At 39.2% G+C, this 54112-nt stretch overlaps 1 protein-coding gene across 2 annotated transcripts; it reads left to right on the top strand.

Moving 5' to 3' along the window:
• The first annotated feature begins 675 nt into the window (after positions 1 to 675).
• Positions 676 to 52784, top strand: LOC136877077 (uncharacterized). 2 transcript variants are annotated; one of them, XM_067150894.2, is made up of 5 exons: positions 676 to 854; positions 26521 to 27440; positions 45122 to 45283; positions 46305 to 46456; positions 52494 to 52784. In XM_067150894.2, the coding sequence occupies exons 2-5, from the start codon at positions 27111 to 27113 to the stop codon at positions 52687 to 52689; spliced, it is 840 nt and encodes a 279-aa protein (XP_067006995.1). In that variant the 5' UTR covers positions 676 to 854; positions 26521 to 27110; the 3' UTR covers positions 52690 to 52784. The 2 variants fall into 2 exon arrangements, with proteins under 2 accessions (XP_067006995.1, XP_067006994.1); XM_067150893.2 differs by lacking the exon at positions 676 to 854 and adding an exon at positions 6966 to 7074.
• The last annotated feature ends 1328 nt before the right edge of the window (positions 52785 to 54112 follow it).

Raw genomic sequence — 54112 nt, 5'->3', positions numbered from 1 at the left:
GAACTCCCAACAAGCTGAGAGCAATTAAGAAGATAACCACCGTGTGGTGGTCCTCTTTCTGGCCTTCATGAAGAGAGGCCATAGTATTGTGTAGGCTAAGGATAGGTCATGGACGATCTTCGCACGACACCCCCCCCCCCCCCCCAGTGTGTTCTTGTGGTGCTGAGTTCACCGTGGCTCACATCCTCACAGAGTGCGCCAATCTCTCTGGCCTAAGACGGAGCCTCGGCCTGCAGGAAACACTCAAGCACATATTAGTCGATGACGCGACTACTGCTGATCTCGTCATCTGCTTTACGTGCGACAGTGGATTATTGAAGGGTATGTAAATTGTAAGTGTTCTGTTAATCAGGGAACTCGCATTCCCTTTTGATTTGTTAGTGAACTTTTCAGCTTATTTGTTTTATTTTGTACTTCGTTTCGAAATTCCTTTGTTGAATAAATTTAAAAAAATATATATATTTTTTTTCCATTCAATTTGTTCAGAGAGGATGATTACCTAGTTATACTTCCTCCTAAAATAAAAATCACCACCACCACCACAACCACAAGTGATATCAATATCATCTTTGTATAGTCGTGTGAGAAATATTTGTGTTTAATAATGACAAGTTCCATCTCTGTGATGAAACAAGAAAGCAGGTTTCAGCTCAACCTCGTTTTATTTCAGGAGTTTGACAAAATCTACTAAACCACTGAAAGAAGACAAACCATTGCCTCCAAGGAGATCACCGGCCGTCAGAAGAGCATCCATACGGAATGCATCTAAGGCCGTGGAGAATCTCTCCCCCATCCTGCCGAGCAAACAAATGGAGCCTCTGCCAACCATTGAAGAATATGCAGAATCTGGTTTGGTGATGGCTTGTTCCTACTCTTCTCCTATCTCTCAAGAGAACCTCTCTCTTTTATCAAAGTAGTACTTCATCTCAGACTATAAGGTAACCAATAAAGTTCTGCTGAATTTTGTACATGTTGCCTACACTGTGTTCAGAGGGTAGATTGATAAGACAATTAAATTCAGTTGACTTATAAGATGACACCAGCAAATGCCTGTGTGTTTTTGTAGCTGTGTCAGGAAAGGACAGATTCCTGACTCAAAGGATACTCATAGTTTAGTGCTTGCTTGCCTGTCTACCTCCTTAGTATTATTAGTTGCCTTTTGCTGCCAGGGGACAGGAAGACTGGCAGGTGTTAAAAAAAAAAAAAAAAAAAAAAAAAAAAAAGGGTTACACTAGCTTCCACCTGAAATGATAACCAAAAGAACTATAAACCACCACTGCTCTGAGGACTGCTACCAGCTGGCCCAATGATCAGTGAAACTGGTATGTGTTTAACCTTCTGCCTAATATATTGTACTACCGGGCGAGTTGGCCGTGCGCGTTGAGGCACGCGGCTGTGAGCTTGCATCCGGGAGATAGTAGGTTCGAATCCCACTATCGGCAGCCCTGAAGATGGTTTTCCGTGGTTTCCCATTTTCACACCAGGCAAATGCTGGGGCTGTACCTTAATTAAGGCCACGGCCGCTTCCTTCCAACTCCTAGGCCTTTCCTGTCCCATCGTCGCCATAAGACCTATCTGTGTCGGAGCGACGTAAAGCCCCTAGCAAAAAAATATATCGTACTAAGTCTTACCAAAAGAAAAAAGATTGCATTTCGTCATATACCATACTAGGTCGTTCCTGTGTTTTATGAGCGTTTACCTCTGCCATCTCGTGGTGAATTTTAGAGTTAACTGGTGTCTCGCTTAGCACAGAGTATTTAGAAAAGATTGCTATGTATCTTAATGTTTAGTGATCTTTCTGTGGGAGTTTAAATGCCTTTGGAAATATGTGACACGCGTATTGTGGCAAGGTCACACTCGATTTAAGAAGGAATGGTAGCATGGTGAGCAGTGCGTCGTGTTACTGATGAGGAAATACCATACTTGCAGGACGAATGTGTTAATTTAGGAGGTTATACCAATGAAAGTGATAGCTACAGCAGTGGTGATAGTGATTTTGAAATAGAAAGCAAAGGATTTGAAGATGAGGAGTGTTAAATTCAGGAAGATGATGGACCTCCGCCAGCGAAGATGTCTCAACAAATTAGACCTACACTTGTACAATGGTCTAATTATTTGGATTATATCGCACCCAATCCCTTCATTTACTTGTAGGATCAAGTTGTTGGACTAGTTTTCACTGTATTTTGGAGAAGACTTTTTTCAAATTTTGGCAGACAATACAAACCAGTACGCAAAAATGAAGCAACAAAATAAAGAGGATCAAAAGTAGGAACCTAGAAGTATATAATATGTATTACAGTGAAAATAATCTTTTCACATGTAAATAACCCCTTAGAAATAAAAACAAAATTCTTGTATTTGAACTGTGAGTTAGATCTCTCTGATTGTTCAAATCACCCTCTATAAATTTTCCAAATTATTTTAACCTGTCAGAATTAATCTGCCCAATTTGGTTGGTGAAATATTCATTTTCCTTTGCCACAGTGTTACATGCATCACTCATAAAAATTACAGGTATTTAGGAGTAGTAATATTTATTACTGTTCAAACATTGGCTCTACAGATTTGGAGTTGTAAAGAGAAAAAAGACATGATATGGGATTTTGGGCTTATGCCGTGTCAAGAAAATAAGGTAAAATTCTTTACGTTTCACAGAGAACTGTGCTCTGCATCATCAGAAGAAAATCTCGGCTGTCCTCGAGAAAGCTTCTAAAACGTAAAGAATTTTACTTATTTTCTTGACAGGGCATAAGCCCAAAAGCCTATATCATGTCTATAAGTACAGGCCATGAAAGCATCAATGGAAACGAGAAAAAAGATGTCTGGAAAGTTGCATTTAATGGCCTCAAAGATCTGAGGGAGAGGATTAAGAAATGAATGAAAACCGAAGGCGTCATTCTGTCACAGAATAACACAAAGCCACTCACGAACTCCATTGTCCACCGTGATGTCCATCCATCCATTATCTAAAAGCTAAGCCTTGTCACTGCAGCTGCATCCCACGGTCTTCAGCAGTCCTTTTCATCGTAACATAGGGAGCAAAACCCAGCTGAGTGATTATGTTCCTAAGGTATGAGAGACGTGGTCTTCCTCTTGACTTCGTCCCTAGGACCTTTCCTTCAAAGACATTCTGGAGAAAGGTGTCATGTCGTAGGACGTGTCCAAGAAATTTAGCTTTCCTCTGCTCTATAGAATAAATTAAGGTCTGTTTCACATTAACGTCATTCAAGATTTGGATATTAGTCTTTTCTGTCCAACTCATCCCTGTCAGTCTTCTGCAGAACCACATTTCTGCAGCTTCTGGTATTGATTGTGCTTGTTTTCCTAAAGTCCAGGTCTTACAACTGTAAGTTAGCACACTCCAAACAAAGGTTTTAACAAATTTCTTCCTGGCTTCAATTCCTATGTGCTTATTTAACAATATACTTTTTCTGGTTTGAAACACTTGTTTTGCCATAACAATTATTCTTTTGACTCCTGTCAGGCACTGATTATCATTGGTTATAACACTTCCCAGATAACAAAATTCTTTAACCTGATCTATTTTCTCACAGCCTAATTTAATGTTTATTTTCACTTCAGTCTTCTTTTTTTGAACGACCATCATTTTTGTTTTCTTTGTGTTTATTTTTAGCCTGAACTTCTCTAATGTGTTGCTTAGTATACTAAGCATCCTAGTCATTTTGTGCTCTGAATCAGCTCTCAGTCCAATATCATCTGCTACATTTATCTCTTTGGTTTTTCCTTTTACTGTTCTAATAGCAAATTCTATGAAGATATTAGATAAGGTGATAATGGACAGCCTTGCTGCACTCCTCTTCTCATCCTTGCTTCTCTTGTTGTTCCATTCACCCTGTTGTATCAGGCATATTTCCTGACATTGCCCTTTCCAATTACATCTGAACAACATCTTACTTTCTTACTCCTTGGTGGTCCGGTCATCAGACGACCTCGGCTTCCTTGCAAACTTAGTCTTCTACACATCCTCACCATCTCCTCAGTCCAGTCATCTGACATGGGACTGCCAGACTCTTCTTTGGATGCCTTTCTTCCTTTACCCATTGCACTTACCACTTTAGCTGAGGCTACCACATTGGACTCTTTCTGTAGTCTACTTCTTTTTCCTTTTTTCATTGGGCCGAATATCTTCACATTTAGTTCTTCTGTATTATAATACCAGTATAGTTGGTCTGATATTAGACATTATAAATTTTCCAGGTAACTCATTCCTGGTGGCCAGTGTTTTGCCCCAGTGTGCTAATTTGGGCATGTCAGTTGGTAAATAGCACACCTACCAATATGCATGGCAAGTACGTACCATGGAGGCCACTACATAGGCTACTTGGAGCCACCGGCAGTGCCGTGCATTATGAGAGACTTTATCTCATTTTTCAAAAATTGATGCCTGCCTGGCCATCACATGATATAAATGTTGATTCCCATAGGGAACCTGAAATATTTGTCCCAAATGAGAAAATTTATCATACACCGCCAGTGGCTCCAAGTAGCCTACGTAGTGGCCTCCACAGTATGCACTAGCCATCCGTCTTGGTAGGTGTGCTATTTATCAACTGATGAGCCCAAATTAGCACACTGGGGTGAAACACTGGCAACCAGGAATGAGTTAGCAGGAAAATGTATAATGTCACATAGCGGACCAACTACACTGGTATTATACTTTTACTAATTTGGGACAAATATTTCAAGTTCCCTATGGGAATCAACATTTATATCTTCTATATTACCTTAGTTAATGCCTTGTCTCAATGGCTGTACATTAAAAACTGGTCTGATCATTATTTTGTAGAGTCATTTTTAATTTTATCATCCCAGGAGAGAGTTCAGTACTCTATATCTGCCTACACTTTGTTTTCTGGTGATGCATATGAACCTGTCTATTCTGGTTCTTCTTATCCTCACAGTTCACATGGACTTAAATTTTAGTTCACTGATCTCTGAACTGCTGTTTTAAACTCTCTGAAGCGCTCTTACATTTCATGCAGAAATTACAAGAGACAACATTCCGAGCTCTTGGTGATACTACAGAGGCATTGGAGAACGTCTTTGCTTCAAATTCCTGAGGATTCTACCACAGTAAAATCCTAGGTCTTCCATAGTGTTGGAGAAAGGCCAATTTATTCTTAGTGGGGCTATTTTTGATCTGCTAGGTATGTTTTATTTCATTTCTCTTTATTGGTTAAAATACAATGGAACTTTGTTGGTTACCTTTGCAGTATCCCTAATATTCCTTCTTCTATGTAGAGACTAGCTGTTTTAATATTCTAGAGAATAGTGTCAATATTATTAGAAACTCTGGGCTGTTGTATCATTTACTGATAGAGTTCTGCTAGTACTTTTGGGTGCAAGCATGTACATTTCAACTGGTATATACATATACAGCTCCAATGGTTGTAGATGAGGTGGAGCGATGATGGTATCTGTGGATGAGTATCGAAGTTAATTAACAAATCATAAAGTGATCACTCATTTTAACGGTTAAACTTTAATTAAAATTCCCTTGAAACATTCTAATAAATAACTTTGGGAATTGTACTTTTATACAGAACAGGCGGTAAAGGAATTCACAGAGGAATTTGGAAAGGGAATCACGATCCAAGGAGAGGAAATCAAAACACTGAGATTTCCTGATGATATTGTTATTTTGTCTGAGTCTGCAGAATATTTGGAGGAATTACTGAATGGTATGGACAGAGTCTTGGAGGAGGAGTGCAAGGTGAAAATCATTAAGTCCAAAACAAAAGGAATGGAGTACAGCTGAACAAAATCAGGTGATGTAGGAAATGTTCGATTAGGAAATTAAGTATTAAAGGAAGTAGATGAATATTGCTATTTCGGTAGTAAAATAACTAACGATGGCGAAAGTAAGGATGACATAAAATGCAGACTAGCACAAGCAAAGAAGGCCTTTCTTAAGAAAATAAATTTGCTCACTTCAAACATTGATATAGAAATTAGATGTTTCTGAAGACTTTCTTATGAAGCATGGCACTGTATGGAAGTGAAACATGGACGGTAACTAGCTGAGAAAGAAAGAGAATAGAAGCTTTTGAAATGTGGAGTTACGGAAGAATGCTGAAGGTGAGATGGATAGATCGAACTGGATAAATTTGATGAGAAGAAGAGACAGAATGATTGGGCACACCTGAAGAAATCCAGGACTTGTTCAATTGGTTTTTGAGGGAAGTGTAGGCGGGAAGAACGGTAGGGATAGACTAAGGTTTGAATATGACAAGCAGATTAGAGCAGATGTAGGATGTAGTAGTTAGGCAGAAATGAAAAGATTAGCACAGGCCAGGGTGGCATGGAGAGCTGCATCAAACTGGTGTATGTACAGATGACTCAAATAACAACAACAGCAGTAAGAAATGGAAATTGGAAGTGGATAGAAACTACCAATATGTTCATATAACAGTGGCTCATACCTTCTCCAGCTCATAGACAAGTCTTCTCAGATCTTGTCCTAGAGGTCTGCGCTTTCCTCTCGTGTCTTGAAGCAGAACACAAGAAGTTTGCAGTTGTTTTTCTAACATGCTGTTTCATGGTGCTGGTGAAAAGAGCAAGTGCTACTGTACAACCATCCTCTATTAACAGTAATGGACTAGTTGCAACAGTTGGAAGAATGAAGGTATCGGCCAAAGAAAGTGAAGGACCTTGAATGACATGAAAATGATACTCTGTACGACTTTCAAATCTAATACTATAAGGATGAGAAAAGAAAAAGGGAGGTTGGATAGGAAAGATGAAGGTGAGAGGCCTGTAAGACTCAACTCAGAGCCCCATGGGCTTTGTTTCTCCAAATATCTTCATTAAATAGCACATTTCACAAGTGTATTCAAGTTTCCTTCTCCTGTGAAAACTGTATTTGGAAATAATTTGTGAAATATTTCTTACGAGAATCCTATATTCATATTGTAGTGGAGCTTTATCCTGAATTCCTATCAAATGTACCAAAATTCCCATAGTTTAATAGTCTATATCAGCCATTCCCAAACTGTGGTCTGCGAACTCCTGGGGTCCACGATGATAATGCAAGGGGTCTGCAATAATAATGTAAGTTGTAAGTACTGTACTTAAAGAGTAAAATATTACTGTACACACAGTTCATAGACCATTATACTAAATTTTGGAATATATGTCTCACTGTTGTATAACTTATGAACAGTAATTCGTGGCTGATAAATGGTACAATTTCAATATATAAGAGAGTATTCACCATTAATCAAAGGAAACACAGCACCAGTTTTCTGCCCTGTGAAGAATGAAATTTACGGAACCACTTGTCATTTACTAAATGATCTGCACAGAGAGATTGATGTCATCTAGACCAGGGTTTCCTAAACATTTTGTGTCTGAGGTCCCTTTAACATATCACATTCATGTTCAGCGATCCCCTTGCCACAAAATATAATACTGAATTCAGTGGGGGGGAATTTTATAATGTTAACACTTTTGACTGTATATGTATAATTTAGGACTAATATGTACTTTTCTTTAAATTTAACCTCATTTACATAATGATACATAGAAATTATGAAACATTGTGACACTTGGCTAATAAGTGAGAATATTATTGGGAACTGAAAGAAGAGTTGTGATAAATAATTGATTACACACATTAATTAACATACTCAGTGGCGGTGGGCTCTCAGGAGCACATGAGCACGTGAACACCCAGTTTTAATACATCTTTACGCATTCATGGATAATTTAAAACGTTCCTTTCTTTCAACCTGATTTTGACAATCCATCGAAAGCATTTGACTCATATCTAAGCTCCATTACACCGACAGTTGTTCGTTTTGATTGACAGTGCAGCGAGCACACTGGATAATGCACTATTGTGCTGAAGACTATATGCATGCCCAAAGCAGATGACATCATGGTTTATGCACTGATATTCCCATTAGCGAGGAGCGTGGTAAGGTACGTGCCTTACCGTCTAGAGCCACCCTCAAACCAGTGGCAGTATTACAGTTGACCATAAGTGTCCGCCACCTCCCCTATTACGGTTAACCACAGCCTCCCAGGACCTACTATTGCATCACATTACCAGCAGATTTCGCTAGTAATTCTGAATAGGCATTTTCTAGCTCATTGTGAACAGGTGTTCGTTATCGCGGGAAGAATTTTGCTTTACCTTGTGACTGGAAAATGTTTTCAAGTGAAATTTATTTGAGTGTTGTGCTTTCCTTCTCTGTTTGTATGGTTTGTAACCATGGTATTCTTTGTGCAAGAAAAAAATGAATTCAGTTCAGGTAACCAGCGAAATATTAACCTCAGGATAAGTTAGAAATTAAAAGGCTTGGACCGGACAGACCAGATTTGATTATCGAAAAAGTTACAAAAACTGACAAACGCGAGTATAAGCATAACTTTAAGAGAGAAATGTATGAGACACGCAAGTGGCTCTGTGGATGTAAATCTAGGGATGCACGTTTCTGTTTGTCCTGTTTATTGTTTAATAAAAAAAGAAATGTATGGAATTCAGCTGGGTGCACAGACCTTAATCATTTGAGTGGAAAAATAAATAAACACGAAAATTCTCATGCACACAAAAACGTGAGTATTGAATTCTCTATGCTATGGTTCATTTCACGTTAAGAAAACAGTATTGCTTCTATGACAGCAGGGTTGCCATATCGAACGGCTCTGTGCAACACAATCACGGGGAAACGGCGGCACATAAATCTGTGAAATTCAATATTTAACTTCAAGATAACAAGCGGAATAAACTAAGCTGAAAATAATTTGTATAAACTAAAGGGGACGGGGAGTTTACAGGGGCTATTTTTGGTTTGTACAGAATCAGAGGTAAACTACGGCACATAAAATACCTCGGCATTGAAGTGTATGGTAAATCGGCGGAGAAAATAGACAAATAATATTTTTATGAGCTCGAAGGGTGAAGGATGCATATAATAAATTTCTCCAGACAGGCTGAGTGGCTCAGACGGTTGAGGCACTGGCCTTCTGACCCCAACTTGGCAGGTTTGATCCTGGCTCAGTCCGGTGCTATATGAAGGCGCTCAAATACTTCAGCCTCATGTCGTTAGATTTCCTGGCATGCAAAAAGTCCTGCCGGACAAAATTCCGGCACCTCAACGTTTCCGAAATCCGTAAAAGTAGTTAAGAGGACATAAAACTATTATTATGATTATTATTATTAATATTATTATACACCACAGCATCAAAATCTTCAGTAACAACTTCTGAACAGTACGAAAATAATACAACACACACACACTTACTATGCAATATACAGGTAAGGTAAGGTAAGGTAAGGTAAGGTTTCTGCCATTAGACAACTTTATGGTCTCACTCAACAGAAGATTATTATAACAGAAGACAATTACGCACTGATTTACAGCCTAAAAACACACATGCAATAAAGAAACATTGTACGTGATTTCACTACAGAAGTGAGCTGCCCGCGGTTCACAGATGCTTGTACCAGAGCAACATAGAAGGCAAATGAAGCAAGGCAATGAAGCGATGGCTGTTCCCGCCATTGTACATCCTCCCTACGAATGTATTTATGAAAAATAACATACATACATACATACATTATCATTATAGACTGTTATGCCTTTCAGCGTTCAGTCTGCAAGCCTCTGAGAATTTACTAAACGTCGCCACAATCCTCGATTTGCAACTAGTCTTGTGGCCTCATTTAGTTCTATACCTCTTATCTTTAAATCGTTAGAAACAGAGTCTAACCATCGTCGTCTCGGTCTCCCTCTACTTCTCTTACCCTCCATAACACAGTCCAGTATTCTCCTAGGTAACCTATCCTCCTCCATTCGCCTCACATGACCCCACCACCAAAGCCGGTTTATGCGTACAGCTTCATCCATCGAGTTCATTCCTAAATTAGCCTTTATCTCCTCACTCCGAGTTCCCTCCTGCCATTGTTCCCACCTGTTTGTACCAGCAATCATTCTTGCTACTTTCATGTCTGTTACTTCTAACTTACGAATAAGATATCCTGAGTCCACCCAGCTTTCGCTCCCGTAAAGCAAAGTTGGTCTGAAAACAGACCAATGTAAAGATAGTTTCATCTGGGAGCTGACTTCCTTCTTACAGAATACTGCTGATCGCAACTGCGAGCTTACTGCATTAGCTTTACTACACCTTGATTCAATCTCACTTACTATATTACCATCCTGGGAAAACACACAACCTAAATACTTGAAATTATCGACCTGTTCTAGCTTTGTATCACCAATCTGACATTCAATTCTGTTGAATTTCTTACCTACTGACATCAATTTAGTCTTCGAGAGACTAATTTTCATACCATACTCATTGCACGTATTTTCAAGTTCCAAGATGTTAGACTGCAGGCTTTCGGCACAGTCTGCCATTAAGACCAAGTCGTCAGCATAGGCCAAACTGCTTACTACATTTCCACCTAACTGAATCTCTCGCTGCCATTTTATACCTTTCAGCATATGATCCATGTAAACTACAAACAGCAAAGGTGAAAGATTACAGCCTTGTCTAACTCCTGTAAGTACCCTGAACCAAGAACTCATTCTACCATCAATTCTCACTGAAGCCCAATTGTCAACATAAACACAACTGCCTATTCCTCTCGTAGCATTTTTCAATTACCTGGCGCATACTGAAAATCTGATCCTGACAGCCTCTCTGTGGTCTGAAACCACACTGGTTTTCATCCAACTTCCTCTCAACGACTGATCGCACCCTCCCTTCCAAGATGCCAGTGAATACTTTGCCTGGTATACTAATCAATGAGATACCTCGATAGTTGTTGCAATCCTTCCTGTTCCCTTGCTTATAGATAGGTGCAATTACTGCTTTTGTCCAATCTGAAGGTACCTTACCAACACTCCACGCTAATTTTACTACTCTATGAAGCCATTTCATCCCTGCCTTCCCACTATACTTAACCATTTCAGGTCTAATTTCATCTATTCCCACTGCCTTATGACAATGGAGTTTATTTACTATCCTTTCCACTTCCTCAAGCATAATTTCACCAACATCATTTTCCTTCTCCCCATGAGCTTGGCTGTTTGCAACACCACCATGATGATTTCCTTTTACATTGAGAAGATGTTCAAAATATTCCCTCCACCTCTCCAGTGATTCCCTGGGATCTATTATGAGTTTACCTGAATTACTCAACACACTGTTCATTTCCTTTTTCCCTCCCTTCCTAAGATTCTTTATTACTGTCCAGAAAGGTTTCCCTGATGCTTGACCTAGCCTTTCCACGTTATTACCAAAATCTTCCCAAAACTTCTTTTTGGATTCAACAACTATTTGTTTCGCTCTGTTTTTTTCATCTACGTACCAATCCCTGTCTGCCTCGGCCCTTGTTCGGAGCCATTTCTGATAAGCCTTCTTTTTACGTTTACAGGCTGCTCTCACTTCATCATTCCACCAAGATGTTCGCCTTTTCCCATCTTTACACACAGTTGTTCCTAGGCATTCCCTTGCTGTTTCTACTACAGCATCCCTGTATGCCATCCATTCACTTTCTATATCCTGAACCTGCTTACTGTCTACTGTTCGAAACTTCTCACTAATCATATCCATGTACTTCTGTCTAATTTCTTCGTCCTGGAGATTTTCTACCCTTAATCGTTTGCAGACAGATTTCACTTTCTCTACCCTAGGCCTAGAGATACTTAGTTCACTACAGATCAGATAATGGTCTGTATCATCGAAAAATCCCCGGAAAACTCGTACATTCCTAAGAGATTTCCTGAATTCGAAGTCTGGTAAGATATAGTCTATTATGGACCTGGTACCCCTAGCCTCCCATGTGTACCGGTGAATAGCCTTATGCTTGAAGAATGTATTCGTAACAGCTAAACCCATACTAGCACAGAAGTCCAGCAAACGCTTCCCATTCCCATTAGCTTCCATATCTTCCCCACATTTACCAATCACCCTTTCGTATCCTTCAGTTCTATTCCCAACTCTCGCATTGAAATCGCCCATTAGCACTATTCTATCCTTGCTGTTGACTCTGACCACGATGTCACTCAATGCTTCATAAAACTTGTCAACTTCATCCTCATCTGCACCCTCACATGGTGAATACACGGACACAATTATTGTCCTAATTCCTCCAACTGACAAATCTACCCACATCATTCGCTCATTTACGTGCCTAACAGAAACTATGTTGCGTGCAATGGTATTCCTGATAAAGAGCCCTACCCCAGACTCTGCCCTTCCCTTTCTAACACCCGTCAAGTACACTTTATAATCTCCTATCTCTTCCTCCTTATCTCCCCTTACCCGAATATCACTTACTCCTAGCACATCCAGATGCATCCTCTTTGCTGACTGAGCCAGTTCTACCTTCTTTCTTCCATAAGCCCCATTAATATTGATAGCTCCCCATCGAATTCCATTTCGTTCGCCAAGTTGTTTCCAAGGAGTCCCTCGCCTGTCAAATGGGAGTGGGACTCCATTACTCCCATAGGTCCGAGGCTTGCTTAAAGTGTTCTGAGCTCGGTAAATTCATGAAGCAGGATGCTGCCCTACTTGCACATAGTCCAAGTGAGGATCCCTCCTCTAACGGGTTATGGACCACCGGTGAATTTTATAGTCCTAGCCGACTGAGCACAAGGAGGGCCACGACTCAGAATATGTCCGAGATGCCCACTCCCATTCCATAGCAACTGGTATCCCGACTCTCAGGACCACTTACTAGGCCACTCAGCCGTTGCCCATGGTTCACGAACTAGGACGTGACTACAGTAACCCACAAACATGAACCATGTTATATAATTCTTTTAATATCTCACGGGCAAAAATGGCTCATCCTTTTTATCTATCTTTCATAATACATTACAAAGTACAGTATAATATCCCTTAATCACGAGGAATTATGGGTGTCTCAGAGGGGGTATGTTCACTCGTTGTAGGTCCATAAGAGCAATACTGTTTTCTTAATGTGGAATGAGCCATTGTGTTGTTTATAATTAATTTCCAAGATAAGAATAATTAACGTGTGATACAGTAGAACCCTGATTAAGCAAGATAATGTGGAGACTATCGGGGTCAATTAGGAAACGATTATTTTTAAAACAATTGATCGATAAATGCGGTACATATTATTTCTATGCTTCTCGTCATAACCAGGTGAACTTCATCTTATTTAAAAACCAAGAATAGTACTTGCATCCTTCAATGTTCGCAGTGCAGTAAAGTTATTATGAATTTTACTTTTGTTCTACGTTAACACAGCCGGTCCCGCAGTGTAGGAGTAGCGCACCTGCCTCTTACCCGGATGGTCCGGGTTCGATTCCTGGCCAGGTCAGGGATTTTTACCTGGATTTGAGGGCTGGCTCGAGGTCCACTCAGTCTACGTGATTATAATTGAGGAGCTATCTGATGGTGAGGTGGCGGTTCTGGTCTAGAAAGCCAAGAATAATGGCCGAGAGGATTCGTTGTGCTGACCACACGACACCTCATAATCTGCAGGCCACCGGGCTGACCAACGGTCGCTTGGTAGGCCATGGGGTTTAGTTTTGTTCTACACTAACACCCAGGTGAACTTCGTGCTATTTAAAAACCAAGAATAGTGCTCGCATCCTTCAATATTCGCAGTTTAGTAAAGTTATTATGAATTTTACTTTTGTTCTACACCAACAGATTAGTCTAGTATAAAATGTATCCTCGGTTACAGGGGTTCCACCGTATTATTTGTGAAAAAGGAACCGTACAAGGAACTTTTAGTGAAATAATTTATGTACCTATGTTACTTTTTTGCTGATTTGAGACATGAACAAAAATGTTGTTGTGAACCCCCTAAAATTTTTGTCACGAGCTGCCACTAAACATACTTATCCATGTCGTGGGAGGTGGACAATGGCATGAAGTTGGGAAGTTGGGGACTGCCTGTAAGGGCAAAGTACAGTGGGGATTGTATACCACTATGATAGCAGTGAAGTTATACCGGAAATCCCCTGCCACCTTCATTTCCTCCCATCATGTATTTGGTTTTATCTGTGTTCACCTGAAGACCCACTGTCTTCTGCTACATCATCCGCATATGCCACCTCTTGTACTTGTTCCTCCTGGTTTGATGGACAGTTGCCAAATAAGTTTTTCTACAGCTAAACTGAAAAGGAGTGTAGAGAACACATCTTGTCTCAAAACTTTCTTAACAAAGGACTCTTCAGAAATCTCTTGTTCCATTCCGACCTTACATACTGTAACTTGCATGTTTGTTTCAATCAGTCTGCCCAGTTTGTAGTGGATTCCAAATTCTCTCATAATTTCATACACCTTACCTCTGTCTAAGATACCTTATGCTTGCTTAAAATGCACATAGAGCTGGTGAAGCTGCTTTTCCAGGACTTGTCGTAGTAAGAATATCTGATCCAGTATCGAGTGCCTGGTATTCCCCCACTATACTTTTCACCTACAGTAATTTCCACTCACTGACTTGTCCCCTTTCTTATGTGTGCGGCATATTATGCCCACTGTCCAATCTTTGCGTTTTTCCTTTATTAGCTCACAAACAGCCTTTCCTACTCTTTCCCCACCATACACCTGGTGGTTTATTGTTATTCAATGCTCTAATTGCACTACTCACCTTTTCTAATGTCTCTTCTTCCATCTCAACCAAATTTTCCTCTTCTCTATTGTCCTTGTTTCCAATGAGCAACTCATAAAAGTGTTCCTGCCATCTTTCCAAGGTCTTGATTTTGTCTCCAATCAAGTTCCCACCTTTATTCTTATAGAAGACTGCCTTCAATTCTCTCGCTCTCAAACTGTCTTTTATCTGCTTTACATGTCTTGTTCGCTCTTCTTCTTTTCTCTCTGTTCTCATCTATTGTTTGCCATTTTCACATTGGGAACTTTTTTTTTAATGTTATGATTGTTATATTATATATTTGTCTTTTGGTTGTACAGTTTGTATTTATATATATTAGTGCTTCTGATAAGATAAATAAATAAATACCTTTGAAGCATTATTTTCTGTATAGCTTTGTTTCTCTCTTGAATTAGTGTCTGGCATCCTTTTTATGTTCCTTTTGTCTCAACCAGCTTCAGTGATTACTGTCCTCAGCACTTCCTCTACCTCTCCACTGTCCCATAACTCCTTTTTGTTTTCCAAAGTCTCTATAAGTTTCCATCTCTCAGTTCTATACTTCTGAGACCCTCAATATTATGCTTCGTTTTCCTTCTTCCTTGCTTAAATCATATCAGTCTTCTGTCTCTTTTTATTTACTTTTTACAATTTGTTTTATGCTGCACTGACACAGATAGGTTTTATGGTAACGATGAGATAGGAAAGGAAGACCATCTTCAGGGCTGCCATTCATACCCACTATCTCCTGAATGCAAGCTGACAGCTACGTGACCCAAACCACACTGCCACTTCTTCAGTAATTTTTTGTCTGTACTGTATCCTGACTAGATAGTGATCTGTATCACCACTGGCACCTCTGGATGCCAAGTAATTTTTTATTACCGTCTCCTTCCCAATGACAAAGTCTATCAGTCTTAAGCCATTGTTATTACTTTCTTCATGGTAGGGCCTACCTTTCTTATATCTTCTCTTCCAATTTTTGGATTCAGGTCCCAAAGAATAATTTTCACATCATGTCTTTGGACTTTGTTAATTTCTTCCTCCAGTCTTGAGTAAAATTCATCTTTGTCTTCTTTGGACTTTGTTAATTTCTTCCTCCAGTCTTGAGTAAAATTCATCTTTGTCTTCTTCCTTTGCCTCTTCTATGGGAGTACACACACACACAGCATTGTAATATTAAGGAATTTCACTCCAAGTCTCAAAGAACATTTTTTTCATTGATTGGAGTGAAACTGATTATGTCACAGACTTTTCCAGAAGAAATGTAGTCCCATTGCTACTTGTACCTCTTCCATTGGTCACCTGATTGTTCCATTCCTTTTTAATCATATTTGTTGAAGTGCTGCAATTCTACAAGTGATGTAACATTTTACAATAATACTGTATAAACATTTATTATATCCTCCAATTCAATACAGTTTTCATCTGCTGAGTTGAATTGTTATTCTACTCAAACATGTTTTGACTCCATTTGAGTCATCCTCACAGGGTTATTTTAGATTAAGACATTATAAAATATGATTATATTTACAAAGAACATTACACAGAAGTCATAGTTTTTAAAATTGTCTAAATAATTCCATCTTTGTGTAAGCTCAATATGACATACTCATAAATGTATAAGAATAAAACAGTGTTGTAAGTTATAGTCTCTTATCTGTATGTAAAATGACATCTTAATGTATCAATAAATCAAGCAGAGAAATTGTTTCACCTAATCAATACTTTTTATTTTGCCTTTGACAAATTTAATTTTCAAGTTAGTACATGTTTTATTTGGATGGACTAAACATCATCAGGTACACTTTTTGGTTTAGGTAGAAATTCATAAAAGTACAGACACATATTATTCCATACAAATCTTAAAACAATTTCTAACATATTAAAATATAAAGGTTGAACCTTTAAAAAAGTGGGAGGGGACGGGGGTCGGGTGAAAGGTGGGAGGTTAAAAATTTAGCTGTGTCTGTTTTAGTTCAAACTTATGGCTAATAAGCCCCAATCACACAATGAAGTATGCACTACCAGCTACATATATTCACATGTGAACTGTATGCTATCTTAAAAGCTATGGAATCCATAAAAAACTTCCCCCAAAAAGATCCTTTCTTAATCCTTAGTGATTCTTTATCAACCGTAAAGCTCATTCAAAGTGCATCATCCTCAAATATGCTAGTCCAAGTCATTTTTTGATTTTTTAAAGAAAATTATATTTGTTCATGACGTTGATGACCTGCATGTAATTGGAATTGCGGACGTGTAGTGTGTTGAATTTGAGGAAAGGAACATTAAGGATGACAAAGACACCCAGTCCCTAGGCCAGGGATATTAATCATTTACAATTAAAAAACCTTGACCCGGCCAGGAATCGAACCCGAGGCCGCCGGGTGACAGGCAGACGCGTTGCCCACTAGACCGCGGGGCTGGACAGTCCAAGACATACTGCAGACTTACAATACTGCGAAAAATAAAGTGCAGAAAGTTACCATATTATGGATTCCCTCACATAAGGGAATAAAAGGCAATGAACAAGCTGACATATCAGCTAAAGAAGCAACTCGTCTTCCTGTACATGATCCAAACTTTCTAATTCCCCACACAAATGTAGTGGCTTTCCTTACTAAAAAGATCCAAAAACAATGGTTAACTGACTGGACACGGAAACAATCCACAAAACTCCATGATATCAGGCGTGGATCTACAGATAAATTTGATGTTTCATTCCTCCAGCATCGATAAAAAGTGCTCATAACTAGAATACGTATAGGCCATAGCAACTGACTCATGCACATATCTTCTCTAAGAAACCTCCACCAATATATGACACCTGTCAAAAAATAAAAACTGTTGACCACATTTTACTATAATGTCATCTATACGATCAACAAAGACAATTGTGTAACTTAAACCAGAATAATAGTGTATGTGACATCTTGAACAAAGATACTCGGTGTAAAAACATCATAAAGTTTTATAAACAAACAAATCTATTCAATAACATGTAATCACTATCTGATCAATATGTACAATTGTTATATTTGCAATTGTAGCTCTATGTGATCAATGTAATTATTTCTTTATGTGTAAATATGAATGTCGCAATATGACTAAGTTAAAGCGACAATAAATAAACTTAATAAAAAAATAATTTTAAAAAGTCACCTACAAGTCACTGAAATGAAGTTCCTCTGCTCTTGTCCCCAAAAGAGAAAGCGAGACAAAATAAGGAATGGAAATATCGGGGAACAGTTTGGACTGGGCGCGAGTCTCTTGGAAACCTTACAATTAAGCAAATTATGATGGAATGGACATACGACAAGGATGGTTCCAGTGGCATACACTGAGGGCTACCAAGGCTGTCAGTGAAGCCCAAACTTCAAATGAGAATGACGGAAATCTAAAACACATCATAATGTAAGTGTCTTACACATTCTTCCATTTACAAACTTCAAAGTAATGAGATATAACGTTGCAGGTATTTCTGAGAGCAAGGCATCGGAGACAGATCTTGCAGTCCTGGTTCTGTGTCCCTCTCCCCTCGACCCACATCGCGCGGCTTGCTGATGTATGCCCGATAGGTGCAGGGACTGGGGGGTATGTGTGCTAGGTTTCGGTCCATCAGATCGCCACTGCTTGCTAACAGCCATGCGTTCTTCATCGTATATACTTCCTCATCTCATACTCATGGATAACAGAGTGCTGATATTTCACTTCAGTTACTTCTACATCCTTGTAGAAAGACACTGCAGGGCTGCTGTTATAGAAGTAATATAGTTTCTTTTTATAGGTAGGTCTGCTAAAATGAAATGCATTCTTTCAGCTTTAGTGTTCTCTTTTGTTGTTTGGAATAGAATAAGTCGGACACCACCACTGATCTCCTAAGGAATCTAATAAACCAGTGAACGATGCATACGACCACTGGTAATGCTGTAAAATTCCAAATTTTTATTTAATAATAATAATAATAATAATAATAATGATGGTGCATGGCATCTGGTAGGTTTGGTGGTGACCTAATGAGGATGAAATGAATGGTGAAGATGTCATAAACACCCAGTCCCCAAGCCACGGGAATTAACAGTATGAGGGGGTTGATTCTGAGAACTGAACTGGGGCCATCGGATGAAAAGCAAGCATCTATCCATTTAGTCACAAAGCCAGACTTTAATTTGCTAAACCTTAGAATACCATCTCCACTGATCAGATGTTGATTATTGACAGTAGCAGAGGCCACGGCAGTAGCCTGTGAAGCAGCTTGGACAACACAGCAGGCTATTTCGTTGGCTATTGGCTGCAGCTCAGAGGTCCTAAAAGGCTTGACATTTACTAAAGCAACCATCAAAAAAGGGTAACATAAATCTTTTGGTAGCCCACGTCTTGGATTCAGCATACGCCACTGGATGGCTCCAATTGGGACCCCAAGAGCATGCTATGAAAGGAATGATGCTGGTAAGAGGCCCAGAGAGAGACCTTGTGATGGTTGGGAAAATAAAATTTTCAAAGACCTTGCATAACATGATCGAAATTGTCAGAAAGAAGTAGAACATCAGCTGTGGATGGACAGGATGAACTGGAAGAGGCTTGTAAGTATCTGCACCTAGTTTGCTGGAGCAGAGAATCATTGACGATAGTTTTAACCCATTGTAATTTACCTCAAGGAACAAAGCATAATATCCCTACATCGTCAGAACTGAGAGGAATATATTCCAGATATATCTGAAATATTTATGTAATCATCTTCCATTAATACACTTTTAAATACTTACCTTATCATCTTTCATAAAGTAGGAATCACACCTTAGGTAGTCATCATCAGCACAATTTAATCCTACAACTTTTGTCTCAAATTTGTCTGAACGAGGAAAGTTATAAATTAACAAGGATGAGAAATTATTCAATCAGCTGTCTGTGAAAGGTTAAAAGTAGTTTATTAGAAGTAGTTTATTCTAATTACATGGCTCTTCTTTTTTTCTTTTTTACGTGTTATCTGCTGTCCAGTAAGGGAACTGAATTGATAAAAAAGTATATAAAGACTATGTTAAGTCAGTATTCACCGAGCTCGATAGCTGCAGTCGCTTAAGTGCGGCCAGTATCCAGTTTTCGGGAGATAGTGGGTTTGAACCCCACTGTCGGCAGCCCTGAGGATGGTTTTCCATGGTTTCCCATTTTCACACCAGGCAAATGCTGGGGCTGTACCTTAATTAAGGCCACGGCCGCTTCCTTCCCACTCCTAGCCCTTCCCTGTCCCATCGTCGCCATAAGACTTATCTGTGTTGGTGCGACGTAAAGCAAAAAAAAAAAAAAAAAAAAAAAAGTCAGTATTCACAAATTTAAACAAAATTAAACAAATGTTTATGAGGCTGTAAGAGTGGGGTAACCCTTGTTTGGGAAGTAAATGAAGTCCCCAGTGACTGGAAGCAAAGCGTGATCATTCCACTATATAAGAAGGTCAAATCAAAATCTCTTTATTTACAAATGAGGTGTCTACCTCGGTGGCAGATAGTACACTAAAATACATTATTGTCAAGCACTAAATATTAAATTAACAAGAGAAGAAAATTTTCCTATAATACAATATTATACAATTTACACTAACAATTTTTTCTATTAAACACACAGCTCATCCTTAATAAATTTATATTGTTTACAAAATTCTACTTATAATATCTCCTGTACTACTTACAAATATAGTCAACTGATATACAGTATGTGGAATTACTTCAAATGATACTATACAACTGGTATAAGATTAAAATTTACATTGCATTTATTAACTTTTTTTTTTTTTTACTCATTCTGGAACCTAAGTAGCAGAACAACCTGCTGCGTCTTAACCAGAGCCCCTTTTGCCACCACTTTTCAGAGTTCCTGAAGGGCCTTCATAGCTACCGTAGCAGTCCCGAGGCCCTCGGAAGTCCCCACTGTACTTCACCCCTACAGGCATTCCCCTACTTTGGCTGTCCAAACTCCTTAGACCAGGGGATGGAATTAATTTATTCACACACATTTTTTTATTTACAATAACCTGCACTGGTTGAATGCCCTCTAACACTTCATTTATTTTCTCTGTTGCTGTTTAGTCTCTTCTTGAATATCTGTACAGATTTTGGAAAAGGATCAAACACAACCCCTGGTAAACTGTTCCACTCCTTCACACCCTTCCCAATGAATGAAAATTTACCCCAATCGCTTCTGCTAAAATTCCTTCCAATTTTATATTTGTGGTCTGTCCTGCCGATATAATTATTTTCCAACTGAAGCCTCTCACGGATATCTCCCCAGGCTTCTTCTCTTGTATAAGCTCTCTATAGTCGTATAAGTCTAGTTTTCTCCCTTCTCTTACTTAAAGTTTCCCACCTAATTTCCTTTAACATTTCTGATACACTACTCTTTCTCCTGAAATCCCCTGTTACAAATCTTGCTGCTTTCCTCTGCACACTATCTATTTCTTTTATTAAGTATTCTTGGTGAGGATCCCAAACACTGTTTGCATATTCCAATAATGGACGAACCATACTTAAGTAACTTTTTTCTTTTAATTCTTTATTGCATCCTTTAAGTAGCCTCATTATGACATGTAATGATCTGTATGCTTTCCCAACATTGTCATCAACATGACCCTTCATGTGCAAATTACTTTAAAATCTCACACCTAAGTATTTGCACTTGCCATCGTTTGGGATAACTACCTCATCCAAAGTATATTCAAATTCGGTTTTAAAGCTCCTGTTTGTAAAAGTTGTAACAGTTGATTTGCCTCCATTAACCTTCATATTATTTTCTTCAACCCATTGTTGGATACTTTCAAGGTCCCTTTGTAATTCTGAACAATCCTCAGTGTTATTTATTTCCCTATAAACAATTATGTCATCTGCATACAATCTTATTTTTGATATTATATTGTTCCCTAAATCATTTGCGTATATTAAGAAAAGTAATGGACCAATATTACACTACCCTGTGCAATTCCCTTCCAAACTTTCTCTTCCTGCGATACATTATTTTCTACTTTGACTTTTTGAACCCTTGAATTTAGAAATGTTTTTATCCAATGTGTAACCCTTATGTCCAATCCTATTCCCTCCAATTTCTTTAATAATATTCCATGTTCCACTCTATCAAAGGCTTTGGGAAGATCTATGGCTATGCAATCTAACTGACCTCCTGAATCCAATTGATCTGATATGTCCTGCTAAAATCCCACCAGTTGTGCCACACAAGAAAATTTCTTTCTAAATCCATACTGGCTTCTCATGAACCAATTTTTATCATCACATATCCCTCTGATGTACTTTGATATTAAACTCTCCAGTATTTTACAAACTTTACTGGTCAGGCTGATTGGTCTGTAGTTCTCTGGTTTCCTTTTATCACCCTTTCCTTTATAAATTGGTATTATTATAGATTCCTTTCATTCCTTTGGTATTACACTATTATTTATGACATAGTCAAAGAGAAATTTTAAATAAGGCACTATGTACCACCCCATTGTCTTTAATAACTCCTCGAAAGAAGTGTAACGCTTTCATTAGATGGGTTAAAAGTGTATGAGTCTATCCTGGATAAAAAAAGTCAGAAAATCTGTTGAACCTAAACCTGAGGAAGAACAACATGGCTTTAAAGCAGACAGATCAACCCTAGATCTAATTTTTTCAACAAGAATGCTCTTTGAAGAATATTGGGATAAGACTAGAATAGTTATATTCTTGGATAGTGAGAAGGCATATGATCACATACCATGTAAGCACACATGGGAATGTCTGAGACATAAAGAAGTGCCACCTTTCTTAAATAGTGGAATGATCACGTCTCGCTTCCAGTCACTGGGGATTTCATTTTCTTCCCAAATTTTATTTAGTACTCTGTACCAACATTGTATTGACAGCCTCCGTGGTTCAGGTGGCAGCATAACAGCCTCTCACCGCTGGGTTCCATGGTTCAAATCTTGGTAACTCCATGTGAGATTTGTGCTGGACAAAGTGGAATCGGGACAGGATTTTCTCCAGGTTCTCTGGTTTGTCCTGTCATCTTTCATTCTAGCAACATTCTCCAATATCATTTCATTCCATCTGTCTGTCATTAATCATTTCCTCAGAGGAATGCGACAGGCTTCGGCGGCCAGCACAATTCCAATCCTCGCTTTTAGTTGGGGCTTCATTCATTCCACCCTTGACCGGGTTGAATGACTGAAAACAGGGTGTGGATTTTCATTCACCACCATTGTATTCCAGATTCTCCAGAATCTGGCATAACTTTGAATACAAAAAATAATATCAGATAGTTGAAACCTTCAAATATTTAGGGTCAATAATAATGAAAGATAATGAAACGGTGACAGGAATTGAAGAAAGGACAGCATATGGAAACTGGTAATGAACTTCATTTTGGTTCCATATTGACTTTAAATATCTAGGATAAAATTCTAAAAATAATTTAACTGCATTAAGTCCACCTATTCAATACAAATCACTGCCATTTAATACTTTAAAATTATGAGGACTGTCACACTTACAGAAAGAAGTGAACCTCATCAACCTCATATTTTTTTGTTCTCACACTTGGCTTTTTGGTTATACTTTTAGATCCTGGTTACATTTATATTCCCTATGCAGAAATTTATGAATCTCATAATTTCACTCCATTCTGGAAGTGTGACAAACATAATAAATAATGGCGTATGGCCTCCGGAGAGGCCTGGTGCAGGTCTTTTTCTAGTAGATGGCCTATTAGGCGACCTGCATGTCTGTGAAGATGAGGGCCCTACCTAGGATGATTTCTAATGTTGAGTACACCACACACACCCAGCCCCTAAGCCACCGGAATGAACCAATTAAGGTTAAAATCCCCGACCCGGCCAGGAATCGAACCTGGGACCCTCTGAACCGAAGGCCAGTACGTTGACCATTCAGCCAACGAGTCAGACGTGTGACAAACAGATAACATTTGACAGTCTTCATAATTTTAAAGTGGCCTATTCCTCCAGCCAATCAATAGTTGTGGTAAACATGGCTGGACGCTCATCTGTTACAACTAGATTCAAGACTGAAGCAATGAACATTTCTAAACATGGATTTTTATTGCAATTGCTGATTGTATTTTATCTCATTTAAGTTTTTTATGTTTCACTGTTTTAATACATGTTTTTCATCCTTGTGTTATTTTAACCTTTTTGCTCACCATGTTCATTATAACGGACGTCCATATTACAGTATGTGTTCAGGAAATATTTGCTGCAGTGTGACCATTGAGTCACAGTGTTCACTGAGATGAACATCTTCCATGTGGCAACTGAGTGACTTGGCCTGCCATCTGGTGGTGTTACAAGGTAAATACTAAAAATTACTCTGCTGTGCAGTTGCGGTTTTGGACGTGAACGTATAGCATGCTATCTCAAGCCAAATTTCTATTATAATACGTGAATATTGAAGTACATACAACATTATTTCATAAAGAAAATACATTAATATGCTCGGAAATGTGAAATAAACTCCAGAAAATGAATTTATAAATTGGGATGTACATTCCAAGGGACACTGTGCCTCAAAAGTTATATAACCAAATGTTATATTATTTGAATTTGTTTCATATATATTGTCCATTAATTCATTTATCTTACTTGTTTGATGCTGAGATTACATAAAAACATGTCTTAAGAAGAGTAAGACTTTAGGAGCAGATGATATTTTGTCCCTCATTGAATCTGGAAACACATCTGAACTGGAAATCATGTTGGATGATGATGAATTTGAATGTTCTGGATCTGGTTCACTTCAGGCAATGCATTGGTGAATCTTTGATTTGATTCTCTCTCAACAAGTGCCTGAGTACTGAATTGCCATATCAAACTTCTGTGTTATTTCTCAGCTTGCTTTCAGAGCATTTTTTCAGTGGTAAATTTTTGCTAGTGGCTAGTGGCTTTACGTCGCACTGACACAGATAGGTCTTATGGCGACGATGGGATAGGAAATGCCTAGGAGTTGGAAAAGCGGCTGTGGCCTTAATTAAGGTACAGCCTGGTATGCCTGGTGTGAAAATGGGAAACCACGGAAAACCATCTTCAGGGCTGCTGACAGTGGGATTCGAACCCACTATCTCCTGGATGCAAGCTCACAGCCGCATGCCTCTAACCGCATGGCCAACTCACGCTGGTAAATTTTTGCTAATATTCTTTTGGTATATTCCTATTTAGAATCTTCAGTATATTATTTTCAAACTTCTTGTATGATTAATTGACCTACTATTTCCTTGTAAATATATGCATAGATTGAACTAAACAGTATAAATAATATTAAAGGTGTTTTATACTCTGCACCCTTCAATTTACAGTGTCTATTATAGTGGACATTAAAAATCTCTAAAACTTCTCGACCTAGCTGTTTCAAGTTCAGATATAATAAATTACAAGGTTTCTTTTAACAAGTGTACCAAATTTTAGAATTTTTGGTCTATCAGAAACAAAAGCATGACTGAAAGGGTTAAGCTGAAGATAACCTCTAGGCTAGGTGGAAACATGTCCTACTATATAGTATTTTAGGCAGACCATTTATTAAATGGCAATAATTTGTATTCATTAGGTGCACTAATACAATTAAATTATTTTTATTATGTTATCCTAGATATGTGGAAACTGATCCTATTATGTTTTGTGAAATGTATTTAAAAACATAAATGTCAGCAGGAATACAAAAATCAAAATATATATAACCACATTGAGGCCAATAGTTACAGTTCCAAATGCTGGGTCATGACCACCAGAGAGGAAGATGGTGGAGAATAAGAACAAATACAGAGTTGCAAGGATTGTTTGGACAGCCAAATATTGTGGTGAAAATCAAACAAGAGGCTGGGCATCTTCAGAGGATGCCAGATTCTAGAACCCTAAAAAAAGGTATTTATTGAGAAATCTGATGCGAAAAGAAGGCGCTCAGGTATGTGGAAGAAGTTGTGAAAAGCTGAAGAAGTAAAGCAGAAGACCAAGCAAGTTAGTCGTTTGGTTAGGGTCACGTAGCTGTCAGTTTGCATTCGAGAAATGGCGAGTTCAAATCCTACCCTGAAGATGGTGATTCCCTATTTTCACACAAGGAAAATGCTGGGACTGTACCTTATTAAGACGAAGGCCACTTGCTCTCCGATCCCAGCCCCTCCTCATCCTTGCATCACCAAAAATCTTTGATGTGTTTGTGTAACATAAAACCGCTAGCAAAAAACAAAAAAAAGGGCAGGAGACCATGAGGAGTGGACAAGAAGGCCCAAGGATCTACATGGATGGTAGCATTATCTAGTGGGTAAATATGTGGGGAGTAAAAGTTAGTTCTTTGTCAAATAATAATCCAAGATTCTTCCTCCCATTTACTTGACTTTTCAATTTAGCTCTAGGAAAATTGATTCAGCAACTGCCTATCAATCCAGGAGGAGCATTATTCAATAGACATGTACAAGCGGTGGCATATGCGGAAACTTCATCAGCTTAAACTTTCAAATATTTAGAGTTACACGCTCACAAATGTCGTCATAAAATATAACCAAGTTTAGCTACTATCTGGACTTAATTGACTTTACACATGCATGCATGTATACATTGAAAGGAAGAAATAATAGTAAGGTAATGTCAGGAGTGTGATACCATAGCGGTTCTCTATCCTGATGATTGAGGTTCAATTTCTGGTGACTGCGGGATGGAAATTTCACTATAAGGGACCTCTAACCTTAAACCCCTGGTCAAAAATGAAAACAGCCTCCAGTGACAGTTGGTCCCCACAAATAACTAACTTAAACTTCAAATGAATATACATTCCCTTTCATTCTTTTAATAGGACTAATTTCTCTGAGTTAATTTTGCTTAAACTTTTCATGTGAATCTGTTACCACTAATGGACAAATGGAGCTGATTTTCTCCCATTGTTTGATTACAGAGCACCAGGATGATGCTACATTAGTCACAAGCTCACAGCCAGAGAAAGTGGATAACCCACCACTTCCCATTCGGGCAGAAAAAGAGTCTGTGAGCCTTGATGACTCTTCCTCATTGGACCAAGAGATAAAGAGGTCATTCTCACCATCCCCTAGAAGAAAAGGAGATTTGAAGAAAACAAGGTCAAACCCACGCCATACTGAGGAGAGGGGACATGCTTCTTCAAAGAGAGTAACTTCACATCATCATAGAGAAACGAAACATTCTATAAAAAGCAGGTCTTCTCCAGTTTGCCAGCAAGCAAAGTGGTATCCATCAAAAGAGGGTTCACTCCAGTCTCAGAAAAGGAACAATCAAACTCGTGATCACAAACCTTGTTCCAAACATACTAAGGACAAGCAACTTGTTAACAACAAAGAACCAAATACTTCATCTTCAGGCAGAGAACCACAAATCTGCAGTCGCTCAGCTTCACCTGTCCAGGTAGAGAGAGGGCGGAAACGTTCTCAGCATCACAAGAGACCTTCACTCCACAATCACAAAGACAAGGATAAGTCGCACCAATTTAGATGGTCTTCGGAATGTGAGAGCATGTCTCCACTGAGTTATCGGAAAGAGAGAGATGGTTGTTCTGGAGACAAATCACAAACACAACACCATAAAGACAAGGAAAAGTGCCATCACAACAGAGCTGCCAGCTGTGGATGTGATAGGACACTCGCTTGTGGCCCAAAAGACAAAGACAGATGTTCAGGGGATAGTCATTCGGATGGTCTGAGTTCTTGTCAGGAAAAACAGAAACAGGAAGTCCATGTCCAGAGGAGTGAAGGCTCGATATCATTCAAGCAGGAAGGTTACAATACTAACAAGTTGTACAGGAAAACGGTCCAAGTACGGAACAAGGAGAGTGATATCAGTTGGGTGAGTATATAATATTATAATGAATATAAAAGATGCTCTTAGAGGAGTTGATTTGGTTGTCTTAGGCTCTTGTTTTACCACATTCCAAACAGTTTGTTCAAGACCCATCATGGTATGCCACAGTGCAAATCAAGCTGCTTCATGAGGCTGGAAAAAACATCTAGCAACATTCTTCAAGCATGCAAGTTTACAATTAAATATTTCCTCAGTTAAGATCACACTAAGCTCAGTAATCTCATCAGGCAAAATATTTGTTTGTGCTTTTTTAGGTTCACATTTCCAAAATCATAAAAAATAAATCAAAGAGAAAATGTTATAATTAAGAAAATGCATTACCTTTGAAAAAAAAAAAAAATTGCTTGCATGAACTGATGACTTTGAAATGCCATATCTGTGGCAGAATGATGGTCCTCTCTTTGCTGCTCAGTTGTAAACTGGTTTACTGGAGAATCTTCTAAAGTAGGTCCATTTCTTGATATAAACAATGTTATTATTATTATTATTATTATTATTATTATTATTATTATTATTATTATTATTATTATTATTATCATCATCTTAAATGATTTCAGAGAACTTAGATTACTCCAATCCATAATTCCTCTTCCTATAAACAATTATATGCCCAATCTGACCACTAGAATTTCAACTTTACATTATGATTGAATTTCAACTTTATATTATAATCTCTCCTACCTTTTAATGTTCTACTTTAACTTATTAATCTAGTAATGTCATTCCCTGCCATCTCTCCACTGACAGCTTAGTTGAGCAGCTCGTCTCCTTTTTAGAGTCCTGCATTGACGCGTTTTGCTCGAGCGTGAGCAAGGGATCACTTTGTTTGCTAGAACACCGCTAGATGGAGGAAGGGATTATCACTCAAAAGTAAACTTGGAGCGAGGCACACTCATGGTGATAGTAGCTTAGTCAACATGGAATTGGAAACTAAAGAGGTGGTGAAGAATAAACTTCTAAGTCACGAATCCAGTTCAAGGAAGCTTCAAAATTTATGTATGGTGTAAGGATCATAAACAGGTTGGGTATGTATCCTGTGAACAGTGTTCTTTGTTGTTAACATATAAGACCACAACAATACAATGTCTGTAAATTACGTGTTAATACTGTGTGTGTCACAAGCTGTGTCACAAGGTGTTAAAAAAGTGCTTACGCAAAAATTTGTAAAAATATGTGCTTCTGATTTGCATCCATTCAGTGTCATGTTGGCTTTCATGAGATGTTCCAGGAACTAGTAAATATTGCTGCACAGTATCAAAGAGTAAATGTTGATGATATTCTACCCCATTCTATGACCATCTCACATAACATTCAAGCAGAGGCCGCTGAAATAAAAGCGAAGATAATGCCTGACATTATTGATGCCTTAGTAAACTCCGCCTGTGCATCTTCTGCATATATGTGGATGGCTACATGCATTACCTTTGTAATACTGCACATTAAATGGGCACTCAAAAGCCTTGTCTTAGTGACATCCATTTTCCTAGACAAGAGAATAACTGGAGAAAATATGAGAGAGGAAATAAAGACTGAACAATCAAACAGCATCTGTTTTGCAACCAATCCAGGATCAAATATCCTGAAGGCCCTTTAACTTTACTGTCATTATCCATGTGTTGTACATTGTTTGAACACAGTATATATGTATGTTCAGTCCATCAGCGCTAATGCTGGTGGGATCCTCAACACCTCTGCCATCAGCTGTCATAGATGGCCTAGGCATCACTGAAGACTGAAGCACGTTTTTCATGAACTTTACCTGGAAAACAAATTAGAAAAATGACACACCTTAATCAGAGCTACAGAAACTTCTTTTATGAAGAAAATTGGTTACATTAATTACTTAAAAACAAAAGTAAAACAAGAAATTGAAGCTAGATGGAACAGTCCATATACTATGTTGAATTCGATTTTTGCACAATCCGATGAAGTTATTTAAATGTTATTTGCTTCACGTCCCACTTACTACTTTTACATTTGTCAGAGACGATGAAGTTTATGAGTTACTAAACACAAAGTGTGCCTTAGATAATGTAGAAGGCTATGATAACGACTTGGTGGAACATCTCATCACCTTTCTGAAATTCTTCAAAGAAGCGACTGATGCTCTCGAAGGGGATACTTATCTGACAGTTCAGTTGGTACTTCAGTGGGTTGATAAATGTAAATCTCACTGTAGACCAACAAATGAAGATACTGAGGTCTGTTCGATCTTCACTGGTCACCTATGAAAACAAATATACAAATTGGTACTTCAATGGGTTGATAAATTTAAATCTCATTGCAGATGGATAAATGAAGATACTGAGGTCTGTTTGATTTTCACTGGTCACCTATGAAAACAGATATACAATATGTTACTCTGCTAAGATCACATCATTATTTGCAGATTAGCATGATGCGGAAACTGACGATGCAATGTCAGTCTACAGAGTTGACCTTTATCTTGCCAGAGATGTAATCGATGACAATGATCCACTTAAATGGTGGGATAAAAACTGTATTCTTTACCCCAGACTTGTAACAATTGTGCAATTAATATTTTCTATTTTGTGCATTTAGTGCAGTAAGTGAGAGAAATTTTAGTGCTGTTGTCTATCTGTTGTCAGATAGAAGCAGCTCTCTTGACCCAGACAGTCAATGATATTTTGTTGACACTTAATAGCCAAGTGTAATTGATTTTGTTTGCAGCTGGAAAGAATATTATTTTCATGTTTCATAGAAAGTCATCATTTAAGTTTGAAGCATTTGGAAAAATGCATTGTTAATTTTCATTGATACGATAAAGTGAAATGTAAATGAGTCTAGAACACTAAATATAACAATAGGATCCATAACACAATACAGGCAATTTTGTGAAAGGTCTTTAGTTGGCCAAGATGAGCACCTAAATAGGAATCGTGGTAATAATTTAAAATCATGGGCCTTAAATTCAGAGGGACGAAAATTTTAGAGGAATGGCTGCAAGGAATACTATTGTACAGAAGCCCCTATTTCAATTCAAAGGACTCACAACCCAGTTCCTTCCTAGTGCTAGAAAGTTTGTCAATCAGACGGACACATCCATTGTCTTTCTTTTGAAATTCGGACAGATCAGTGAAACTAAAAGGGTAATTCTGAATGAAGTAAACAGACAGGAAGATAATTATCGGGACTGCACCCAATCTCACAATCAGCTGTTTCAACACCATCAAACATGCACGACAAACAATCGGCAATAATGTTGTCCCTTCCCCTGACGTGTACTACAGTAAAATTATATGAAGACAATCTGAGAATCCAGTGAGCCGTTCTTCCTAACTTTTTGACGTTTGCACTCGTCCATGACAACGCCTGATTGTCAGTATGGATCCAAAAATGCCGATGCTCGAGGTAGGAAAGGAATTTCTCGATGCCAAGGACTATGGCTAAACATTCCTCCTCATATGTGGAATACCTAGTTTCAGAATCAAGTAATCTCTTGCTAAAGTAGGCACTAGGAGCCAGACTATCATAATCAAGCTTTTGGTTCAGTACAGCGGAGACGGCTATGTCACTAGCGTCGCACTAAAGGACAAATTCGCCATTGAAGTCGGGACTGTGTCATGCAGGGGTTCGACAGAGGGCATCTTTAATTTGATGCAAGGCTTGTTCCTGAGAATCGCTCCAGAAGAATCGAATATTATTTTTAGAGAATTTAAAGGGGCTGAAATTTCAGAGATATTAGGGAGGAACCTACTGTAAAATCCAATTATGTCGAGAAATCTGACACACGGAGATTTCTTGGCCTGGGGAATTCACTAATACATTTAACTCTGTTGAGATTAAACAGAGATGCCAGACTCTGAAACAACATGACCCAAAAATTTCATTCTTTTGGAACATAAAGATACTTTCTCAGGATTGATGGTGAATCCCTGTGTTTTCAATCTGGTAAAGAATTCCTGAAGAAGGCTAAATGCTCTTCGAAGGTGTTACAATAAATCACAACGTCGTCTAAGTATGAAAACAGGCAGAAAAATTTCAAATCACCGAAGACAGAATCAAGGATTCGACTCAGCGCTTGGCCACCTACTGAAACGCCCATAGTTACCTTATTGAATTGGTACAATCCAATGGGAGTGGCAAAAGCTGTAAATTCTCTGCAACTGGGTTCGAGGGGGATTTGAATATAGGTGGAATTAAAATTAAAAGCGGAATAATATTGGGCTTTTCCAAAAGATTGAAGTGCAGATTCGATGTTCGGGAGAGGGAAACTGTCAAATACTGCATTGAGGTTCAGAGATTGATGATAGATAATTGATCACGAGGCAAGGCTGGCCATCCTTCTTGGGAATCAGAAAGGCAGGACTACTGAAGGAAGACTTAGAGGGGCTGATGACACTTTTCTCCAACAATTCATCAATACATTTCCTCATAGCAGCAAGCTTGGGAGGAGAGCAACTAAAAGGGGAGTGCCTAATGGGAGTAAGGTCTTTCAGTCTAATACAATACGAAAATTCTTTAGCACAACCTAATTTTGTGGTAAGCACATCCGGGAAATCAATTAGGAAATTGTTAAGCATGGAGGCTTGATTGTCAGACAGATCAGACAATATAATAGGAATCAACATCTATATCAGATCAGAAAAATCAATAAGAGGACTGTGGTTCGATACAAAACATAACGCTTTATTATTGGGAGGGTACTCAAATGGAAAGTTCTCATTAGATCTGAAACAAAAGGCGAACGAGCAGCTGGTGAAGTCAATGGACAACTCGGTAGCTAACATGAAATCAGCACCCAGGATCAGGGGAACAGGCAGTTCGGGGACAATGTTGAAATTCCAATCCCAAGAAATGTTATGAATTTTGAAAAGGATTTTGGTACATTCTTTAGGACACGTGATGACCGTCGGCTGACATGTAGTTTATAAAGCATTTGTGATCTTGAAGATCTTTTATATTCGTTCCCTCCAACACAGATTGATTTACGAATGAACTAGAGGATCCAGTATCAAGCAAAGCGTATACAGAATGTGAACCAGAATAAATTTTGGCCCAAGGGCACGAAAAGGGGAGTTAACAAATTTGGCGATGAGAAAAGGTTTGAGGCACGTTGGTGCGGGGTTAGTTTCCCTGGTTTCCGTTACATCACTGGCAAATGTTGCGGAACATGCCGGCTAGATTGATAGCATTTCACTGATGGTTTTGAATTACATTGTTTGAAGATGTGCCCATCCTTTCCACAATTCCAACATATAATAGAAGATGTTGTCTTGCGACGGGGAACATTCTGATCAGGGAGAACGCTGGCTGCACAACCGGGCGAATGAGAGGACTCGAAACAGTCGGCAGGGTGTTCAGTAGATGACGCACGGGTGGGTGGCTTGGCAAAAGAGACTGATTTTGATGCAGAACGACAAACGACATCAGGAAAAGAAACAACTGGAGGGCAGGGGCAGAGGTTGGTTTAGGTGATTCGATTGAAGAGTGGACTTCTATTTGCGGCCTAGATTCACAATGTCATTGACACAGTTTACTTCTGACTTTTTGATAAACAATTTGTAATTTGGGCCTAGATTTCGAGAGAATGTATCGAAAATTTCTGTCTTGTGAATTTAAACATCCAAGGGATTGAACAACGTGAGGATGCCGGTCACATATTCATCAATAGGTTCTCCAGGACCTTGGGTCCTACGAAGAATCTCCTGTTTTGACATGAAATTCATATCTGACAATCCAAACATAGTTTTAAGCTCCTTAGTAAAGTTGGACCAACTGTGGATTTTATATTTTACCAACATAACCATTTGCTTGCACATCCCTCAAACATACCAGGAATAACAGGGATAAAGGAATCTAGGAGCATCGAGGCACATGTTGCGACATCTTCGACGCTCTCCAAAAATTCAGTAACTGAAAAACCCTTCTTCTCACCAGAGAACCTCAAATCCCACTTCCAAATAACATCAAGAGCAATGTTAGATAGAGGCGTACAGTTAGTAACCGGCTGTGAAGTATGGTATCAGAGATAAGTGCATTAGATTGATTGATTGATTGTTTACCGTAGCATTGGTATTGTGGTTACCGTTATTCGAATGAATGGAAGTGCCATCATTTGATGCGCTCGAAACGTTTTGTTGATCAACACAAGGAAGGTTTATACTCACAGGGTCTTGTATATTCTCTATATCATCAGACAAAATAGGTAATGTGGAGGGTAATACAAACAATGGTAAACTTAAAAACCAAAATTATACACAATTCATAGTAGTGTTGTACAATCATAAAGAAAAGGGGTCGAGTTGCAAACGAATCCAGCTCTGTTTCACCGAAATTCAACCTCTCGATGAAACCTTCCAGTCACTAACCGCACTCTGCCTACCACTTCACACCCCCCCACCCACTACAATAACACATCAAGATACACGACATAATCGCATATACCCACCTCACTTACCACTCTTCATAAATTGCCGTGGATGGACTGGAACGAACTAATACAGTTCAGAGCTGGACCTGCGCATAGACAAAAATGGGAGAGAAGGACAGAAATGCAAGACTCCATAACCCCCATGAATAAAAGAATGAATTAAAGAAAAGGGGTTTATTATTAACACACAATATTAATATGAAAACAAGACAATGGGAAGCTGCTTTGAAAAGTTACTTACATAACTACAGGCAAAATGCATATCGAGTAGGATCATGTTCAACAACATAGTAGCTTTTTGTATTTCTTAGCGAGAGTGCACACAGTCGCCCGATTTAATCCAGTACGACCACATACGAATACAGACTTGCTCTGAAAATGCATGAAAATTGTCCCAAACCACCCCCTATACTATCCCCAAGAAAAGTCAGTACGATGATATTACGCCGAAGGTAATACATACATCGGGAATAATTGAGGCATGGGGTAAAACTACAACTACCAGCAATGAAAAACGGAATTAATTAAATTTAGGGTTTATTAATAAGATTGAATTCAAATATTAAACAAGAAAAGAACCCATAATTGAAAAATAAAAAGAATGTAATTGTTATTAACAAGAATGTACCTTTCAGAAATGAATATCTCCATATCAAGGCGTGAGCGCAAGATTACACTTATAGATTCACAATTAAGTATTTATTTATTTTCCACCTAGTCGATACAGTGATTGCTTAAGGCAATTTTAAAGGTCAAAAGTGGTACATGTTTCGTATATCATCAACATCTTCAGTCACATAACACTGTTTAGATGAAAAATATATAAAATTGACAAAATAATGCTTTAGAGGAAGTGTCCTTAAAATTAACATAAGATTGACAAGATTAAAACAAACAAATAACTCAAGAGAAAATATATAAATTATTTCTACAATAGAAAGCAGTCGTCAAGGAAACACTTGTACAATATTCCATAGAGAAATTGTCCTAATAAATATTCTTTTCTTAATAATTCATGAAAAAAAAAGATCAATTTATAAATTAAAAATTATACAATTTATAAGTAATTATCGAAATGAAGAAATCCTGATATCACAGTGCGGCTCTTATTATTAATGTAGATGAAAATATAACTAATTCCTAGTTGTCAAATCTTATTAAGCCTGCTTTCCTTTGGAACAGTAACTCCTGTCATTCTTTCACAGTTTTGCGCCGGGTGTAATACTGATGATGCGTTCTTCCTTGCTCTTGCACCTGAGGAGGTGGAGGAGCGGGGGATATAGGTGTGTCAAGAACTTCCTTGCTGTCACCTATAGCTTCAACTGAGGAGGAATAAGTTGTAGGGCTATCTGTAGGTGGAGAAATTCCAATTCTTTTTTCTTGATCCTTCTCAAGCATTTTCAAATATACTAGAATTTGATAATATAATGGATTCTTATATTCTACAGCCTCATTAAGGTTATCATTTTTCTTTACAAGTTGGTCTAGATGAATGTACAGGTCTTCATATGTGTTCATTAAGCTGCCCTTTTTTAACTTTTTTATGATGGTCAGGTCTTGTTCTATGTTGGTAAATTTATGACCTGTGGCAGTCATGTGTGATCCCATTGCTGAGAATCTTCTATGTTTTTCAGCATTCACATGTTCCAAATATCTAACTTTGAAATTGCGGCCAGATTGTCCTATGTATGTATTCTTACATTCAAAGCATGTGAGTTTATATATACCGGAATCAAAAAATTTATCTTTTTCCGAGAGATTTATTGTATCATGGTTGAAAATACTATGGTTCATGTTGTTATTGGTGGAAAATGCAATTTTGAAATTTTTTCTCTTAAATAAATTTGTTATTACATGAATGTTGGGATCACACATGACTGCCACAGGTCATAAATTTACCAACATAGAACAAGACCTGACCATCATAAAAAAGTTAAAAAAGGGCAGCTTAATGAACACATATGAAGACCTGTACATTCATCTAGACCAACTTGTAAAGAAAAATGATAACCTTAATGAGGCTGTAGAATATAAGAATCCATTATATTATCAAATTCTAGTATATTTGAAAATGCTTGAAAAGGATCAAGAAAAAAGAATTGGAATTTCTCCACCTACAGATAGCCCTACAACTTATTCCTCCTCAGTTGAAGCTATAGGTGACAGCAAGGAAGTTCTTGACACACCTATATCCCCTGCTCCTCCACCTCCTCAGGTGCAAGAGCAAGGAAGAACGCATCATCAGTATTACACCCGGCGCAAAACTGTGAAAGAATGACAGGAGTTACTGTTCCAAAGGAAAGCAGGCTTAATAAGATTTGACAACTAGGAATTAGTTATATTTTCATCTACATTAATAATAAGAGCCGCACTGTGATATCAGGATTTCTTCATTTCGATAATTACTTATAAATTGTATAATTTTTAATTTATAAATTGATCTTTTTTTTTTTTCATGAATTATTAAGAAAAGAATATTTATTAGGACAATTTCTCTATGGAATATTGTACAAGTGTTTCCTTGACGACTGCTTTCTATTGTAGAAATAATTTATATATTTTCTCTTGAGTTATTTGTTTGTTTTAATCTTGTCAATCTTATGTTAATTTTAAGGACACTTCCTCTAAAGCATTATTTTGTCAATTTTATATATTTTTCATCTAAACAGTGTTATGTGGCTGAAGATGTTGATAATATACGAAACATGTACCACTTTTGACCTTTAAAATTGCCTTAAGCAATCACTGTATCGACTAGGTGGAAAATAAATAAATACTTAATTGTGAATCTATTGAAGTGCGATACGGACCATGAAACTGATTTTATGTAATTACACTTATTTCGATACTCAGTCACACATATTAATAAGCTCAGCGCCTTCCAACAATACCTTCATTACATCATATGGGCGTAATTACCATTCTCATATCTCGATTTAGGATCCGCCCAGCACGGAGAACAAAAGGCAGATAAAAAGTATGGAGATATTGGTACGAGACTGGGATAAACATCCCTGGACCAAATCAAAGATGATAGATCAAAGAATACTACAGGCATGCGAAAAACAGAATACACGCAGCAAACATGGTGGCCACTCGGGCGAGCAGACGCCACTGGACAAAAATTAAATAAACAAAACTGTACCGAGAACAAAATAGGGCACAGATATAAACAAAGCAATAAATCAGGTCGACCGACATACCACCTTTCCTCTCCCCTCACTCATTAACACACACATCCAGCATTCACACACACACACACACACACACACACACACACACACACACACACACACACACACACATGAGGCTATCGGGAAATAAAAATGCAAACGGGCGTTCAGATAACAAAGTCAAATACAATTCATAAATTATGACCCACACGGTCATCACTAGCAGGTCTCACATATTTCAAGTATCAGCGTGCACTGTGCAATTAATTTTTGCGGCCGGGGTGGTTGAATACTTTATTCAAATCCATCAGTATTGCGCTCCTCGTGCGACCTGAATGTAGCTTCGAGTCGAGACGAAGGGCTTGTTATTGGGATGGCAAAGCAGTGCACCAAAACGTAGCCACACAGAGACCCATTTGCCGACATCACAAGACCACAAACAGTCACACCCACACAAACCATATCGAATAATGGAGTAGAAAAGATGTATGTCAACCAACTGTGAAAATAAGCAATGAATCATCGCAAAACCAAAAATTTAAAACAAACCAACATACCTGTAGTTATCAATAATTTAAATTAAAAGAAAAATGCATGTATGTCCAAAGCTTGAAGATGTTAAATGAATATTTATGACACAAAAACACCACCTCGATCATCATGGCTTCCATTGTTGTTATCTGCCACATACACAACAACAAGATGAGCTTCAAAGAGAAAAATGTTACCGCTCTCGTAAAATGAACGATCTCCCTGTTTTACCGCTGAAGGTGCTGCTCTCTACTGAACATTACTAGAGATATATAAGTTATTGGGAAATGAGGCTGATAGAAGCCATTTGAATAGAGAAATGTCACATATGCGAACATGCCACAGGCATGGTTCAAAATGTGAAGTGGAACACGTTACCGTTACCAAAGGAACCAGAGAATGGTACCACCATGGGATAATATAATCGGATGAATACGAACTGCACACATACCAGAAGTTAGTATTCCTGTGCTCCAAACGAGTGTCCACTCGATGCAGGCGCATCACATCAACAATGCAAAAAGTACAGCCTCCCAAAGGAGCAGAAGCATATTCAAGGAGATGTTGCCACAGTTACAAAAACAAAACACAAGCGCCGACCATAGAGCAGATAACGTCGATGAAATATAAAATGGCACATCACACAGGCCCAAACTGGCCAAGTAAAACTAAAGCAGAAAAGAAGAAGAAAGAAAAATTAAAATTATGAGATACAGAGAGTACTATAAAACGCACTCAGGCAGACAGCACAGGCATGCACACATACATACGGACAAGGAAATAGACCCAGTATAAAGATCGACCCAGAGTAGGTCGGCGTGTCAAGGCACGCGACATATACGTTCGTGCAGAATGGCAATGGATATCATGGACTCGCGAGCTTGGTTCAAACACCACAGATACAATGCTGGACCGCCGCAAAAAATAGGCAAGGTTGATCCACATATAATCGTAGCAGTCATAACTTTCATCGACCCGCTACCTGGGACATTCAAATTGCCTCATGTGGACAAACATGGATTAAACCCTGTAGCGTCAAATCATACAATATACCAATGCTCAACCATGATTCAAAACGATGAGAAAACAGAAGTGCATGGTCTCAAAACCCACAATCACATAGACCCAAACAAACGAATAGGTAGATACCACTCTCTGCTCTCACACATATGCACACAAACAGAGAAAGAATAAATTTAAAACACACCCAAAATAAATTAACTAAGGGCCCGCGAAGCCGCGAAGACAGGTAATAAAAAGACTACGGAAATGTAATCACATAGAACCGTTTTTGTAACTGTGGTACGTCTTGCGACGATCCAAGAATTTCACCTCTAACGTCGCAATATGAATGCCCCCGCCTGTCCCTATTAATCATTACCTCGGGTTCCAAAAACCAACAAAATAGAACCAAGGTCCTATTCCATTATTCCATGCACACAGTATTCAGGTGCAGCCGGCCTGCTTTAAGCACTCTAATTTGTTCAAAGTAAACGTGCTGGCCCACCTCGACACTCGATGAAGAGCACTGCGGTAGGATTTCATCGGGGTCTGCCTACGGCGCACAGGAACCACACGCGAATAACCACGGCGGCTGCATGCTTTCGACTCGCCACCACCGGCAGGACGTCCCACGAACCATGCCAGTTAGACACCGACGAGCGATGAACCGACATCATGGGACACAAATCCAACTACGAGCTTTTTAACCGCAACAACTTTAATATACGCTATTGGAGCTGGAATTACCACGGCTGCTGGCACCAGACTTACCCTCCAATGGATACTCGTTAAAGGATTTTAAGTGTACTCATTCCTATTACGGGGCCTCGGATAACTCCCATATCGTTATTTTTCGTCACTCCCTCCCCGTGCCGGGAGTGGGTAATTTGCGCTCCTGCTGCCTTCCTTGGATGTGGTAGCCGTTTCTCACGCTCCCTCTCCGGAATCGAACCCTGATTCCCCGTTACCCGTTACAACCATGGTAGGCGCAGAACCTACCATCGACAGTTGATAAGGTAGACATTTGAAAGATGCGTCGCCGGTACGAGGACCGTGCGATCAGCTCAAAGTTATTCAGAGTCACCAAGGCAAACGGACCGGATGAGCCGACCGATTGATTTTGGTCTAATAAAAGCGTACCTTCCACTTCTGGTTGGGACTCTGTTTGCATGTATGAGCTCTAGAATTACCACAGTTATCCAAGTGGTACGATCTAAGGAACCATAACTAATTTAATGAGCCATTCGCGGTTTCACCTTAATTTGGCTTGCACTGAGACATGCATGGGGGTAATAAAAGACTTCGGAAATGTAATCACATAGAACTGTTCTTGTAACTATGGCACGTGAAATAAAATAAAATGCAATACCTGGGTGCAGCACGTCAGGAATCTCAAAAGTATTTACACTGACTGACAGAGCAAATGCAACACCAAGAAGGAGTGGTCAGAACTTTATGCCAATTGCAGGGTAGACTGACGTCACTGAGGTATGCTCATGATGTGAAATGCGCCGCTGTGCTGCGCACGTAGCGAACGATAAATGGGACACGGCGTTGGCGAATGGCCCACTTCGTACCGTGATTGCTCAGCCGACAGTCATTGTAGAACGTGTTGTCGTGTGCCACAGGACACGTGTATAGCTAAGAATGCCAGGCCGCCGTCAACGGAGGCATTTCCAGCAGACAGATGACTTTACGAGGGGTATGGTGATTGGGCTGAGAAGGGCAGGTTAGTCGCTTCGTCAAATCGCAGCCGATACCCATAGGGATGTGTCCACGGTGCAGCGCCTGTGGCGAAGATGGTTGGCGCAGGGACATGTGGCACGTGCGAGGGGTCCAGGCGCAGCCCGAGTGACGTCAGCACGCGAGGATCGGCGCATCCGCCGCCAAGCGGTGGCAGCCCCGCACGCCACGTAACCGCCATTCTTCAGCATGTGCAAGACACCCTGGCTGTTCCAATATCGACCAGAACAATTTCCCGTCGATTGGTTGAAGGAGGCCTGCACTCCCGGCGTCCGCTCAGAAGACTACCATTGACTCCACAGCATAGACGTGCACGCCTGGCATGGTGCTGGGCTAGAGCGATTTGGATGAGGGAATGGCGGAACGTCGTGTTCTCCGATGAGTCACGCTTCTGTTCTGTCAGTGATAGTCACTGCAGACGAGTGTGGCGTCGGCGTGGAGAAAGGTCAAATCCGGCAGTAACTGTGGAGCGCCCTACCGCTAGACAATGCGGCATCATGGTTTGGGGCGCTATTGCGTATGATTCCACGTCACCTCTAGTGCGTATTCAAGGCACGTTAAATGCCCACCGCTACGTGCAGCATGTGCTGCGGCCGGTGGCACTCCCGTACCTTCAGGGGCTGCCCAATGCTCTGTTTCAGCAGGATAATGCCCGCCCACACACTGCTCGCATCTCCCAACAGGCTCTACGAGGTGTACAGATGCTTCCGTGGCCAGCGTACTCTCCGGATCCGGATCTCTCACCAATCGAACACGTGTGGGATCTCATTGGACGCCGTTTGCAAACTCTGCCCCAGCCTCGTACGGACGACCAACTGTGGCAAATGGTTGACAGAGAATGGAGAACCATCCCTCAGGACACCATCCGCACTTATTGACTCTGTACCTCGACGTGTTTCTGCGTGCATCGCTGCTCGCGGATATCCTACGTCCTACTGAGTCGATGCCGTGCGCATTGTGTAACCTGCATATCGGTTTGAAATAAACATCAATTATTCATCCGTGCCGTCTCTGTTTTTTCCCAAACTTTCATCCCTTTTGAACGACTCCTCCTTGGTGTTGCATTGTCACTGTCAGTCAGTGTACGTTAATCAGAATAATGACTCCCAGCGGAGAGCTGTACATTGAAATAAGTAAATCCAAGATAGGAGCAATTAGTAGATCAAGAAACACATTTTAAATCCCAGTGTGCTCATCATTTTTGATCCCTTCATTGTTGGTTTCATGAGCAGACCAACTTAACACTCGGGAAGCGAGAGACAGATTAAATCACAACACAGATGGCTAGAGCGCCATCTTCAGGGAGAAACTATAAGTTTCATGTCACATTTGGTAATGTTATCACTAATGGCAACGACAGTCAAGGAGAAGTTAAAATAAAGGAAGTGCATCACCAAGGCAGGCTTGGAATGGCACACAGCTGATGAGCTGAAAGTAACACACTGGGGCGAAACGCTGGCAACCAGGAATGAGTTAGCTGGAAAATTTATAATGTCCAATTACGGACCAACTATAGTTGTATTATGAATTTACTCATTCGGAACAAATATTTCTAGTTCCGTATGGGAATCAACCTCTTTAACATCTGATGGCCAGGCAGGCATCAATTTTTGAAAATGAGACAAAGTCTCTCATAGTTCATTGGCACTGCCGGTGGCTCCAAGTAGCCTACGCAGTAGCCTCCACCGTATGCACTAGCCATGCGTCTTGGTAGGTGTGCTATTTATCAATTGATGAGCCAAAATTAGCACACTGGGGTGAAACCCTGCCAACCACAAATTAGCTGGAATATTTATAATGTCCAATTACGGAACAACTATATTGGTATTATAAATTTACTCATTTGGAACAAATATTTCTAGTTCCCTATGTGGATCAACATCTTTTAAAGTAATAAACTTCATGGTTGGGTTCCGTATTGAGTTAAGACTTAACTTAAAATGAATACAAGATTTATTGTTCCACCTTCTCAATACTTAAAATCATTTAACGTTTATCAAAACATTACAATATGATAGTGTCAGGTACTAGTTTCAGTCCGTTTTTTGGACCATCATCAGCCTAGCCAAAATTACAAGCAAGAGACATAATCTAAAAATAAAATAAAATAAAAAATTTAAAAAAACATCTTTACCATGGAGAGCATTCCAAACCACAGGCACTGCTGCCCAAACGAGAGGAGGGGTCAACCACAGTCAATTACAACAGCAGATGACCACTACATTGTGTAACAGGCAAGAAGAGACTCACGTCAAACAGCAGGTGCATTTGCAACCACATTCAACAGGACTGTAAGGCACCCAATTTCACACTCCACAGTGGCACGGCGATTGTATGGGGGTGGTCTGTTTGCCCGATGACCATTACGTTGAGTTCCGTTGACACCCGCACATCAGCGGCACCGTTTGCGATGGTGCCAAGAGCATCAGGTCTGGAGCGACGAGGAGGGGGGTCACATGCTCTTTTCAGATGAGAACGGATTCAGTCTGAGTAGTGATTCTAGACATACCCTCATCTGGTGAGAGGTGGGAACACGTAATGCACCCAGGAACAATGTCAAACATGATCATTTTGCTGGTCCAAGTGTTATGGTGTGGGGAGGCATAATGTTGCATGGGCATACCAAACTCACTGGTCAACGTTATTGTGACAGTGCACTTCTTCCCCATGTGCATCTTTTCAGGGGTGTATTTGGCCCTGACTTCATTTTTATTGATGAAAATGCACAACCACATCGAACAGTGCAGGTGGAGGAGCTCTTTGTATGAGAGGATATTCGGCAAATGGACTGACCTGCCCGTTCACCCGACTTAAATCCCATCAAGCACATGTGGGGCATATTGGGCAGTTGTCACCTACGCTGGTAGGGAATGGAACACCCTACGATAAATACTCCTTACCAATCTTGTGGCCAAGATGGAAATACGTTGCAGAGCATGTGTCACTGTCTGTGGTAATCACACACCCTTTTAAGAACAATGACCCTTTTTTGTGATGTCCAGGGGACCATCATGAGTCGCAGTGACTTACATGTAATATATTGTCTCTGTATAAAAGTGTAATTTCTGTTTGTCTCATCGCATATTCCTTTCAGCTGCCTACCGTACCATACAGCATCAGTTCTTCCTATGTATGGTTCAAGTTTCATAGACCTATGTTACTTAACATTGATACAACATGCGAAAGTTACTTTTGTCTGTAAGTTTTTTTTTACAAGTTGTTTTGCGTCACACCAACACAGATGGGTCTTATGGCGACCTTGGGGCAGGAAACGTCTAAGAGTGGGAAAGAAATGGCCATGGCCTTAATTTAAGTACAGTCCTAGCATTTGCCCGGTGTGAAAATGGGAAACCATGGAAAACCATCTTCAGGTTTGCCAACAGTCGGGTTCGAACCCACTATCTCCTGAATACTGGATACTGCCCGCACTTAAGTGATTGTAGCTATTGAGCTCTGTCCCGTAAGTTTTGCACAGCAGCATATTTATATATATAAGAAAATATAAAGGTCCAATTATTGTGCCCTGTGGGACCCCTCCTCTTAATCATTACAGGATTAGATAACAGTTCGCCTACTCTAATTCTCTGAGTTCTATTTTCTAGGAATTTATCCACCCATTCAACCATTGTTGCCAACTTATATTTTCAAGATCCGCTAAATACTACTGAAAATCTGCTAAAATTCTGCCAAGAAATCCAATCTCAAATTATGAGCAATAATAATGATAATACTAATCAACATCTCAGAAGATATTGTACAGGCCAGATGTAAGTTCAGAACCAAAATCGACAATCACCACTTTGAAGACAAACCCAACACCAGAGCTACTATAACTTGGACAGAAGAACGAAGGAAGAAGCTCAGCAAGAGGATGAAGAGATTTTTGGAGAAAAAGAAGGCCAACACATCAGCTATGCAAATTCAACCGTGCTCCTGAGTAGGGCATAACGATGGAGAAAATAATAGTAATAATAATAATAATAATAACAATAAATGTCTGCACACACCTGATCTGTGAGTTTCACTGGGATTAAGTCCTTGCCTGCAAGCCGACGAACTAACACTTGTAGGCGTTTTAGTGCCGGGTGCAAATTAGGTGAATCCACCTCAAGACCATACACAAAACAGGCCAGTTCATTAAACGGTCTTCCTTCATAGCATAAATATAAATGCTACTCTCTCACAGTTTCATTATCTGCCATCATTCATTAACTAGGAGAAAAGTGCTCTTTCCCCATGCATTACAAATTTATGATATCATGATCTCATAACATCAAATCCAAATAACATGTTTTCCTCATATGAGTGCTAGCTCCTGACAACAAATATGGAATAGCTCAGAGACAGACTGGAGTACAAATTTTAAAAAATGTAAGATGGATAAAACACTCAATTCCGCTATAATAAATCTAGAATTCCGCCAAAAAGTCCGCTGTCTGCTAAATGATATATTTCTCCGCCGTCAGTCTTCTAATTTCGCCAAATTTAGCGGAAAATCCGCTAAGTTGGCAACACTGCATCCAACCAGTCAAATAGTATTCATTTTTGTTAACAGATGCCCTTTTTAATTTCTGCCCTTCAAAAATTGGACTTCTTGTGCAAGGTGAGATCTGAAGGCCAATACTCCAGTGATGGTCCATGGGAAGGGGGCTAGAAAGGATGGTTACGAACATTCACCACCACCACCACCACCACATTAGTTATCTTCCTCTTGTAAACCAGGTAATGGGGGCAAAAGCCAGGGAGAAGAAGAAGTTATCTTTCCCACCTGAGCACTTACAAGATTAAGTTAAAGATTATAATATTTTGTTTCTTAATTGCAGATAATGATATCAGAATTAAAGAATGAAAATGCACAGCTGAAAGCAGAGCTAGATGATCGCAACAAGGCGTCAGAAAATCTCTGCCTCATGTATTTACGTATGAAGGAGAAGAAAGACCAAGCACTGAAGGAGTTACACACTCTACAGGAACACCACAAACAGGTAATAATTAGTAACTGCGGCTATGTCATAAGCAGTTTTTTTGTTTCCTTTCACCCTGTACATGCCGTCACATTTGAACACTCCAGACACTACACAAATTCAATGCCAACCTTGTTCCACACACTGACAAAGTACAGAAATGTGCTTAATGACATGCCTGACTTCAAACTTAAACCTAAGTAATGACTAGGACCCAGATGTTTATGCAGTAATAGGTTAGAATGCAAACTCACTGAAGCGAGTAAGAAGTAGAGTCTACCCGCACGACAGTAATGCTATGAGGTTTGAGTAGACATTAGGGGTACGGCCCATTAGAACCCCTAGAATTTATGGTACTCCCACTACATTTCATTCGAGTGGGCTAGTCGACATTTCCTACTAACAAAATTATTTAGTAACAAAATTCTAGGGGTTCTAATGGGCCGAACCTCTAATGTTTATGCAAACCTCATAGCATTACCATCGTGCGGGTAGACTCTACTTGTTACTCGCTTCAGTAAGTTTGCATTCTAACCTATTACTGCATAAACATCTGGGCCCTAGTCATAACAATGTTATTGGCTTTACATCCCACTAAATACTGAACCACCACCATCTAACATGATTATTGTTTTAAGAGGAAATACAGCTGCCTGTAATCACTACATCTTTTAGAATTTGTATTTTTTGGCTGGCTGTTCCATTCTGAATTCACCTGGTGTTTTTGCACTTGTAGCGTTCGCAAATTCTTCTCTAAAACACATCTTGTCCCATCGGTAATGTGAGACTCATGTGACGACTGTACTGTCTCCACTGCTCGTTCCACTGTCTTCTATCTACTGCAATAAACAAACTCTAGAACTCCACGTGCAATCATATTTTGAATCAAAGTAGAACTCAAGGAGTCCACAAACACAAACTGTACAAGTTATTTCAAAATTATAAGCTTAGATGATGCAATAAAAAAATTCAAACAGTTTTGTAGCATGGGATGAGTAAGAAGTAGGTTGATTTCTGACCTTACTGTTTATGAAATTTTCAGATTGAACTCCGTAACAGTTGCCTTGTGGATGAAAATTTTGGTCTACGTAAACAACTACAGAAGCTGAAAGGAGCAAGTGAGCCAACAGATCATATCCAAGGTGAAGAGGGTGAAACTCGACCGAGAACTTCGACACCATCCACCAGGAGAGGGTATGTTTTTATGGACATCTTTTCTTTGCCAGCAGCTGTGTCCTCACAGGAGGTTGGTGGCCATCAAGGAGTAAGTGGATGTCGGAGGTCTATGATCACCTGTAAGGTTCCTTTCCTGAGGTTTCACATGTTTTCCTAGCACGACAAATTCTTCTCTTTGGTGACTTTGAACATTTCAAAGACCTGCAGTCGATTCATTGATGTCATTATCCTTGACACCATAAAACCAATGAGTTTGAAATCTGGGGTCATGGCTAGTTGCAGAAACATGTTCTCTCATTTCTGTGTTAACCAGCATCCTACCCTTTCATCCAACATGATTATTGTTTTAAGAGGAAGTACAACTGCTTGTAATCAGTACATCTTTTAGAATTTGATTTTTTTGGCAAGCTGTTGGTGGATTTCAGCCAGTCTGCAGGGATATTTTCTGTGATACAGATGTGGTTGAAAAACTTAAAAGGAGGTCAGTATTTGTGTAGAACTGAAGAGAATGGCACAAAACCAGAATCTTTGGAGAGCTGCTGCCAACCAACGTTAGTGTTGTAAACTTTAGTAGCAGGGATAGTTCTAAGCCACCACATTCTTCCTAACTCTCTGTTGTTGGTTCCATTAGCTCAAGAAGCTGCTTTTTTGCTTTCTGAAGGTAACATCCTCACATGTTTTCTTGAAATGCTTTCTTAAGGTTATCCTTCCTTCATCTACTTGAATTTCAGACCTGATATCCAGATTTTCAGGTCCGATGTGGAGAATATCTGTGACTCTGTTTCATATCTGAGAGTAACCACTAGCTGTAGTTCACAATGAGGTTAATAATTATGTAATTATTCTTGTATGGTGTGTGGGTTGGTCTTGAACATGGCATTTTAAATTTTTCCCCAGAGAAAACAATAAGAGATAAACTGGGTGACTGAGGGGGCTACACATCCTCTATTCTGCAGAAATACTTTGTCAATTTCTCTTATGGAACTCATAGGTGGCACTTCTCAGCGTTTTTGCTTGGAACAATGTCCTTACATTCCACATCTCATTGGTGTTCCAGAGTGTTACTCCAGCACGCTTACTTCACTCACGAATTGTGTGCCTATGTATAGGGTCGTCCATCCCCACGGTGTAGGGGACAGCGCGTCCACCTGTCACCCGGTGGCCCCAGGTTCGATTCCTGGCCGGGTGAGGGGTTTTTAATTGAAAATGATTAATATCCCTGGCCTGGGGACTGAGTGTTTATGTTGCCCTTAATGTTCCTTTCCTCACATTCAACACTTTACACTTCCGCCATTTACAAAATACACACAGGTAGCATTTTTTTTTAATGTGTAGGGTCACCTGGTTGATGAGCATGTGCCACAGTTATTTTACTGTATAGGGCTGTTTTCAGTGGCACAGTCCTCTTGAAAATTGGAAAAATCATGTTATCTCTTGTTCAATTCTATGAAAAATAAGTGACATATCAACCATATTCTCAAAAATAAAAGAAACCACCTTTCCCTTCGAAAAAATCAAATGATCATAAATATGTCTCCCAGTCATGGGCATCCATCAACGGCTGCTAATTTCAGATCATAATTTTGTGTGGCTATTTCTAGCCGAGTGCAGCCCTTGTAAGACAGACCCTCCTAAGAGGGTGGGCGGCATCTGCCATGTGTAGGTAACTGTGTGTTATTGTGGTGGAGGATAGTGTTATATGTGGTGTGTGAGTTGCAAGGATGTTGGAGACAGCACAAACACCCAGCCTTGGGCCATTGGAATTAACGAATGAAGGCTAAAATCCCCAACCCAGCTGGAAATCGAACCCGGGACCCTCCGAACCGAAGGCCAATACACTGACCATTCAGCCAATGAGTCAGATGCTAATTTCAGATGGCAACCAGCCATAAGACATAGCCTGCACAGTTGCTAGGTAACAATGTCTGACCATCCATAGGCACCTTACATCACTCCCTGCATGGTTGCACTTCCGTTACACATTTTGTCGCGTTATGTTACACAAACTTTTGGATAAACCCCAGCCATACGACATATTTATGTCAGTCCTATGATTCTCGCACGACTGATGGTACATGCTACACTGATTTGTGCAACATGGAGGTAATAATAATTTCGTGTGGCTATTTCTAGCCGAGTGCAGCCCTTGTAAGGCAGACCCTCCGATGAGGGTGGGCGGCATCTGCCATGTGTAGGTAACTGCGTGTTATTGTAGTGGAGGATAGTGTTATGTGTGGTGTGTGAGTTGCAGGGATGTTGGGGACAGCACAAACACCCAGCTCCTGGGCCATTGGAATTAACCAAGGAAGGTTAAAATCTCCAACCCGGTCGGGAATCGAACCCGGGACCCTCTGAACCGAAGGCCAGTACGCTGACCATTCAGCCAACGAGTCAGACGCAACATGGAGGTGCACATCATGTACAAAGTCAAGTTTAACAGCACTCCAGTAATAATTGTTTGGTGTACGACATATCATGGAGGTGGAACCAGGCCTCATCCAAGAAAAGTATTAAATGTAGGTTGTTTGCCTATTGCTTACATTTTCCCGACTCCACTCACAAAACGTATGCCTAAGTACAGGGTCACCTGGTTGAATGGCATGTATCACAGTTAATTTATACAGTGTAATAATTTAGTAGCCTTTTGCACAGACACACATGAAATTCCTATGTGTTATGCAAGACGGCAAATTGATTTGTTTTAGGACAGTTTTCCAAACGATGACTAATGTCAACTAATTTTTCTTTGGTGGGCCCTATGCTGCTTTCTTTTTTGTTTATTTAAGACTCAAAGCCATACCCAGGATTTTTTTGGAGGGAGTTAGAATTTGAGGGGGAGGGTCTGAAAATAAAAACTATAGTAACATATATTTTTTTCTTTCAAATAGATTTTACAGGAAGAAAAGTTTGAAATAGTTTTAGAATAGTACCGGTACCTTTTACAACTCAGCGGGTGAAGTAAGGTAAATTGATAGCGGTCTGGTGGGCAGAACATGCTTTAATACGTGCGTATAGTATGACACAAAGATTTATGTCATTTGTTTAAAAATGAAGGTAACAATGTTTCACTATAAGTATTTAAAATATTTAGAGGTTTGATTCTTTTTTTTTTTTTTTTTAATCTTCTAACGGCTCAGTAACATGAAAATATTTCTATAGGGGAGAGTGTTGTACCTTGGAACGTTTGTACCTTGGAACGTTTGTACCTTGGAACAGTTGCATTATCTATGATCGTAGTAAACATTTTTTGGATCAGTTGAGTTGATTTCATTACTTTGCCACCCTGGGCAGCACAGTTTGTCTGGTGGCATCCATTGTGGTTTCAGTTCCAAGTTATTTAAGTGTAAAGCATTTTGGTACTTGAAAGTATTTTAAAAGTGATTTCAAATTGGCATATTAGTAGTTCACACATGTAAAAGAGATTCCTTCAATATTTACACTAAGTTAGTATGTAAATGGGCTAACTTATACAAAGGTTACATTTTTGTTCTACCTAAAGAAATTCATGTTTTTTTTCTGAAATGGCTACATCATGTACCTTGGAACATGTTCCAAGGTACAATAGGTGTTCCAAGGTACATTACAAGGTACACTAAGTTCTTTTAGATGCTATTTTGAAACATTATCTTGTTCTTATTCTGTATTCAACTGAATCCAACTCAGTTTTAATAGATCTAGACCTAATAATCTGAAGTTGTCTACAGATCTTGATCTTCTCTTGATCAAAACAGACGTCCTCTCACATCACCTCATATTATCAGGCTCTTCCCCACAGCTGAAGAGAGGAAACCAGGGAGCACCAGGGAAAGAAGGAAAGGGAACAGTCCTAACAGCTACTCCTGACAAACATGATCCCCAACTTAACTTGTCCAATATGAAAGAAAATAATGAATCTAAAACTTTGATTGCAAAGAAAAGGACTAACAGGAATATTTTCCATTCAGAAGAGGAACCTGATATGGTGTCTAGTGGTAGCGAAGCAGATTATGCAGCTGATCTGCTGGGAGAGCAGCAAGAGGATGACTTTGCATTAAGTCAACACTTTGATCACCCATGTCTTCCAGAAGAATTTGTTCTGATTCAATTTCAAACAAAAAAAGTTTCTTGTACATTATGTTGGTAAAATACATAAATATGAGAAATGTTTTTATGAGTATAAAATTCCGTTTTTAAAGAGACAGGGCAACACTAAAAACTCCATCTTTGTCAAAGATACACTATATGATGTTTCCGAGGAAGACGTTATAATGAAATTGCCTCAGCCAAATATCTCTGGTAGCACCCAGTGACAAAAGAAACATATGCACTTTGAAAAAGATTTCATAACTTCCAGGTACGTCACTGAAACAAATCTGTGTTTGATTGTGCTGTTGCTGTAATATGAAGGGATATTGATAACAAAACTAGTTTAATCTGATTCTTTTTTTTATTAATAGGTCATTTTCATCAAATTTTTAAGTCATTTTTAGAGACTTGTAATGAGAGAATAATACTGTGTCCAGTGACACAACCTGTTTAATATTATGTATACATGTACAGATGAATAACGTCATTTGTTGTGAAAAATATAATATTTTTGTAATATTCAGTAATTCTGTCATAACTGTTAAAGTTGTTCCAAGGTACATGACTATGTTGTACCTTGGAACATGTTGCAGAGTTCAACAAAATGTTTTTTAAATACTTAACTCTGACACTGAGTAGAGTGCAAACTGCATTAAAATAGGTGGAAAGACCTATATTAATGAGGAATAATAAGTAAGATTCAAGAAATACCAAAAAAGAAATTAAGAAATGAAATGTCAAAACTGTTCCAAGGTACAACACTCTCCCCTACTTCTTAAATTGATTTTTATGGTGAAATATGTATTAAGAACATACGTAAGAAACAAACAAAATTAAAATTTCAATAAATTGGTTAACTGTATTCATAGAGAAACATTAAAAGATGGCACCAATTTATAGGTTAAATTCATCTGTTTTACTTTGTAAATGCTTGTTTTTATCATATTTATAATTTCTTGTAGGCTGTTTTAAAACCCATATATTCTGTTTAAATTTGTAAAGTTCACTTTTAGTTCGGAGGAGGTTTGAACCTCCCTAACCTACATTGGCATTGTTAGGACTGATACTTCCAATTTACTAGGTTTGAAGCCATCTTTGTACTTCTGAGTTAACACATGAATTGTACACAAAGACATGCATGCTGTGTCAGTGAAAACACACGACTTGTAATTACAGATTTAAGAAAAAACACACACTTGGGAACATATGAAATACCTCTGCATCTACAAGGACAGCTAGCAGGGATATGTGCATACACATTATAAAGGCCGGGGTCAGAGATCAAAGTATGTGATGGTATACAATGCCATCCCCTTCCTGAGCGTGGCAAACAAGCGGGGTGCTTGCCAGAGTAAAGCATATCTGATCACTCTGTAACAATGACCAGTTACATACTTTCTAAGTAAGACATATTATTTACACCTCCAAGGTGTTGACTACCAGCTAGGTTGCATGGCAATATCATTTTCCATATTTTGTACTGCAGAAGTGGGGTGGGGCACTGAACTCCTGATCTCAATAAGGGTACAGATGCTTTGAAGATGTCTTCTTTATTAACTCCAGGAAGACTCACTGTACCTAAGGACTTCACTGTAATCCTTGCGAGGGGCCCTTAAGAGCCCCCCATACACCCGCAGACTTAGTCGGAGGAAAGTCTACGCATACCAGTCTCTTCAGCCAAGCCTCTGTGTGTATGGCTGTTAGGTCCGCCCACAAGAATACTTTTGTAGTCACTAGTTAAGAAGAGTGTTTCAGACAGACATGCCAAGTTATGGTATTCTGAATTTTCAACACGTCTATGAACCTGCAATATGTTTGCCCACTCACAATCTAATGAAGTGATGTACTTAGTGACATTCTTGATAGAATGGTATTCTTTAATAATCTACCTGATAGTAAATCAAAGTGGTTTTTAAGCTGTAAGGAATGAACACAAGAAGAAGCAATAAGATTACTGAAATTTGAATAATTTGTTATATTTTTGTTTTAGGCCAAGTAAAAAGTATTCTAAAATGAAGCACAGGAATAAATCATCTCCACCAGAGACTGACAGCAAAATGGCTTCTGGTGACGCATGTCCAACAGCCTCATCCTCCTTACCGACTATCTCCGCAAGTCGAGAAGATTCTCGTCCGTCAGAACCTACTAGAGTATTGTCCGTTCCAGACACACGCGCAGCTTTGTAACAAGCAGTTTGTAAAAATGTTGCAGTCCTTAGCAATAAGTCAGTGTTATCTTAAGTTACTTGTACTTATGGATCTTGATTAAATGTAAACAACTACTCTGTAATTCAGTATCTGGTCTACTCTCATTTTAATTCCCTTCAGTTTTATCAAAATTAGATAAAAACTGTTAATTTTGAGAAGGCCAGGCCGTTTCGAGAGGACAACCACCTTTTAAGTACCGTAAGTTTAATGTTTTCTTCACACCCATCTTACACTTTCAATTATCAGCCCAAGTTTCTCACACAACCTCATTTTTTCCAATACAGATTGGAACTTCATTGACGGTTTCCACTATGGTCACTTACAGTTTACCATGCACCTGTTACCTTCTCTAACACACTTCTTAATTTTGTCGCTGCCCTCCCGACCATTTAAAATAAGGCAAACACACCTAGCCAACATTGGAAACAACCATCGAGAATGGGACCGCTAAATTGAGAAGAAATTGGGAATGCTGCTATTTTAAAATGTTAAATTCACTGGCGTTTTACCATCACTTGTCACATGCATTTCACCTGGCACGTTGTCTCCTCTCAAACTTGGTTTCTCAAGCTTTTTTCACTCCCCTCCTAGCCATTTATGTTGATGATGTTTCTACAAAGACAGTCAGCCTGAATTTTCAACACAGTGATTTCGTCCTTTTTTGAATTATCAAACTGAAATTTTTAGACTAAGAGGTCTGCAACCTCACTACAAGCACTTATTGTTTATTTCCGTCTGTATCATTTGTTTTCATTTCTTTTCTTCTTAGGTTTAACACACTTTTTAGATTCAATTGTTTTATATTATCCTTTATTTGTTCCCACTGAATTTGTCTCAACGAGTTATTTATTGTTCCATCTAATGATGTAAATATTGTATACTAGCTGATGTACCCGTGCTTCGCTACAGGATTCTCAGAAAGACTGACTTTGTGGTTTTCCTAACTTATGTCAGCATAGGTCATTACAAAAACATCAGTAGGGATGTAGCGATTAAAACCAATGCTGTCATATAAAATGCTCGATCAAATGAAAAACCGCACATTTTATCACTTTTAACGAACAGTACTACGGTGCCAATCTAATAGTACAAAGTTCCAGAGCTGAAATGACCAGGCCGCAGACTGTCGTGAACACTCCTCTGCCATTATTCCTTCAATATGCACACTGCTCATTCCAACCAATGCCTCAGAGTAGGGATAGAATAGCTCGAATGCTATGATGAACCAATGTGTTACATACCAGTAGTTTCAGAAAATTTATGAACCAGAGGAATGGCATGCTAAAGAAGAAGATTATCTAACTCCCCAGCTACTTCCCATTGATATTCAGGCAGGCTGTTACACTCTGTACGACTGGGCGAGTTGGCCGTGTGGATAGGGGTGCGCAGTTGTGAGCTTGCA

The sequence above is a fragment of the Anabrus simplex genome, chromosome 7, assembly GCF_040414725.1.
Source record: "Anabrus simplex isolate iqAnaSimp1 chromosome 7, ASM4041472v1, whole genome shotgun sequence".
Taxonomy (NCBI): Eukaryota; Metazoa; Arthropoda; class Insecta; order Orthoptera; family Tettigoniidae; genus Anabrus; species Anabrus simplex.
Note: the sequence above shows the minus strand (reverse complement) of the source record. Positions and strands in the feature narration are given on the sequence as shown.

Excerpts from the sequence above, each read along its gene's own strand:
- LOC136877077 (XM_067150894.2), top strand. The coding sequence starts at position 27,111 with ATGTCTCCACTGAGTTATCGGAAAGAGAGAGATGGTTGTTCTGGAGAC. Across the intron at positions 45,284-46,304 it reads TACAGGAACACCACAAACAG|ATTGAACTCCGTAACAGTTG; the intron begins GTAATAATTAGT and ends TGAAATTTTCAG. Across the intron at positions 46,457-52,493 it reads ACACCATCCACCAGGAGAGG|GCCAAGTAAAAAGTATTCTA; the intron begins GTATGTTTTTAT and ends TTTTTGTTTTAG.